The following is a 72089-nucleotide window of genomic DNA, read 5'->3' on the forward strand; positions in this document are numbered from 1 at the left end:
CTTGAAATCTGTACATAGAACTACCATATGACCCAGAAATCCCACTCTTGGGCATATATCTGGACAAAACTTTCCTTGAAAAAGACACATGCACCTGTATGTTCATTGCAGCAGCACTATTCACAATAACCAAGACATGGAAACAACCTAAATGTCCACTGACAGACAACTGAATTAGGAAGATGTGGTATATACACACAATGGAATACTACTCAGTCATAAAAAAGAAATAATGCCATTTGCAGTAACATGGATGGAACTAGACACTCTTGTCTTGAGTGAAATAAATCAGAAAGAGAAAGACAAATACCATATGATATCACTCATATCTGGAATCTAATATAAGGCACAAATGAACCTTTCCACAGAAAAGAAAATCATGGACTTGGAGAACGGACTTGTGGTTGCCTGGGGGGAGGGGGAGGGATTGGGAACTTGGGGTTAATGGATGCAAACTATTGCTTTTGGAATGGATAAGCAATGAGATCCTGCTGTGTAGCACTGGAAACTATGTCTAGCCAATTATGATGCAGCATGATAATGTGCAAAAATAGAATGTGTACATGTATGTACAACTGGGTCACCATACGGTACAGTAGAAAACAAAAAATTGTATTGGGAAAATAACTATTAAAATAATAATAAGTAAAAAAATGAATGAATAGAGACACAACTTCGCTCTGCCCTACAGGCAGCAGTGACCTTGTGTTTAGATTGATAGCCAAACTCATAAGACACAACACACTTCAGCTAGCATCAGGGTGACTGATCTTTAGGAACAAATGCAGAAAGGAAACAATTGAGTATATAAGCACTAGAGAGTTCCTTGGACTCTCATGCATACTTTCTGCATTATTACACAGTCCAGAGAGGGACAGGCATGACAGACATGGAGCATACTCTCAGCTTTGGAAAGTCCCAGCTTGAGCTCATTCCATCTTTTATGGCTAGTATTTAAGGCATTCACTCAGGGGTAAGATGACATACCCCTATCTCAGCTGCATCTCATCATCAGGACTACTTGAAAAAAATGTGTTTCAGGGAATTCCCATTATGGCTCATCAGTAATGAACCCAATGTATATCCATGAGGGTGTGGGTTTGATCCCTGGCCTTGCTCAATGGGTGAGGATCTGGTGTTGCCATGAGCTGTGGTGTGGATGGCAGATACAATTTGGATCCCACATTACTGTGGCTGTGGCATAGGCCAGCAGCTATAGTTCCTATTTGACCCCTAGCCTGGGAACTTCCATATGCCACAGTGCAGTCTTAAAAAGCAAAAAAAAAAAAAAAAAAAAAAAAAAAAAAAGTAAAAGAAAAAAGAAAAGGTATTTCAGCCAGTCCTGTATTCCTCAAGTGATCCCATACAAGTATACTTCCCTAAACTTCTTGAGTTGATGTTGCAAGAATAATTGATCGTGTGCAGCCTTCTTGTGTCCAGGAGGCTAAAGGAAAGTCCCCATAACCAGCTATTGAATCTTCTAATCCATACGATTATTCAGAAGTAGAAGTGTAAAAATAGGGGAACGTGGTTTGAGAAAGAAAAAAAAAAGTTGCCAACAGAAGGAAAAGCAAGCTGTAAAGCCCTAAAGTAAGAAGAAAACATGTCATCATTATGCTAGAACTTAAAATAGTTCAATAGTTGTTACATGTGGGGGTGATAGGGTGTGAGATGGGACTGAATAAGTAAAAAGAAGTAGAGGTAGCCAAACTACATAGGCTCTTTATAAGCCAGAATAAATATTTGGAATTTTATTCTGAAAGTAACCATGTCTATGGAATTACATACATACAGGCATACACAATCACACACAAAAATATATGTACATAGATTAAAAATATGCATACACGTTTACACATAACACATGTTTGTAAGACTCATTTTTTTTTTGTCTTTTTGCCATTCCTTGGGCCGCTCCTGCGGCATATGGAGGTTCCCAGGCTAGGGGTTGAATCGGAGCCATAGCCGCTGGCCTACGCCAGAGCCACAGCAATGCAGGATCTGAGCCGCATCTGCAACCTACACCACAGCTCACGGCAACACCAGATCCTTAACCCACTGAGCAAGGCCAGGGATTGAACCCACAACCTCATGGTTCCTAGTTGGATTCGTTAACCCACTGAGCCACAATGGGAACTCCTGTAAGACTCATTTTTATAAAAGGTTGCTTCATATACAATGCGGAGAATGGAATAGAGTTGAAAAAATAACACAGACAAAAATATTAGCTAGAAGGGCATAGCCACAATTCAGGCAAAAGATAACACTGGTTTTGCTTAGAATAAAGACACACAGACAGAGTGCAATAGATTAGCGAAAATATCTAGGAGGTAGCACTGACCTTAATTAGGGCTCAATCCATGGGGCTGGAAAAGAAGTTGGGAGAGTCAACTGATGAGCCCACAGGAGAAAAAGGAGATACAGTTCCATTTTGGAAAGTTAGACTTTGAGGTATTTAGGGAACTTCCAAATAGAAATAACCAGTAAGGCGGTGATTAAAGAAGCCTGGAGCTCAGTGTTTCTGAGAAATCAAGTAAGATGAGGATTTAACTACAAGTCCTTGTTCATATTTTAAGATTATTTCATTCATATGGTGGGAGTCAAAGGCAGGTTCCAGAGATTGAAGAGTGACAGAGGCATGAGGAAATAGAATGAACAAGTGTTTCTATGGTCTGAATATTTGTGTCCTCTACAAATTCTTAAGTTAAAATCCTAATGTCCATTGTGATGATGTTAGGAGGTTGGGACTTTGGGAAGCAGTTTGATTATGAACATGGAGCCTCATGAACGGGATTAGTGCTCTTATAAAAGAGAATCCAGAGAATGCTAGACCCTTCTGAAATGTTAAGGTACAGCCAGAACTCTGCAACCCAGAGAAGGGTCCTTCTCTGGCTATGCTGGCTTCCTGCCAATAGAATTCACAGTCTCCAAAATTGTAATACACACATTTCTTTTGTTTATAAGCCACCTACTCCATGGTACTTAATTACAGCATCCCTGAAGGACTAAAAGAAGTGCATATGGCCATAATGGAAAGGCAAGTGATGTACATGATGGAAACTCTACTACTGCCAGTCATTTGATGGTGACTTTTTTTTTAATTATAGGGACAAAAAAGTAATTTTCTGGTCAATTAAAAACGAAAGTCTAAACAATTCATCCTGAATGACTTGCATCTGAGATTATGCAGTTGTGTTTATTTTGTCCATAGATACTTGTTTCAATCTGCTCACAAATAATCTCCAAATTCCATCTCTCTTAAACTGAGTAGTAAAATGATACAACATATATGAAAAATGCATTTTTTAATGAAAGGCATGCTATTTACATTATAAAACATGGAAAAGCCCAATTTTTATGCCTTCCCTGGACATATATTAAATATTTTGATTCAGATCCAAAGTCTCACGAGAATCTGTTTTTTCCTTTGTTAATTGATTATGATCTTCCACCTTATCTAAAAGGACTGACTGGCTGCAATTAATCAACTTTACTTATTTCTAATAACTTTAAGAGTTGAATTACTAGACAAATTTGATGTCATTAGGACATGGGTACAAAAGAATTGTCTCACAGTTGTTTAAAAAAACATCCACTTTCTCAAAACATTGTGTTGCATTGAAGTCCTTCCAAGAAAGTTGAATCTGGTCATTTATCCCTTCCCTTCACCATCAGCCTTCTATATTTCATCTGTTTTTTTTTTTTTTTTACCACCTGTTACTCCATCTGTTTCAATGGCTATGGCTATAATTTATAAACATTCCTTACATTATAACTTACTCCCAGTCTGTTTCTTCCAATGACAACTCTTTTAAAGACTGTCTCTTAACACTACATTTTTCCCTTGTGTTTTGTAACCAATATATTCTCCATTTTAGGAAACCAGAGAATAAATTAGTTCTTGCAACCATTTTATATTCTTTAACAAAATCTGTAAACCAGAAGAGCACATGCAATAAAAATGTACCAGGAACAAAAAAAAAATTGATACATAGTGCATGGTAACTTTCCATAAATAGTTTAAAATGAAATAGTTAATTATTACACCTACTTCTTTTTTGGTAAAAAGTAATCTATGGACCAAAAAGGAAATCATACAGTACAGAATGTTATGTTTTAAAAGCTAAATACCTCTCATCTCCTATTCATTTCTACTGCTGCTTCTAGAAAGCAATCACTTTTAATCACTTTAATTTTTCTCATATTCACCAACTATTTCTTACATCATAAGTTTATATTCATTTTCTCTACTTATCAAATTTAGTTGGGACCTATTTTGTTCTCTGTTATGAAGATGTGTAATTAGTTCACTTAAATAACTTAGCACATTCTCATTGTATTCTTCTCCTGAATTTGATAGTTGTGATGACAATTTGCCAAAGCCACCATCACAGAGAACAAGTAACTGGGGGTGAAAGCAACAGAAAGGTATTTTTTCATAGTTCTGAAGGCTAGAAATCCAAGATCAAGGAAAAGTCATCAGGATTATTTCTTCATTGGGTGGTAGATGGCCCTCTTCTCCCCACATTTTTACATGGTTTCTTCTCTGTTCACGATTCCTGTCCTAGTGTTCTCTTCTTATAAGCATTACCAGTGGCTGTGGGCCTACCCTAATCAACAAACTTATCAGTACCAGAGTTCAAGTTGTGGCAACGCGGACACAAATCTGACTATTTTGATGAGGCTGCGGTTTACATCCCTGGCCTTTGCCATGAACTGTGGCATAGTTCCCTGAGGTTGCTTAGATCCCGTGTTGCTGTGGCTGTGGTGTAGGCCAGCAGCTGTAGCTCTGATTTGACCCCTAGCCTAGGAATTTCCATATGCTACAGATGCAGCCCAAAAAAGTAAATTAAAAAAATTAATAAATTTATTTAACATTACCTCTTTAAAAGCACTATTTCCAAATACAATTATCTTCTGAGGTCCTAAGTGCTATATGCCATATTCTAATTGTGTGAATTTATTTTATTACAATATCAATGAATATGTCCAGACGGACAGCATAAAACTGTGTTTCTGAATTTGGTAGCTCAGAAAAGAGGTTTTTGCATGTGAAACCCCAGTGTGCTCTTTTTTCTAACTTTCTAGCAGTTGTACATCATGCTAAGTCATTTCAGTATGTCCCATACTTAGGTATTATCCATTGTGAGTCATTAGATATTACAAATTCATTATAGTATAGGCTAAACAGAAACCACTTTCTTCAACACATTCTTCTAGAAACCAGACATATTGTTTTAATTCAAACCAATTGTTTTCTAATCATGTTGTACAATTCTCATTCCAAGAGCTCATTTTACTGAATCTTGTGCGACCTGCATTGTTGTCTGGGTCTTGTATCTTTCTTTCTCTTAAACTACTCTTTTACTTTGCTGGAATATATTCTCAAGGTTTTCTTCCTGAAAATTTTAGAAACTTTGATTATTGACAACTTTGCAAGAATGTGTCAAATTATGACTTTTTTCTCTTCTCTGGCCACATCTGTGGCATATCAAAATTCCAGGGCTAGGGGTCAAATTGGAGCTACAGCTGCAACTTATGCCACACCCAGGGCAACACCGGATCTAAGCTGCCTCTATGACCTACATCAGAGCCTTACCCCACTGGGCCAGGCCAGGGATCAAACCTCCTCACAGAAACAACATCATTTCAGGTCCTTATCCTACTGAGCCACAACAGGAACTCCAAATTGTGAGATTTTTAAAAACTTATTTTGTTTGTTTTTTATGTATTTTTTTTCAATTGTAAGCTGTTTCTTTCCCCAGTTTTTATAAACTTTTCTTGTATTTATTTTCTCCAATCTGTCATCATAATTTTTCTTTTGAATTAAACTTTTTATCTCAACATCTCTCTTCTCTTTCTGCTGTTGTTGTCATTGAATTATGATAAAGTTTGACTAAATTTTCAATATTTCTATTGATCTTTTGTTCTGACCATTTATATTACATACTTTTTGGAGTATTTCTTTTTCTGCTGCTTTTTCCTTTGTAATGTAAGTCATGTATCTTTCAGAAACTTTACAAGACTTCTAGTCAAATTCATAAAATTCCTCTCTCATATTCTCAGATATAATAAGTACTTACTATTAACTCATTTTCTCATTATTTGTAAAGGGACCTAAATAATATGCTTAGCTGACTATACTGAATTTAACATCCAGAAGGCTTTGTGAAAAACATCCTTAAAACTGTTGGGCTTGGGAATTCCCGTCATGGCTCAGCAGAAACAAATCTGACTGGTAGCCATGAGGATGCAGTTTTGATCCTTGGCCTCCCTCAGTGGGTTAAAGATCTGATGTTGCCATGAGCTGTGGTGTAGGTCTCAGACATGGCTCTGATTGGGCACTGCTATGGCTGTGGCATAGCCCGGTGGCTACAGTTCCTAGCCCAGGAATTCCATATGCTATAGGTGTGGCCCTAAAAATACCAACCAACCAACCAACAAAAACAAACAAAAATAACTTCTTTGGCTTATAATATGCTATTTTCATGAAAACTTCTTGCAGTTGATTTGAGCAGATTAGTGCATATTTGGAAAAGTACACATACATATTATTTAATTAACCACTTAAATTTAATTAAGGTAAACTTTAAACCGGTTTGACAAAATTTTATAGTGATTGTATGTAATCATTTCTTAATAATAGAGTACCTTTAATGAATTCTGAGTTTACTAAGTACATGAAGAGTGGGCTAACATAATTTTTAACTTATAATCACCAGCTTCACTTAAAAACTACAGAAATATGAAAATCAAGAGATCATAAAAATTTGGACCAAATAATTTTATTTACATCAAAGCATAACTTGAATATTAGAGCAAGAACATTTTACATCTCTTGAACGATTTGTTCAAGTTAATCTTATAGAAAATGTAAATTGTTTAACTGTTGAGTACCTGGCTACATAATAAGTATAAAAACTCATTTCCTTTACAACCATGGAATAGTTGTTCTTTTCTATGGCATACATTTTTACTTTTATTCTTTGTTCTGGAAATGATAAGCTGATCTGTACACTACTCAGTGTTCTTTAGCTTTGAGTTATAGTCAGTGACAGGTGTGGATGTTATACCTTTGAGATGACTGCTGGCAAAATTAGAAGAGGGAAAACAGTTTATTTGACTATAGAATAACCAAAGAGATAGATCATGAGAGCTATAGTGAGTTGCCTAGAAACACCCCTTTTTTTTTTTTTTTCATCTCTTACTACCCACAGATCCCAGGTATTTCCCCAGAGGTTAGTGAGCTCAACCTTCCTCACGGCTAAGAGGAAATTAAAATCATGGCCATTGTAGCATAGTAAAGACTCATGGAAAGGGTTTTTCTTCTTGACACAAATATGCAAAGCTATTCAAAGGAAAAATCTTGACCCATGTCCTCCATCCTTATTCCTGTCCAAACTATGATTGCAATAGCTGGTGGAACAGCAGCCCTCATGTGAACATGAGTATAAAAATCACATGTTGAAAATATTGAACAAAATAGTTAGAAGGATTGTGTATGCCAGTAGCAAGAGAACCAGCCCTCAAAATTTCTAATAAACAATGTTTTCTAAGGTAGAAGTATGTATTTGAATTATTTTATTGCATATTCTGTTATATGCAGCTATATTTAATCTTTACTGATACACTGACCTTCTGAGTAATGCAGTAATTTAATTACTTCAACTGTGGAAGCTTCAGCTTCTCATCTAAAAAAATAGGTGATGATAATAGTATCTAATTGTTATGATGAAAAAGTGAGATGATGAGCATAAATAACTTGTGCATATTAGTTACTTATTGCTGAGTAACCAATTAGCCCATACTTAGTGGCTTAGGATACTAATAAACTTTTATTAACTCTCACAATGACAAAGAGGCAGGTATATGAGAGTGGCTTAACCAAGTATTTCTGCCTTTATAATGTTTACTCATATGTTTGAGAGCTGTAGTCATCTGAAGCCTTGGCTGGTACTGAAGGATCTTCTCTTAGTGTGGCTTGTGACATAACTGGCAAATCATGCTGTCTGTTGGCAGAGGGCCTCAGTTCCTTCTCACACCAGCTACCCCAGAGAGTTTTTTGAGTGGCCTTACAACATGGCAGCTGCCTTTCCCAACATAAATAACCCGAAAGAATCAGATAAAAAATATTCTTTTTTTTTTTTTTACCATAAACTGTTGGAAGTTGAATAGTAATATTTTTATCTTATTCCATTCAGTAGTAACAAGTTCAGCTTATATTCAGGGGAAGGGAAAATAGCCTCCAATGTTAAAAGGGAAGAGAATATTTAAGAATGTACCAGAATTAAAAAAAAATAACCATAGGGGAACTTAAAAGGATACTTCTTCTCCTGCTAACTTCTAGCCTACACTTCATTTCATGACTTCTCCACCCCCACATCAAGACACACACACACAATGTTTTTTCCTTTGCCTCAGAAAGAAAACCTAGATTGCATGTAAATATATGATTAAATTTTATTTCATATAAAATAAACAGATTCAAGTTCTCCAGAGAATTCATTATTGGGCAGTGGTAAAATATAATCAAGGGTCATGGCTTGTTATTGTAAAAATTACAGAATGCTTTGACTCAAATAAAATTCCTTGAAATATAGCATCTATACCACAATGAGGTAGATATACTGGGGTTAACCTATAGCAAGTACTGCCCTGACCCCTGATTCTAGTACTAAATGATGAGTGACTGTAACAGAAAGAGACCAATTTCCGTAAGTTTGATGTGAGGAGAAATTTCTTTACAGTCTCACCATCTGCTGCTAGTTAAAATTTTTGTGCCTGTAAAATGGTATTTTTACTCCCCATCCTCTACCCTTTTCAATGCTGTAATGAACAAGAAGAATTATTGAAAATGAGAGAACTATTTCCATACATATTCCAAAGCACTCATTAATGAGAGTAGAGTACCAAGTTCATCTTTGAAAGCATACTTCAGCTTCCAACATACTAGAAAATTTTAACTGATTATAAATTATAGCATCATGTTAAAAATGCTTTTTGATGATTTAGGATGGTGAAAAGAAAATCACATTTCTATGTTTTAATGATTATTATAGGCTTGACAAAAATCTCTGCATGTTTCAGTATAATAATTTGGGGACAAATCTAGTTAGCTTTTATTATTAGTTAAGAATGCACTGGTCTTCAGATCATTTCAAGTGACTAGAAAGTATATATAAAGACACATGTAAGAAACAGAGCTTAGATTTTAGGATTAGAGGAAACTAACCTGGGGTAAGATCTTTCTGGTGTGTGGAAGCAGTATAACCATCACTGAATGTCTTTTTATTTGCTCATGAGATATTTCAGACTGCTCTAACAATTCTTCATCTTGGTGCTAATAGCCTTTTCTCGTTAACGCTGTATTCAAGTAATTGAGGAAGTTTCATTTACAGTGATTTGCCTAGCTATTTGAACTATTGGGCTTCTGCCTTACACAATCTCCCCTATAAACTTTTGTGTGTGCTATGTGTTGAAATCCACTTGCCAATAAATAGCCCAACACTCTGAATGACATTCAACAATGACCATGTATTTTTCTCTTGCATCTGCTGTTCAGATGAGTTCTGTTCCCTGAATATTCATTTGAGAGATTTAAAAAAAAACAAAAAGCTTTGAAGCAAAAATTTTAAAGCCATCAATTGTGAACATATTACTCCAGCATCAGTTGCACAAATCCATTCAATCCCCTGGTTCTTTATTTTTACGTTTTGTTTTTAAATTTTTTAAACAAAAAAATACATACATATTTAAAGGGTCTGATGTAATGACTTGATATACACATACATACATATGAAATTATTACTACAGTAAAGCCATTTAACATATCTTGTATGTGTAATAACAGCACTTGGAGTCTACTCTTCTAGCAAATTTCTAGGATTCCATACAGTATTATTAATTCTAGTCACCATGCTGTACCTCACATATCTAGAATAATCCATTCTAAATAACTGCCAACTATCTATTCTTTGACCAATATCTCCCCCTTACCCCATCTTCCTGTCCCTGGGAATCTCCATTCTACTTTCTAGCTTTGTGAGAAAGCTAGTGACCACCTTTCTACTCTCCACTTGACTTTTTTTATCTTATACATATAAGAGAGGTCATGAACGTTTTTTCTTCATGGGTCTTTCACTAATGTCCTCTAGGTCCTTTTATGTTGTGGCAAGTGGTAGGATCTCTCTCTCTCTCTTTTTAATGTTACCACATTTCCTTCACCCATTTATGTGTCAATGGACACATAAGGTGTTTTCCTATCTTGGCAATTGTGAATAATGCTGAAATGAATGTGGAAGCAAAACTATCTCTTCAAGCATTTAGTTTCCTTCAGGTATAAACTCAGAAGAGGGATTTCTGAATCACAAGGTAGTTCTATTTTTAAATTTGTTGATGAAGCTTCCTACTGTTAATAAAACTATAAATATATGTTCCCACCAACACTCTTCAAGGGTTCCCTTTTCTCATCCACCTCATATTTTAGAATCCATTTAAAGGGATTGCAGCTTTCAGGGGACGAAAAGCAAAACTGTTCAAACCCCACAGCCCAAGCACATTCCAAGCTCTTGTTGTAACACATGTCATGTCTACTAACATCCCATTGGTCAAATTACCTTGTCAAACCCAGTCAAAAGGCAAAAGAGTATACTTATGTCATGGATGTACATGGAGAGGAAAGAAATACTTTTTAATCATAATCTTATGTACCATGCTATAATGCACAACTTATGGCTTTATAAAATCTAGCTTGCAGCATAAATGCTGTAAACAATCTTCAGTGGCAAAATTATACATTTCAAAACAATTCTGATATAATACGGCTTTGGGGGTTAAAGTTACTTATGAAATTTAATTTGGACTGAGTAATAAAAAAAATTCTCCTTGTGAATATTACAATTTAAATTATTTGTCATGGAGCTCCCATTGTGGTGCAGGGGAAATGAATCCAACTAGGAACCATGAGGTTGCAGGTTCGAACCCTGGCATCGCTCAGTGGGTTAAGGACCTGGCATTGCTGTAGGTCACAGATGTGGCTCAGATCTAGTGTTGCTGTGGCTCTGGAATAGGCCAGCAGCAACAGCTCCGATTAGACCCCTAGCCTGAGAACCTCCATATGCCGCAGGTATGGCCCTAAAGAGACAAAAGACAATAAATAAATAAATAAATAAATAAATAACTTGTCATGTCTTAATTAATGTCTCTGATTATTCAATGGTTCTGTACAGAGCCAATCAACATTGGTGGCTAATTCCTGAACAAATTATCAGTATTATCATCCACTTAATCAGTCATCAAGTCGTTATTTTGCCCATGCTACCTATATGCATTCTACATAATGCTGAGAATGTAAGATTAAATGTTCCCTCACTTCACAGAACTTATAAGTTAGTGGAAAACACATTAGGTAACTGTGATTAAAATAAATAAGAGTTGATATAGAAATAAATAAGTAAATAAGAAAAATATAGAATTCTGTGAAAGCTTATAGCAGGGAGGATAATAAGACCAGTCAGGAAAGGCCTTTATAGGAAACTGACATTTCAGTTGAGGCATAAAATGTGAGTACAAGTATGGAAGATAGAAGGTGAAAAGGAGGTATTCCTAGCTTGTAACATGGCTTTTGTGAAGAGCTACTAGAAGTCCCCAATTCAAACAGCTTCTATTTATAGTAATAGGAAGATGAATGATACAAATTTAAGCTGAAGATGGAGACAAAGCTGAGGTCATGAAGAACTTCTCAGGAATATGGAAAGTGCTTCAGGCCTCAGTCAATGGCACTTTTCCAAAGGTTTTAGAAATTGGAACACCTCACATCAGTACGAATGACCATCATTAATAAGTCCATAAAAACAAGTGCTGGAAGGGGTATGGAGAAAAGGGAACCCTTTGCACTGTTGGTGGGAATGTAAGCTGGCACAACCACTATAGAGAACAGCATGGCGGTAACTTACAAATCTACATATAGAACTAACATATGATCCTGCAATCCCACTCTTGGGCATATATCCAGACAAAACTTTCCTTAAAAAAGACACATGCACCCTCATGTTCATTGTGGGTCTATTCACAATAGCTAAGACATGGAAACAAATGTCCATTGACAGATGATTGGATTAGGAAGATGAGGTATATATACAAAATGGAATACTACTCAGCCATAAAAAAGAATGCCACAATACCATTTGCAGCAGCATGGATGGAACCAGCGACTCTCATATTGAGTGAAGTAAGTCACTTTCTACAGAAAAGAAAATCATGTATTTGGAGAATAGACTTGTGGTTGCCCAGGGGGAGGGGGAGGGAGTGGGAGGGATTGGGAGCTTGGGGTCAATGGATGCAAACTATTGCTCATGGAATGGATTTACAATGAGATCCTGCTGTGTAGCACTGAAAACTATGTCTAGATACTTACAATGCAGCACGACAATGGGAGAAAAAATATATATACATGTATGTGTAACTGGGTCCCCATAATATGCAGTGGAAAAAAAAAAGTGTATTAGGGAAATAACAATAAAAATAAATTAATAAAAAAAAATAGAATGTGGTGGTGGATAATGGATGGATGAAAGGTGATTACATGGATATTAAGAAGGAAAATATAAAGTTAGTGCTTGGGGTACAAAGGTGATAGAGGAGAAGCAATGGAAAAGAAATGCAAATATAAACTCTAGTTTAAATTTAGTTATTCTAAGAGTCTCTACTGACAATATCAAAGAACTGACAATCTATTGGATACCCACCAGTACCCAGTGTTTTTAATGATCATGCAAGCCCTGTCATTAGGAAATTCTTACTGGCTCTCCCCTTTGGTCATCACCTGCTACTAGATTGCTGTGGTCCAATTCTCCCATTGAAGTTATTCTCATTCTACCCTTTCCCACTTGAAGGCCTTAGGCACCCAGAGAAGAACACTTTCCTTTCATTAGTTAAATTATGGAGAGTAGTTTAAGAACAGCATAACTGTCTTTCCTCTCCTCTGTAAAGAGTAGATATAGGGATAGTTTTTTAAAAAAATGCACTCTATCAAAAGGGCATTTAAAGGAGTCCCTGTTATATATGCTGAGATTTGATTTAATGTCTTTCTGATACCAAAGCCACTGTGGGCCAGACCTATCAGTTGTCTTTGGCTTTACAAAGACTCAAATTTGCCATCAGATAAAATACTCTAAAGGGGCAGGATACTGCAAATAAGCATTATTTAGAAAAAGTCCATGGCTTTAAGTTAAAAGCAAACATATAAAAATACATAACCAACCCAACAAAAACACTCTTATTTCTTATTATGATAAAATATTTTACAGAAAGGGAACAGTTTTCTATTACAAAACAGATGTCCAAAACCATTTTGAATGATTTAATTCCTTTGAAGATATTATTTCTGCTGTGTAGCTCTGAGTACCAAAAATAATCTAATTTCTTTGTTCAAAATATCCAAGAATCAGCTAAAGCATTTTAATTGTTAAGATGCTGGTGGGGTATCAGTGTTTTAGAAGACTCGAGTGTTTGATAAACTTGTTTCCTTATGTTGAAGAAAAATATGGGAAAAAACTACATTTTTTGGCTAGGTAGTTTTCCTTAAGTTTTCATGAACGTTAATTTTGAAGTTTATTGATGCACCAGAAACAGAATTAAACGCCAGCCCAGCAAATCATGACGTACAGATCTATGGACTCAATTACCCTGTCCCCAGTGCAGGAAGGTCCCAATGTGAGTCTATTCACGTGTACCACTGACAATGAGCTCATCATACTAAACTTAAGCTTTTCTCCTGCCCTATAACTTACCCTATCACGCCATAAATTAAACCAAGGAGGTTACTATTTTTTAGATACATAATTGGAAAATTGATCAATTTTTCAGGATCCAATAAGGGAAATTTTATATTCAGTTGTGATATGTACCCTTATTTTTTATTTAAATTTTTTTTTTCTTTTGGCTGCACATGTGAAGTTCCTAGGCTTGCCAGATTGTACCCATGCCACGGCAGCAATCTGAGCTGCTGCAGTGCCAACACCAGATCCTTAACCCACTGTGCTACAAGGGAACTCCCACCCTTCCTTTTTAAAATCCTCTCTCAAAGAGGAAGGGTCATAGAGGAAGGGAGAAGAAATAAATGGTAAGTATCTGGAGGGGAGGAGTCATACTTTTGACTGAGGAAGACAAGTAAACTTTATGTTACTTGCAATTGGTGGGGAGGGGGGAACATAATATTTTTCTTGGTTCCTTCCCAAGCAATCCTAAGTCACCTTCCTCAGTAGTGTTTCTATAGTTCCTTGTACTTTTCTGTATTAATGTTTTCCTCTATCATTAATCCATAACTTTTTGAAGTAATACGTATGTTTCATTAATTATGGTATCCCTAAGACAGCAATGAGCATTGCACCCAAGAAGTCCACAATAAACATTACCCAAAGAAACATTTTATGAAATAAAGTGCAATCTCTGTATTGGAAAGTCTGGTTTTATTAACTCAACTCTAGTATTATCCTATTTTGAGATATTTTGGAAAATGAAAGTGTACACAATGAAATAATTATGAAAATATTTTGAAAATTGTTTCATATTTTATAGCTCACATTGATGTTTCATACCATTATCACAGTAGGGAAGAAAACTCTGGCACTAGAAAAAGCAACAAAAAATAATGAATAGCAATTTCTTTTTAGTTTATGTTTGTTTCACTATTCATAATGATTGCTTTGCTACTGTTCTCAATTATTATGGACGTTAAATGGATTTAATAGCTATCATAGCACCACATGTACTCCTCAGCCATTTAACAAGTGTCCAAATGTATAGTTTTCATTATAGTTTATTTTTCTGTTTCTATAGAAATATGTCATTATGTTACTTTATTCTTCTTCTGGGAAGTTTAAGACTTTCTCCAGCATGAGAGAAAGTCAGTACTGAGAAAGTCAGTACTAAGTAAAATACGCTATTTTTTTATGCACCAGAAATGAGCAGACAGTAGCACAACAGACATAACCTAGAAGGTTCAGTCATTACTAATATTTTCCTATTGGGATTCATGCAGCCATATTGATCAAATGTCAAGTCATTTGTATCATTAAAAACAATAATATTGACCAGTAGGGATGCTACTTGTCTTTGAAGAGGTGAACTAGAAATATACTGCCAAACAAACATTTTGCAGTAATATTGATGCTGCATTGAAAAAAGTCTGGTATTAAAAAAAAAATGTCAGCTGCAATAAGCAACAAGGAAATTACAAACCCTGGGAGAAAATATAATATGAAAAGTTTAGTAGACATTTAATATTGAATTGGGGGTTAGGCATTGGTAAGGATCATGATGTAATTCGGAAGTTAAGAGTTTAATTAGGTTGAGCACGACTTTCAGGAATTTTGAAAATTACATTATTGTTCCAAATGAAATCAAATGAAATAAGAGTTTCTTGTAAGACATACACCATCTTTTACTGTCTGTCTAGCATTAGTCATTGAAACCACTGACATGGAGACAGAGGCATATTCTGAGTAAATGGGAATGGATTTGTGATAAGCATCCCAACATTTCTACTAGCTCCGAGGATTCTGGCTGAGCTCAATAAGGCAATACCGTGAAAGTAACTCTTTAACATCAGAATTTATCACATAACTTGGAGCTTATTTTTGCCATGTTATCAAAGACAAGAAGAACAGCTTGGAGATAATGAATGACCCTCTAGCAACAGAAAGTCCTCCCAAGTAAATTCCCAAGAAAACTCCTTAAAATAATTTCATAGACAGCTTAGCCTCTTTCTTTCTTTTTCTTTTTCTTTTTTTTGTCTTTTTGCCTTTTCTAGGGCCACTCCCATGGCATATGGAGGTTCCCAGGCTAAGAATCTAATTGGAGCTATAGCCGCCAGCCTATGCCAGAGCCAGAGCAACGTGGGACCCGAGCTGTGTCTGCGACCTACACCACAGCTCATGGCAACGCCGGATCCTTAATCCACTGAGCAAGGCCAGGGATCGAACCGGCAACCTCATGGTTCCTACTCGGATTTGTTAACCACTGTGCCACGACGGGAACTCCCTTAGCCTCTTTCTTAAGACTCATTTTTTCCTTCTGTTAAACATCCTGAAGGAATGTCTTCAAATCTCAAAGCTATCACTGAAGAGAGTCAATGACAATAGTACTTGCCATTTTGTGTGCATTCCTATGTATCATCTTAAAACAGAACACTGGTGATAAAATATGGGTAAATGTTAATAATGACACAAAGAAAACCAAGCTTGAAGGTGTTTCAACAGCATATCTATGAAAAGTTCATATAAACGGATAGCCTGACTTCCACATACTGTTCTTTTTTCTTTTTGTTGAATGCTCACTTTTCAACAAGAGCACCAGATTTGAGGTAAAAATCTAAAAATGGTTAAAAAGAAAATCATGGTTATAAAGAGCTGTCCACTAGGTATGAAGGTCAAGGCCAAGCCTCAGATTAAGAGATCTTTCATGTTTTTGAATGTAGCCATAAAGAATAACAATGTTGACTGAGCTACTATAAAGATTTTAAGTAGCATAAACATTTATGATAATTTACCAATGAAAATTCACGTGATCACTTAAAATTTAATATTTTCCTACCAGGTCTCTTTGATATTCAGAACTCGCATTCTGGAAACAGCTGGATGGATATCCCTTCTTGTTCTCCTTAAAGATTTTTTTTCCACAAGTTACTTTAAAAATCTTTCCCCATCCCCTCCCCCCAATTATTAATTTATACTCTGCCTTCAACCATGTTATAATCTCTGGTCAATAAAGGAGAAAATAAAGAACACTAAAACTTTATTAAAATGTAGCTTTCAACTAGTTGTAGGGACTTTCTTTTACTAAGTATTTTCTGAGGCAATTTTCCATTTCTAAATGCACAGGGAAAACCATGGCTACTGCAAAGGGGATAAACAATCTGAATTGTTGGGGCAGCATAAACACTTCAACTGAGCAACAGACACGCCAGGCCAAATGAAGTACCCTCTTCTCTGTGACATACACACACTTATACACAAATAATCCTCCCTACTCATACCCCTGGTGATCACATAGATGTGACTATGACCTCCATGACTTCCAAAGACAAAAATGGCATCCTAGCCTCAACCCAAAATTAGAACACAACGGAAAAATTGAGGTCATTGTAAATACTTCTTGCATCTATGTTTTTCTTTTTTCCTTCCCTATCTGCCAGGCACACTTAAGTAAATTATCACCCTAAAACTGGCTAAAAATATTTACAGGATGGTTAAAAAAGGGACTCTCTGTTAATATTCTCTTTGTTTGCCAATATTTTGTGCTGATTACTTCTCACAATGGGAATTGTGTTTCTGAAAATGTGTGCTGTAGCTGTCTCAGGATTTCCTGAGAGATGGGAAGAATATGATGAAGTAAGACTAGCCTAACCACTACAACACATTGTAAAAGGGCCCTTTCCTGCAGTACCAATTCACAGCAACATGGATGGACACAGAGATTATCATACTAAGTGAAGTTAGAAAAAGAAAGGCAAATACCATATGATATCACTTACATGTAGAATCTAAAAAGAAAAAAAAGATACAAATGAGCCAGAAGAGAAAGAGACTCTCAGAACTTGAAAACAAATTTATGATTACCAAAAGAGACAGGTGGGAGAGAGGGATGGACTGGGGGTGAGAGTTTGGGATTAGCATGTGCACACTGAGGTATAGGAATGATTGGGACCTGCTATGTAGCACAGAGAATGCTACCCCATATTTTGTGATATAGGGAAAAGAATTTGAAAGAGAATGGATGTGTGTACATGTATAAATGAATCATCCTGTTGTACAGCAGAATTTCATACAATATTATAACTAAACTATACTTCAATAAAACTTTAAAAAAATGAAAAAAAATAGAACAAAATACAAAAAGCATGTCAAAGCTCTTGGAAATTTTACTGCTCATTCAATAAGGATCCTGGCCTGCCCTTGCTAATCATCTGCCATCCTAGCAACCATTTTTGGTTCCATCATGGCAGACAATAGGATCTCAACTCATCATCAACCAGGCATGGAATTCAGAAGGGCTTAGAGATTCATACCAGGCCTCTTCTCTCTCAGTGTATAAGCTACTCCACCCTTCTACTTTATTGAAGGAACTCCTTGTAGTGGTAAAGGAGGTCTGTGAAAAGATTATCCCCAGAGTATGAAGGGAGGGGTGAGACCATGTCCCCTATGGTGTCTTCCTTGATTTACCCAAGCGCACCTCCTCTGGTATCCCAGCTTCTGAACTTCTAAGCAAGAAGTCTGGCAAGGCAAGGTAAGGCAGTTTCCCCTGCAGTTTTTGACTCTCTCTGTCCATCTATGAGGACATATAAAAGCAGAAGGGGAAAAAGGCAAATAAAAAGGGAGTATAATTTGGGAGACAGGATATAGTATGATACAATAAAATACACTAATCTCCATTTTCGTATGGGGAAAAGGTCTCAAGTTTTTTTCGCCTGCATTTAGCTTTTCTTGTGTTTTATTCTCCTTGCCAAGAAGTCCTAATTTCTAAGAAACACTCATGGAGGCCTTCAAGAACATGCAATAAGCAGATGGCTCTGAGGGTTTAGTAGACATAAAAAACATTTGAGGGGCTTCTTTACAATATTGATTTCTTGTATGAGCAACACTTTCCTTTTTTCATTATTCAGTAAATCTAGGTTGCAGTACTGAGCATTTGTATTAAAACAAAACAAAACAAAAAAACAACTGGTGATTCCAATACACCTGATGAGGGAATCACAGTTGAGAATCTGTATACCAAGAGATAAGAAAAGTCAGAAAGGGAAAGAACAAAGCTAATAACACAGATCTCAAGGGTTTTATAACATGCAAGGGAAAATCAGTCCTCTTAATAGCTGTAGAGTGTCATAAGGAAAGCATAAACATCTTACAAAATAAAATACTATGGGTGAGAAACAGTCGTGAATAACTATATGAACAATCTCTGAGCATTCATATAGCAGTACTGAATTTCACAACTGGAGGAAACCTAGGAGAATATATTCCAAAATGTATTGCAATCCACGTTTTATGGATCCAAGAGCACATCCATTTGGGAGGCCTCTCTTAAGAAAAAAGATTTTAAAAATATGAATATAAAAATACTCTGGGAGTTCCCATCATGGCTCAGTGGTTAACAAACCAGACTAGAATCCATGAGAATGTGGGTTAGATCCCTGGCCTGGCTCAGTGGCTTAAGGATCCTGCATTGCTGTGAGCTGTGTTGTAGGTCACAGACGCAGCTGGGATCCCACCTTACTGTGGCTGTGGTATATGCCAGCAGCCACAGTTCTGATTCGACCCCTAGCCTGGGAACCTCTATATGCCTTGAGTGTGACCCTAAAAAGACCAAAAAAAAAAAAAAACCCCAAAACTTGGGCTACCCAAGGTCTTGGAAGTGTCCTGTCTGAGTAAGAACCCGTGAAGCTGAAACTTGATAAGCTTTGCGATAAATCCCACTGTGATTTCAACCATTTGCTATGAGAATAAGGAACAGAGGTCAAAAACACTAACTGTGTTGGCCCTGTTCTCACACATTGGTGCAGAGAAAGGGGTGAGAATAACCTCTAGGTCGTGTGTCTCTTTGTATCATATTTTTAAATATTTATACATTCAATATTGAGTTCTATATACATGATTTCTTTTTTAGCTTCCATACGAGGAATGGTATACACTCCCACAGGGCTTCCTTTGAAGTGGAAAGGAAAATCTTTAAAAGTAGCCATCTCTTACTGCTGAATACTGAAGGGCAATGGGCTATTAAAAATCCATAGGCAAAGCAACAGCTTTTGGTCTATTTTGAAGTTTTTTTAAATTATTTGAAGTGTCAAACATCAGTTTTATGCAACACTGTCACAACTGATTCTTCATATTTTAATTAAAAGCAGCTAAAATTTCATTTAAATTGTGAGAGCTTAAATGTGTTAATTTAAATGTGTTCAGTGAAGATAATTTAATGGTTTCTAGGATAGTTCAAGTTTTCTATTATAATACATTGTTTCTAGGCATAATAATAGAAATGCTATAAAGCCTTCAAAATATATACAAGTGTTTTGGAGGATCAAATATTCTAGATGATAAACACCAAACCATGCTGAAAATTAGATGCATTTTGGAATCAGCTTTCTAACACACAATTATTTATTTTACTATTTATGGATAATGCTGTTCAACAAATTAAAATCAAACAGTGTATGTGGAAAATTAATACAATGCATTGCTCACTTAGGAACTGAGAGAAAATAAGCATTATGAGAACAATGTTACAAAACATGCATTGCATTTTTTTATAAATCAATTTATTTATTTTTATAACATCTTTTAGGAATAAGAAGTTTCCCAGAATAAAAACCAAACACAGTATCACAAATATAATTTATGGAAAAATAAAACTTTAAAAGCCATTTGGGGACTTCAGGTTGCATGGATATAGAACTGTTTAATTTTAGAAATTGCTTTGAAATAATTAACATAACCTCAATGAAATATAAATTATAGGTTTTAATGGCCAAAATTTGGGAAACAAGGAGACAGTCCACTGAAAAAGCCCACTACTAATCTGTGTTGTTTCACCTCAATTGTTTCCTCCCCTTGGACCAATTTTATTCTGTTACCCAGAATACCGAGATAAAGCACAAATCTTCTGCTTTGAAGATTTATTTAGAAATATCAGACAAAGAACTATTTTTTAAGTTTAAAGACACTTCATTTAAAAAGAAAAAATAACTCAAGTTTTAAAAACAGGCAAATAATTTATCTTGTGATGATATGATATAATAAAATACCTAAGTGATAAAATGAAGTGAGGTCAGTGACATAGACATTATGCCATAACATTGGGCTACTACTGGCCTTCTGATGCTATATCAGGAGAATTGTCTTCAGGTGATCTTGGGCTGTCAAGGCATGATGATGTTGATGATTGGGGATCGCAGGTAGTACAGAGTAGGACAGTATGACCCTGCAAGATTTCATTACTCTACACATAATGGCATGCAATTTAAAGCTTACAAATTGCTTACTTCTGGAATTTTCCATTTATTTTTCTCAAACTGCAGTTGATGGTGGTTAACTGAAAACTGGGAAAGCAAAATTACAAATCCAGGGGACTACTGTACCCTTACAATCCTTTCCATTTCTGCAGAAACAGTAGTAATGCATCCACTTTCATTTCTAATTTTAGTAATTTGAGTCGTCTTATTTCTTAATTCTCCTAACTAAAGGCTTGTCAATTTTGTTGTTATTGTCAAAGAACAAACTTTTGGTGGCTTTATTTATTTATTTATTTATTTATTTATTTATTTATTTTGCTTTTTAGGGCTGCCCTGCGGCATATGGAAGTTCTCAGGCTAGGGGTTGAATTGGGCTACAGCTGCTGGCCTACACCACAGCCACAGCCATGTAGGATCCAAGCTGCGTCTGCAACCTACACCACAGCTCATGGCAACTCTGTATCCTTAACCCAAGAGCAAAGTCAGGGATTGAATCTGTGTCTCATGGATACTAGTGGGCTCATTACCACTAAGCTGCAACGGGAACTCCTTGTTGATATTTTTTATTGCTTTTCCTATTCTCTATTTCATCTATCTCTGTTCAAATCTCCATTATTCCCCTTCTTCTACTAGTTTTGGGTTTAGTTTCTTCTTTCTCTTGTCCCTTAAGTTGTAAAGTTGTTTTTTCTTTGGTAATGAAAATGTTTATAGCTGTAAATTTTCTCCTTCAGATTCTGTTGCTGTGTTCTTAAATATTGGTATGTTGTGTTTTCATTTTTATTCATCTCTTAGTATTTTTTCCCTTATGATTTCTTCTTTGATACATTGGATTTTTAAGAATGTGTTGCTTAATTTTCACAAATGTGTAAAATTTCTGGTTGCCTTTTGTTATTGATTGCTCACTTCATCCCACTGTTGTTAGAGAAAATACTACTTTGTATTATATTTAATTTAAAAAAGCTATTGAAACTTAATTTGTAGCTTGACATATGTCCTATTCTAAAAAATGGCTGTTGCACACTTGAAAATAATGTGTATATTATTGTTGGATAGAGTGTTCTAGAGATGTCTGGTTATATTTAATTAGATTATTATGTTGTTCAAGTTCTCTATTTCTTATCTTCTATCCACTGTTCTACTAGTTATTGTTCTACCTATAACTGAGAGTAAGTTTTAAAGTCTCCAAAAATGTGAAATTGTCTATTCCTTCCACCAATTTTGTCAATTTTTGTTTCATATATTTTGATGGGCTGCTATTGGCTTGCATAAATACTTATAATTATTATATCTTGCTCTGTTGAGTACTTTGTTGATACAGAATGTTCTTTGTCTCTTATAACTTTTATTGATTTAAAGAGTCTTTTGGGGTCTGTTCACTTTTCTTCAAACTTTTTTCTTTCTGTTCCTGAGACTTAATTTTGTCATCCTACCTTCAAAATTCACTGGTTTATTCTTCTGCCTCTACAAATCCGCCTTTGAACCATTTCCTCTAATAGTTGCTATTTTTTATTTCAATTACTGTACTTTTCAGCTGCAGAATTATCTTTTTCTCTCTAGTTTTTGAATGTCTTTACTTCAATTTTTGTCCATACCTTTTTTTTTTTTTTAACTTTTTCAGTCTTCCTCAGTGCTACAAGCCTCTTTACAACAATTGCTTGCAAGTCTTGGCTGGTAGACCTGCTATCAGGTCATTTTCAGAGACAATTTTTGTTGCTTTATTTTTCCTTATGAATGAGTCATACTTTTCTGTGTCTTCATAATTTTGTTGCTGTTGTGAAAACTGTACATTTAAATCTAAAATCTAATAATGTGGTAACTATGACAAAACCCTAAGGTTTTCTGTTGGTGGTGGTGGTGGTATGCTTCTGTTTATTTAATTTTTATAGACCGCTTCTGTGGCAGAGGTCAGTCTGTTATCTACTTAAGATCTATTCAGGACTTCTATTCTGCCTTTCCCTGGGCATGGACAAAGACTTTCTAATTTATTCCATATATGTAGTTTCTTTTGAATATCCTAGTCTTGAATGCCACCTCTAAAAAGGGGGGGGGGAGAGAAACAGGAAGGGAACTGTAAGGGCACTGGCCCTGTAATTCTCCAGAAGTCACTTCAGCTAAAGGGGCATGGGTTTGCCTTAAAGAGAAGAGATTCAGCAATAATGACTGCCTACCTCTTTGTACCTCTGTGATCTGAAGGAGTAAGCAACAACAAGCAATTAGAGTACAGATTCCCAATATTTGGACCGCAGGGTCCTTTTTGCCCACTGTGGCTCCCAAAGTTTGATATCAGCTTATCTTGAAATGCATGCATATCTATCTGCCTCAGAGCTGGAGGTTTGGGGGAGGAAGCTGATATTGTGCTAAGAGCTTAAATATGACAAAAATATTTATTTTTTAATCTATCAAATACTAGGGATAGCAAGAGTGAGGATTTTTTGTGTGTGTGTTAAAAGGAATGCTAATTGGAGTAATTTTGTGTGTGTGTCAGAGCACAAATTGGGGCAAATTTCTAGGAATCAATTTGACACTATTTAGCACAACTTTGCATATGCACATTGTTAAGTCAGATTGGCATTGTCCTGCACATAAATCATTACATCAGTACTCAAAGATATATTTATAAAAAGTTTTTAAAATGAAAATAACCTTATGTTTCTCACTAGGGTCTGCTGAAAATAACTGATGGGAGAAAGCATTTGTATTAAAAGGGTATATTGTGATAAATGAGTCAAACTTCTTTCCCTTGGGTAGAAATTAAAGAAAATATTAACAGCTCTCTTTAAAGAAAGGGATTTTGGTAGGGGAAGATTTTATTCACTGTTATTATTTTACCTTTTTAAAATAGGTTGATTTTTTTTAAATTCTCTTTCATCTCTGTGTATTTTTAAATATTTACTAGATTTCCATGGTGGTAAAATTATGAGCTATATTTTCCTATGTAGGAAAAATTTATATATACCTAGCAATTTATCTATGTAAAGGAAATAACTGTCTCCATGGTAGTAGTGTTCATTTTGAGCATCGTGTTATTTGTGGCACTAATACTTAGTGATGTGTCAAGTTCTCCTAACTGATATACAACTTTAAAAACAAGATTGAAAGTTATATCTGATAAAGAGCAGGTCAAAATCGGACATTTCCTATAGTTGTTTCTTATTTATAGTGCAAATAAAAGAAGAGATGCTTGGATTCATAGTCACAGAACATAATTCATATCACAAAAAGATAAATTTAATATTTCTTGCTGGATCCCATTCTATATGTAAGCTACTGAACATGTAAAATACTACTGTATTTTATTTCTTCTAGAATAGTGGAATGTACCTTGTTAGTAGCCAAAGTCAATTTTAACTCTTGGTTCTTCTATTTTCTAGATATTTAAATTTTCAATTTCAGTCCCTTAATTTTTCATCCCTCTGTATGTCATTTGAAAATTTGGGATTTGTAACATAATTATATTGGTTATTTTTGCTGTATAAAATCACAAGACATGTTTTGGCATACCACAGTAAGCACTTATTTTCCATGTGTCTAAGTCACTTTTTTGATGTAGTCTGGGCTCTTTTGGGGACTTCATCTAGGCTGAGCTTCAGGTGACTCAGTTATTCCCTGTATACCTCTCATCCTTTACATGGCATTAGCAGAATTCCTCAGAAATCTTCTCCCCTGGTCAATAGCAGAAGATAAGATGGCAAGTAGAAGCACTCTAGATCTTTTAAGGCCCTTATCTGGAACATGAACACTATCACGTCCAGCAAATATCACTGAGAAAAATAAATCACATTTGGTAGGGAAATATACTCTTTCCTTATGGTAATGCTCTGGGGTTACATTATAAAGGATACATATAGGAGGGGCAGTAAGAACTGGACCACTAATGCCATCAATATACCTCAGTAATAGAGGTTAATTCAGGTAAATGTCTAACTTAAAATTGTTGCTCAAAAAATACCTGGGTTAATGGTTTCAGATAAACAGAATGTGACTTACTTTTTTAAGCAAAAAGGAAGAGCACTAGAAAGATACTGAAGGTCTGAGGAATTGCTTTGAGTTTAGAGACTTGTTTTGAGAAAGTGGGAAGAAATTAAATTATAGAGTTAAGGTGGTAACAAATATATTTAAGGACATGTTCCAAGAATAGTCCAAAGTTAGAAGAAGGAAGGAAATAATAAAGATTGAAATAAGTATAAATTAGAGAATAAAAAAATCAAGAAAACTTAGAGTTGGTTTTTACAACAAAACAACAAAACTGACAATCTTTAGATAGACTAAGAAAAAATAAAGATTCAAATAAACAAATTCATATCAAAGATGAGACAAAACATCATGCCACAGTAATAAAAAGGACTATGAGACAGCTACATTTATATGACAATAAATTTAATAACATATTAGAAGTGGAGAATTATCTAGAAATATACAGTATATCAAGACTGGACCATGAAGAAAGATAAAATTGAACAGATCCATAAATGGTAAGAAGATTGAATCCCTAAACAAGAATCTCCAAATTGACCTAAAGGCACTAAATAGCAGAATGAATAATGCAGAGGAACAAATTAGTGACATGGAAGATAGAATAATGGAAATCACCCAATCAGGGCAGCAGACAGAAAAGCAAATGAAAAAACATGAAAACAATATAAGAAACGTATGGGATAATATAAGGCACGCCAATCTATGCATAATAGGAATTCCATAAGGAAAAGAAAAGGGGATGGAAAATATATTTGAAGAAGTTATGTCTGAAAACTTTCCAAATCTAAAGGAAACTGATATCAAGATACAGTAAGCACAGAGGGTCCCAAACAAGCTGAACCCAAATGGGACCACACCAAGACATATTATTATAAAAATGGCAAAAGTTAATGATAAAGACAGGATTCTAAAGGCAGTAAGAGGAAAGGAAACCATTATTTTTAAGGGAACCCCCATAAGGCTATCAGCTGATTACTCTACAGAAACACTACAGGCCAAAAGGGAGTGGCAAGATATATTTAAAGTGCTGAAAGGAAAAAATTTGCAATCTAGAATACTGTATCCAGCAAGAATATCATTTAAAATAGAAGGAGAAATAAAGAATTTCTCCAACAAACAAAAGCTAAAAGAATACAGCAATACTAAACCCATTCTAAAAGAAATACTGAAAGGGCTTCGCTCAGTAAAAAAAGTAAGAAGAAACAGGATGGAGGAAATCACAATTAAAAAGCAATTACTTTAATAAGCAGGTACACAGATCTAAAAATGAAGATATTAAAAAAAGACTTCAAAATCACAGAATGTGAGGAAGGAAAGTAGGAAAATATAGATTCTTTTTTTTATTTTAACAATGTGTTTAAGCCTGGATGACTATCAGGCTAAAGCAAGCAGATATAGGAAGAGGTTAACATACTTAAGAAAACAGGGCAACCACAATCCAAAACATTACATTCACAAAAACTAAAAAGAAAAGTACTCAAGCATAAAGTAAATGAAAATGATCCAACAAAAAAAATAAGAAGAGTAAAATCTAGAATGAACTGGAAAATAAGGTTTAAAATGACAATAAATACATATCTATCAATAATTACCTTAAATGTCAGTAGACTGAATACTCAAATCGAAAGATACAGAGTGGCAGATTGGATAAAAAGGCAAAAAACCTACAATCTGCTGCCTACAAGAGACTCACTATAGTGCAAAGGACAAATATAGATTGAAAGTGAGGGGGTTGGAAAAGATATTTCATGCCAATGGACAAGACAGGAAAGCAGGAGTTGCAATACTCATATCAGACCAAATAGTCTTTATTTTTTTTTCTAGTTTTTTTTTTTTTTTTTAGTTTCCCACTGTAGAGCAAAGGGGTCAGGTTATCCTTACATGTATACATTACAATTACATTTTTTCCCCAGCCTTTCTTCTATTGCAACATGAGTATCTAGACAAAGTTCTCAATGCTATTCAGCAGGATCTCCTTGTAAATCTATTCTAAGTTGTGTCTGATAAGCCCAAGCTCCAGATCCCTCCCACTCCCTCCCCCTCCCATCAGGCAGCCACAAGTCTCTTCTCCAAGTCCATGATTTTCTTTTCTAAGGAGGTATTCATTTGTGCTGGATATTAGATTCCAGTTATAAGTGATATCATATGGTATTTGTCTTTGTCTTTCTGGCTCATTTCACTCAGTATGAGAGTCTCTAGCTCCATCCATGTGGCTGCAAATGGCATTATGTCATTCTTTTTTATGGCTGAGTAGGATTCCATTGTGTATATATACCACCTCTTCCGAATCCAATCATCTGTCGATGGACATTTGGGGTGTTTCCATGTCTTGGCTACTGTGAATAGTGCTGCAATGAACATGCGGGTGCACGTGTCTCTTTTAAGTAGAGTTTTGTCCGGATAGATGCCCAAGAGTGGGATTGCGGGGTCATGTGGAAGTTCTATGTGTAGATTTCTAAGGTCTCTCCAAACTGTTCTCCATAGTGGCTGTACCAGTTTACATTCCCACCAGCAGAGCAGGAGGGTTCCCTTTTCTCCACAGGCCCTCCAGCACTTGTTATTTGTGGATTTATTAATGATGGCTATTCTGACTGGTGTGAGGTGGTATCTCATGGTAGTTTTGATTTGCATTTCTCTTATAATCAGCAATGTTGAGCATTTTTTCATGTGTTTGTTGGCCTTCTGTATATCTTCTTTGGAGAGATGTCTATTCAGGTCTTTTGCCCATTTTTCCATTGGTTGATTGGCTTTTTTGCTGCTGGGTTGTATAAGTTGTTTATATATTCTAGAGATTAAGCCCTTGTCGGTTGCATCATTTGAAACTATTTTCTCCCATTCTGAACGTTGTCTTTTTGTTTTCCCTTTGGGTTTCCTTTGCTGTGCAAAAGCTTGTCAGTTTGATGAGGTCCCATGGGTTTATTTGTGCTCCAATTTCTATTGCTTTGGGAGACTGACCTGAGAACATATTCATGATGTTGATGTCAGAGAGTGTTTTGCCTATGTTTTCTTCTAGGAGTTTGATGGTGTCCTGCCTTATATTTAAGTCTTTCAGCCATTTGGAGTTTATTTTTGTGCATGGTGTGAGGGTGTGTTCTAGTTTCATTGCTTTGCATGCAGCTGTCCAGGTTTCCCAGCAATGCTTGCTGAATAGCCTTTCTTGTTCCCATTTGATGTTCTTGCCTCCCTTGTCAAAGATTAATTGACCCTAGGTGTCAGGGTTTATTTCCGGATTCTCTATTCTGTTCCATTGGTCTGTCTGTCTGTTTTGATCCCAGTACCACAGTGTTTTGATGACTGTGGCTTTGTAGTATTTCTTAAAGTCTGGGAGAGTGATGCCTCCTGCTTGGTTTTGGTTTCTCAGGATTGCTTTGGCGATTCTGGGTCTTTTGTGGTTCCATATAAATGTTTGGATTGTTTGTTCTAGTTCTGTGAAAAATGTCCTGGGTAATTTGATAGGGATTGCATTGAATCTGTAGATTGCTTTGGGTAGTATGGCCATTTTTACAATATTGATTTTCCCAATCCAGGATCATGGAATCTCTTTCCATTTCTTTACATCTTCTTTGATTTCTTTGATTTAAAATGAAGGCCATAAAGAAAGACAGTGAAGGACACTATTTAATGGTTAATGGATCCATTCAAGATGAGGATATTACATTTTTCAACATATATGCCACTAATATAGGAGCATCCAGATACTTCCGATGAATACTAACAGACATAAAAGGAAAAATCATTGGGAATACAATCATAGCAGGAGAGTTTAATATTCCACTCACATCACTGGACAGATCCTCTAGACAGAAAAGAAAAAAGGCAACAGAGATCCTAAAGGACACAATAGAAAAGTTAGAAGTTATTGACATTTTCAGGACATTACATCCAATCAAATCAGAATATACATTCTTCTCAAGTTCACATGGAACATTCTCAAGAATTGATCACGTATTGGGGCATAAAACTAATCTCAACAAAATTAAGAGCATAGAAATTATTTCAAGTAACTTCTCTGACCACAATGGCATGAAACTAGAAATCAACCACGGGAAAAAAATGAGAAAAAACTTACTACACGGAGACTAAACAACATGCTAGTAAAAAAACCATGGGTCAATGAAGAAATCAAGAAGGAAATTAAAAAATACCTTGAGACAAATAATAATGAAAACACATCCACTCAAAATCAATGGGATGCTGCAAAAGCAGGGCAAGGAGGGAAATTCATAGCAATACAGGCCTTCCTCAAAAAAAGAAGAAAAATCTCAAATCAAACAACTTAACCCACCACCTAAATGAATTAGAAAAAGAAGAACAAACAAAACCTAAAGTCAGTAGAAGGAAGGAAATCATAAAGATCAGAGTGGAAATCAATAAAATAAAGATTCAAAAAATAATACAAAAAATCAATAAAACAAGAGCTGGTTCTTTGAAAAGGTAAACAAAAGTGACAAACCTCTGGCCAGACTCACCAAGAAGAAGAAAGAAAAACACCCAAATAAACAAAATCAGAAATGAAAAAGGAGAAGTCATAATGGATACTGCAGAAATACAAAAAACCATGAGAGAATACTATGAACAATTGTATGCCAACAAATTTGGCCATCTAGAAGAAATGGATAACTTCCTAGAGACTTACAGCCTGCCAAAACTGAATCAAGAAGAAACAGATCAACTGAACAGACTGAAAACTAGAAATGAAAATGAATATGTCATAAAAAAAACTCCCTACAAATAAAAATCCAGGACTAGATGGCTTCACAGGTAAATTCTACCAAACATACAAAGAGGAACTTAACACCCATCCTCCTTAAACTTTTTCAAAAGATTGAAGAAGGAACACTCCCAAAGACATTCTATGATGCCACCATCACCCTAATTCCAAAAAAAAGACAAAGATAACACCAAAAAAGGAAATAATAGGTCAATATCTTTGATGAATACAGATGCAAAATTTCTCAAAAAAATTTTAGCCAACAAAATCCAACAACATATCAAAACGATCATACACCACAATCTGGTGGGATTCATCCCAGGTCCACAAGGATGGTTCAACAAAATCAATCAGCATCATATACCACATTCACAAAAGAAACGTCAAAAAAACACAGAATCATATCAACAGATGCAGAAAATGCATTTTACAAAGTCCAACATCCATTCATGATCAAAACTCTTACCAAAGTGTGTATAAAGGGAACATTCCTTAACATAATCAATGCTATTTATGACAAATCCACAGAAAATATAATACTCAACAGAGAAAAGCTAAAGTTCTTCCCACTAAATTCTAGAACAAGATAAGGATGCCCACTCTCACTACTTTTATTCAAAATAGCATTGGAAGTCCGAGCCATAGCAATAAGACAAACGAAAGAAATAAAAGGTATCCAAATTGGAAGAGAAGGGGTAAAACAGTAACTGTGCAGAAGACATGATACTATATATAGAAACCAAAGGGAGTCAAACCAAAAACTACATGAACTGATCAACAAATTCAGCAAAGTAGCAGGATATAAGATTGATATTCAGAAATCAGTAGCCATTTATGTATACTAACAATGAAATATTAGAAAAGGAATACAAAAATACAATATGTTTTAAAATTGCACCCCCAAAAAATCAAACACCTGGTAATAAACATGACCAAGGAGGTGAAAGACTTTTATACTGAGAACTATAAAACATAAATCAAGTAAATTAAAGAGGATTCAAAGAAAGGGAAAGATACTCCATGCTCCTGGTTTGGGAAAATTAATACTGTAAAAATGGCCATAATACCCAAAGCAATCTAAATGCAATACCTATCAAATTAACCATGACATTTTTCACAGAACTAGAATAAACAATCCAAAAATTTATATGGAACCAGAAAAGACAGAATTGCCCAAGCAATCCTGAGGAATAAAAACCAAGCAGGAGGCATCGCTCTCCCAGACGTCAGGCAATATTACAAAGCCACAGTCATCAAGACAGTGTGGGACTGGTACCAAAATAGACAGACAGACCAATGAAACAGAATAGAGACCCCAGAAATAAATCCAGACACCTATGGTCATTTAATCTTCAACAAAAGAGGCAAGAATATAAAATGGGAAAAAGACAGTCTTTTCAGCAAGTGGTGCTGGGAAAACTGGACAGCCACATGTAAATCAATGAAACTGGAACACACCCTGACATCATCCACAAAAATAAACTCTAAATGGCTTAAAGACTTAAATGTAAGACAAGACACCATTAAACTACTGGAAGAGAACACGGGCAAAACATTCTCTGACATAAACCTTCCAAATGTTCTCTCAGGTCAGTCTCCCAAAGAGACAGAAATAAAAGCAAAAATAAACAAATGGGACCTAATCAAACTGACAAGCTTTTGCACAGCAAAGGAAAACATTAACAAAAAAAAGAGACAAATTACCGAATGGGAGAAAATAATTTCAAACAATGCAACTGACAAGGGCTTAATCTCTAAAATATACAAACAACTTCTACAATTCAACAGCAAAAAAGCCAACAACCCAATGGAAAAATGGGCAAAAGATCTGAACAGATATTTCTCCAAAGAAGACATACAGATGGCCAACAAGCATATGAAAAAATACTCAACATCCCTGATTATTAAAGAAATGCAAATCAAAACTAGTATGAGTTACCACCTCCCATCAATCAGAATGTCCATCATTAACAAGTCCACAAATAACAAATGCTGGAGAGTATGTAGAGAAAAGGGAATCCTCCTGCACTGCTGGTGGGAATGTAAATTTGCACAACCACTATGGAAAAGTATATGGAGGTACCTTAGAAAACTGTATATACAACTACCATTTGACCAGCAATCCCATTCCTGGGCATATATCATGACAAAATGTCCCTTGAAAAAGACACATGCACCTGTATGTTCACTGCAGCAATATTCACAATAACCAAGAAATGGAAATACCCTAAATGCCCATTGACGGATGAATGGATTAAGAAGTCATGTATACCATGTACACAATGGGATACCACTCATCCATACAAAAGAACAAAATAATGCCACCTGCAGCAATATGGATGGAAATAGAGACTCTCATACTAAGTGTAAGTCAGAGAGAGAAAGACAAATATCATGTGATATCACTTGTATCTGGAATCTAAGATACAGCACAAATGAACCTTTCCAAGAAAAGAAAATAATGGACATGGAGAACAGACTAGTGGCTGCCAAGGGAGAGGGCAAGGGAGTGGGATGGATTGGGAATTTGAGGTTAACAGATGCAAACTATTCCCTTTAGAATGGATAAGCAATGAAATCCTGCTGTATAGCACTGGGAACTATGTCTAGTTACTTATGATGGAGCATGATAATGTGAGAAAAAAGAATGTATACATGTATGTGTGACTGGGTCACTTTGCTGTACAGTAAGAAAATTGAGAGAACAACTGCAAACCAGCTATAATGGAAAAAATAAAAAAATTACTATAAATGAAGAAAAAAAAAAAGAATCTCTCAAAAAAGCAAAGCCAGTACTGGATGGCTTCATTGGTGAATTCTGCCAAATATTCAAAGAAGAATTAAATCAATCCTTCTCAATCCCTTCTGAAATTTTGAAAAGGAGGGAGCACACCCAAACGCAGTTTACAAGACCACCATTACCTTGATATCAGAGCCAGACAGATACTAGAAGAAAATAAAACTGCAAACCACTATCCCTTACTAACATTGATCCAATAATCCTCAACATGATAAAACAAGCTAGATTCAACAGCATAGTAAAGGATCATACAACATGACCAAGTTTGATTTATCCCTGGAATGCAAGGGTTATTCCATGTATTGTTACTAATGAATATACTATACCTAATTAACAGAACGAAATAATAAAACTACTTGATCTTATCAATAGATGTAGATAAAGCATTCAAAAACATCTGACACCATTTTACAATTAAAAAATACCAAAGTAGTAAGAGAAGAAATGTACCTCAAAATAATAAAGGTCACATACAAAAATTCACAAACTAAAATTACACTCAAAAATATAAACCTAAATGTTTTTCTTTTAAGACAGGAACAAGGCAACTTTGACTCCCACCACATCTTTTCAACATAATACTAGATATCCCAGCCAGAGAAATTAAGCAAGGAAAAGAAACAGAATACACCAAAATCTGAAAGGAAGAAGTGAAATTATCTCTATTTCTAGGTGACATGATCCTATTTGAAGAAAACTCTAAGATTCAACAAACATAAACAGAAAACTGGTAAAATGAATTTAGCAAAGTTGCATGATACAAAATTAACATACAAAAATTCTAATTTCTATACACTAACAATAAATAATCTGAAAAGGAAATTGAGAAAACAATCCCATTTACAATAGCATTATAAATAATAAGATTAGGAATAAACTTAAGGAAGCAAAAGACTTGTACACTAACTATAAAACATTGCTGAAAGAGATAAGAAAGATACAAATAAATCAACAGATATTACACGTTCATGGATTAGAAGACTTCATATTGTTAAAAGGTCCACACCTTCCAAAGCAATTTACAGATTCAGTGCAATTCCTATGAATACCATAGTGGTATCTTTAATGGAAATGGTATAATTTATACTAAAATTCATATGGGATTGCAAATTAACCCCAAATAATGAAAACAACCTGAGAAAGAAGAAAAAAATGGAAGTCTCACTCTTCTTTATTTCAAAACATATTTCAAAGCTATACTAATCAAAACAATGTGGGACTGGCATAAAGACATAAAAACAGAACAGTGTTGAAAAAAAACTGGCTATCTACATACAAAAGAATGAATTTGAGTACTTAACTTAGACCATACACAAAAATCAATTAAAAATGGATTAAAGACTTCATTGTAAGACTTGAAACTTTAAAACTGCTAGAAGAAATCATAGGGAAAAAGCTTTATGGTATTGATCTCGGCAGTGATTTATTTCATACGACATCAAAAGCAAAAACGTACAAGGGCAAATGCATCAAAAGTTTTTTACGTCAAAGAAAAATCAGTGGCATGAAAAAAGTAACCTACAGAATAGGAAAAAATATTTGTAAAACATGTGTCTAATAATGGTTTAATATTTAAATATATAAGGAATTTGTACAGCTCAATGACCAAAAAAAACAAAAAACAAAAAAAATAACCCAATTACAAAATGGCCAAAGGACTTGAATAGACATTTTTCTGAAGTAACAACCAAATGGGCAACAGACTTATGAAAAGATGATAGATATTACTAATTATAAGGGAAATGCAGATCAAAACCACAATGAGGTATCATATCATACCCCTTAAGATGGCCACTATGAAAATAAAAAGTATTAGTGTGGGTATGGAGATATTAGAATACATGCACAATGTTCTTTGGAATGAAAAATGGTGTAGGCACTGTGGAATACAGTATAAAGAATCCTCAAGAAGTTCCCACTGTGGCTCAGTGGCAACAAATCTGACTAGCCTCAGGAGGATGCAGGTTCAATCCCTAGCCTCACTCAGTGGGTTAAGGATCCAGCAATGCTATGAGCTGTGGTGTAGGTAGCAGATGAAGCTCAGATACTGTGTTTCTGTGGTTGTGATGTAAGTCAGCAGCTACAGCTCCAATTCAACCCCTGGCCTGGGAAACTCCATATGCTGCGGGTGCAAGCCTAAAAATACAAAATAAATAAATAAATAAATACTGTATCTTGCATATTTGAAAGTTGTTAAGAAAGTATATCTTAAGTTCTTATCAAAAAAAAAAAGAGTCCTCAAAAAATTAAAAATAGAACTATCATATGATCCAGCAATCCCATTTCTGGGTATCTAAAAATACTGAAACCAGATTCTCAAAGAGGTATCTGTATGCCCACATTCATTACAACATTGTTCACAATAACCAAGAGGTTGATACAATCTAAATGTCCTACAACAGATGGATGGATTAAAAGTGTCATCTATACACATTTACACTGGAATATTATTCAGTCATAAAAAGATAGAACTCCAATTATATGCTACACCATGGATGAAGCTTAAAGACATTGTGCTAAGTAAAATAGGCCAGTCACAGAAGGATAAATGAGTTATTATTCATTCATACGAGGTATCTAAAGCAGCCAAAGTCATCAAAACATAAAGTAAAATGATTGTTTGCAGGAGAAATGAGAATTTTCTGTTCAATGGGTATGAAGTTTTAGTGACGCGAGAATTGTAAAACATTATCGCTGTAAATATTGGCTTAAAGTTAGTGATACAATACCACATATTTAAAAATTTGTTGAGGTTAGATTTTATGCTATATGTTTGTTATGACAATATTAAAAAATAATGTTCTCTTTGAGGTCTAAATTTTACAGGAAAGAGAAAATTTTTATTACATTTCATGTCAAAGTTGACTGAAAATCAAAGTAAAGCAAAAGAAAGAGATGTGAAAAGCCAATAGTTTTTTTATTTATTTCAGTTTATGTTAATCTATCCTATAGAGATCACCCAGCGATGGTTCTTTTGTTCATTTTTTAAACCATAAACTTTTGATAAGATTTCTAAGTACCATAGACAGGTTTCAATTTGGAGACTTACTAAATTAAGACCTGAGTGGAAAATAAATTATTTCAGGAAATGTAATCATTTATAACTAGAAAACTTCAATTTTTTACTTCTCATATTGTGAGGGTGTGTGTGTATGTGCATGCTGCACATGTGTGTGTACATTGCCTAAATGTGTAAGAAGCAACTGAACATTTTCTGAAGGAGGAAATGGACTTCATTATCAATAAAAGATTTTGGATTTGAACAAGAAGATGGCTTCACAAATATAAAGGTTAAGAATTAAAAATATTTGTTCAAAAACCTAAACTTGCTTCACACTGAAAGGAATAGGACCTTTTGGATACAAACCAAAATGGAGATATGAATACTTGAATGGCATTATTTTTCTTCAAGTTCCATTGTCTATGTTAAAGGTTGCTCCCCTGTCTTAATCTGTGCATAATTCCATAGTTCTAAAATATTGCAGCTAATTAGAAATCAAACATTCAAGACAGGTATCTTAGTTACATATTAGAAAGGAAACCTCATATAAACCTCTCCCAATAACTGATCTGGTGTATTTCTAATTCCATGTTCAGAATTATGGCACAAGCAGTTTCGCTTCACAACATCAGTAAACTTGAATGCATATGAACTTTGTGGAGTGTAGTATGGAAATTTACATTTTTATTTTAAAATGTTATCAACTTCTAGTATTATTTTAGCATCAAAAAAATCTCAATAATTTCAGGTCAGAATGGACTGTGTGAACCCTTCTAAATTCAGAAGCCATAGGACTACTGAACTCAATAATGAATAATGTGTTGTTTTACTGAGATGAAGGTGTGTGTGAATCATTGAAAGTTTTTGACAACCTATAGTTAAGTTGAGGGTATAAAGGAAACTTCATTATTTGTCCAAGTCATCCAATATACTACAAGCTATGTCCATCTGAGGAGCCTCGGGATTTCCGTCATGATCTAATCCTTCTTGCAAGGAATTCCTTGTGAATGACTGTCTGCACTTGAGAGCACTGACTGCCAGCCTTGGCTACATCTGATTGGACAAAAATGGGCACTGACCTTAAGGCATCTGTGGGCTGCACGATAAGCTATGACTGACTTGAAAACTTGAATAAAGAGTTCCTGTTGTGACTCAGTGAACGAACCTGACTAGTATTCACAAGGACATGGGTTTAATCCTGGGCTCTGCTCAGTGGGTTAAGGAGGTGGCATTGACATGAGCTGTTGTGTAGGTCTCAGACACAGCTCAGATCTGGTGTTGCTGTGGCTGTGGTGTAGGCCTGCAGCTGCAGCTCCAACTCGACATCTAGCTTGGAAACTTCCATGTGCCAAGGGGCAGCCCTAAACCAAACCAAACAAACCAAAAAAACCCTAAAAATACTTGATCAAAAAGAAAATATAAACCATATATATATAATAGACCCAGTAAGATCTTCTCTCTGTAGGACCTTGAGCTCAGTGTCAGGTGGCTACCACCAGGAGACAAGTGGAAGTCATGAGTCATTAAAAGTCAATAGTTCAGTAGAAATTGTGAGCTACAAAGCAGAATATAAAAAAATTCAATAATAGCATATAAACATATTGAAAGTAAAGTAGAGGGAAAAAGCAGGGTTAGCCTAATTTTAATGAGAACAAAATTGCCTATTTCAGGGCCCAAATGCTAAGAGGTGCTGAGTCACCAATGGTGCTGACAGGCCTTTTTTGAACCAAAATAACAGCCTTCTGTTCCCCTATAAAACCTTATTCCATGGCTGCTGAGGACCATTCCTGTCTTTTTTGCCTCACCATGTAGCTTTACATGACACCTCCTTTTGTCAAGAATGAAAAAGGATTTCTTTTTTTTTTTTTAATTTTTATTTATTTATTTATTTATTTATTTATTGATTGGTTTTTTTTTTTTTTTTGGTCTTTCTGCTATTTCTTGGGCTGCTCTCGCGGCATATGGAGGTTCCCAGACTAGGGGTTGAATCGGAGTTGCAGCCACCAGCCTACGCCAGAGCCACAGCAACACTGGATCCGAGCCGCATCTGCAACCTACACCACAGCTCATGGCAACGCTGGATCGTTAATCCACTGAGCAAGTGCAGGGACCGAACCTGCAACATCATGGTTCCTAGTCGGATTCGTTAACCACTGCGCCATGACGGGAACCCCTGAATTCTTTACTTGTTATGATTTGGAAGGGCCTAAAGAGTGCATTAATCACTGCTATCCTGACTAATTTCAACCAGTCAGTAGTAATCAAAAAAATATAGACATATTCAAGCTAATTAGGAACATGTGTCAAAACTATCATCAGAATTTAACTCGTGCAGTATTCTGACACTTCCATTTTTTTAACCTGTTTCTGATTTTCAAAGTGGGGGAAGCACATAGAGAAGCTTGCAATACAAAGAGGGATTGGCAGTGGGACAGGTAAAAAAGCAGGTAACAAGTCTTTAGCCTTTTTCATTTATCCCATAATGATAAATTACTTGTATGGACAAAGTTGTAAATGGATATTTGTTCATGCTAGGGTCTATATCTAGAAATAAAATGTGAACACTAATTTCTTCATTGCTACTACATCCTAGGTAAAAATGGTTGCTGGACCATCAATTCAATGAGATGGCCATGGAGTCTTGTCTTCAAGAGATTTGATTATAGTCTCCAACAAAATATACTACCACTTACATCTAATACTATAAAATGGTGACCTGTTTGGTGCAATACATCCAAGAAATGTTTGGCTTTATCCACATAATGCTGATAGTCATATCAAAATGCAAAAAAGTAGTTTCTGATTTGAAATTTTTACAAAAATGGAATTTTCAAATTTTCATGAAAGATAAAATTAGCCAGTAGTACTGGGTAAACATCTTACTATTATTACTTGGCAAAGATGAAGGGCGGTTGACTTTTTGAATGGGGCATGAGCCTTCCCATTTATAATAGTTACTGTTACATCCTATTGTCTCCTGACATTGAGATAGACTATCAGGCTGTTCATCATTATACTTACTTACTGGTTTAATTTTAGAAGAGAAAAATATAATACTCTCGAATCTGTTACTCTACTAACTGTGAGAAAGTCAAAGACTGGGAAGTTTCTGAATTTACAAAAACAGAAGTGAATGTATCTTGTTGAAATGGAGACTATTTGAGGTTCCTATGCAAACAATACATACCTGGATCAAAAGAGCACAGCTTTATATTTAGTAAGAAAACATTTCAGGACACCATGTGTCTTGTTCTTTAGGCATCTGGATTTTTAAGAAAGAGAATCCTTCACTGTTGAATAGAACCATATCATTCTCCAGTAGTCCTTTGCTTAATATCTGTTAACTGGTCAAAGTTATGTTGTTGGTTTTGGATAAAGCAAAGGAATTTTACTATGCCAACCACCCACAAAGAGCTAATAACCTATTTGGAAAAATAAAATGAAAATTTAAAAAGAAAATATGTTTCAAAAGTATTAACATGAATAAACATCAATAGTTATGATTTATTGTGCAGGAAACATGTTGGAAGCCCACTAACAAATAGTATACTCCATTCTTAATTTAATTCTTGTAAAAGGGGCATTATTTCCCTAATTTTAAACATAAATAATCTAGAGTCGGAAAGGCTAAACGACTTGCCAGTTTACAAAAATATTTCATGTTGGGAGCTTGAATTTGAACAAAGTCTGTTTAGATCCAAATCCTGTGCTATATCCAATACGCCATGTTTTCTAAAATGTTTTTTTCTGGCAAAAATTTACCCATTGATATTTATATCTTTTGCTATCACAAGAATTTTTGGCCTGCTGTCAAGATGAAATATATTAGGAAATGAGATGAAATGCTAGAATTAAATTGTTTTGAGATTTCCAAATTCCCATTACTTTGGAAATCATTTTACACAATGCACATATTTTAACTGGCTAACACTCAATGTTTTCCAGACAAAATTCTTTGCTTTCTCTCCATAGAGTACTAGTGATTTACCTTTGTATTATTCATTCATGATCAATCTCTTAATTTCCTTGATGTATATTTAATAAATTCATCATCTAAGAAAAAGTGCAATTGTAACAAGAAAAAAAATTCTCCCATAAAGCATAGGCATAGGAAATACTTAAATTTTTCACTTGATCATCTAATAGTATTATTCAAGAAAATCTTATGTCATTTTTAAGTTTGGTATTACCTCATTATTTGATTTCATAGCCCTTTCTCTCCTTAAAAAAAAAGGGTCTGAATTCAATTTATTTTAGAGATTCTGTTTCCTATTTGCAGGCTATGCTTTGTGATAACTTAAGACATCATTAATCATTGCTAATCATCACTAATCTAGAGTCTTTGCCATTAAAATGTGTAATTTGGGATTATTTTTACTATAATCAGAGCTTATTTAGTGAATGCCTATCATAGAGGTATACTTGACTGGTCCTAGGTTAAACATCCCTCATTTTGCAGATGAGGGATGTAATGATTTAAGGAATTTGGCTAAATGTTCCCCACCAAGAAGTGATGCAGTCTGAATTCACCCTCAAATCTGGTTTTCTCAAGTTAATCTACTAAAGTACGCTTTCCTGTGCCCCAATGACTAAACGATGGAAATGGATCACAATTAAAAGAACCATCCATAATTTTGACTGGGTACTTAGCAGGATGAATGAGAGAAGTTATTCAGTGCCCCATTTATTTCATACCAACCTACACCCAGGAGGGCTCTGGGGAACTGAGCCAACTCAAAAATCCAGGGTGAGAATCCAGAAAAATATCCCAATCAAAAGTATGCATTGGCATTATTATCATCTTAAAATGCATTAACTATATATAGTTCCTGTTGATGTCAGAATTCATCACAACCTAGTTAATAAGGCCCTACACTCTTCCTGAATGATGACATCTAGCCACAAGAGGGCAAATGTGGTATAAAATCTTAATGGGCATACAGCCTGTGCAGCTGGACAGGCCCAAACTTCGAAGGGTTCTGCACTTGGCTTAATGTTCCACTGTTATTGTCTTGAAAACATCAGTTACTTCTTAAACAAAGGAATCCAAAATTTTATTTTGCACTGGTTTCCACAAATTATGTAGCCAGTACTTCTAAAAACCCTGGAGTGATGCTGAATGTACTCAGAATAAGTGGTGCCTTTTTCCTTTTTGTACAAAGTTGCAACATTATCAAAGAGTTATCTAATTCTATAGTGTACAAACTGAGGATCACCAAAAACAAAAAGAAAAAGATATAATCCAAAACTTGAGCTCCTTTTAGAAAGCAGATACTAACAGATGTGTATTCATCATGTGCCAGCCATTTACAGACATCCTGGACCCCACCAAAGTTACTGAAATTAATATTAACTTAGGTTACTTACATGATCCACACTAATTTGCATGCAATCTTTTCTCATTCCCATTGCACAACCCTACATCACCAAATAACTGCTAAAAATGTGTGATTCATTTTGCCTTAGAGGACCTAGTTGCTAAGTGAAAAAAGCAAGTTCTTAATTACTCTAACTTGTAATTTGATTGTGGGCACAAAGTGGATGAGGGTCTTTAAACTGTAGTTTATACTCATTAAAAGATAAACTGAGTAATATTAAAAATTTTCAGAGTTTATTTAAGCAAAAATCTATTTCAATCAGAGAGCATGCAATCTAGCAGACAGAAAGATATTCCCAGGAGATATACAAAACAGAAATTTTTACAGGCAGAAGTAAGCAAAAACAAAGCGTTTACACATGACAAAAAAAGCAGTTTGGTTATCATGAGGTTACTTCCCTTTTGGAGTGGTGGGGGGCTATCTGGAAGACTGCCTAACTAGTGTTGATCAGGCAATTCCCTATGAAATGGCTGAAGATTACATTTTAAGGAGAGCTGAAAATGTAATTCAGTCAAGATTCAGTTTGGTGACATAGGGCCTAGTATAAGCAACTCCAACTTGGGCTGTGTTCTTATTTTTAACAAAATTTACCACCAAATTCACCATTCAAAACAGCCACAGGTAAAATTTCAACATACTCAGAACTATATAGATGCATTTTTAACTTAGAAGTTTCAGTTGCTGAGGTCTCCCAACTTCCTTCAAAGCAATGTTGTACTTACAATATTCTTGGCTTTTAATATCACCTAGGGAGATATAAAGTCCTGCAGAAAACTGTTTTCTGTCAAAATTACAATGGACCTGCATATTTTAGCAATTTCGGCTACATTATGTAGTCTGATCAGGCTGGTCATTGACCAGTTGCTCACCCCTATCAATTGCATTAGCATTTAACTTGTCACTTTAAATTGGAAAGGTAACAAAAGTTTAAGGAGGTTACAAAAGATTTAATTCGCCACTAGAAAGAAGAATATTATTGAATTTCACAGAGAAGTTATTTTTTTCCTTCATCTAATTTCAGTGACAATTTGTCACCAAAATTTCTTATAGAAATTTACATCCATGAGGTTTTTAAAGATGTAAGCTCTAAGAACTAGGAAGAACCACCATGAGTTGTCATAGCAGTGCTTGTCTGGGGAGAGAAAAGTTGTTGTAACCACAAACCAACCCAACTCCATGTCAGATCTGTTCCTTTAGCTCTAACCCTTCTACTCTGTTGCCTGTGCTTAGTCCTTCTGGCTCTGCCCCTTTGCAAAAGAATGTTGCCTGTAACCTGAAATATACATGATAGCCCCTTCTTAAGGCTCTAATCTATATTTTAAAAGTTGCAGAACAAAAAGTAACAATTGACTTGGAGGTTTATAGGAACATTTTGACAAGATCTACATGAATAGCTGCAAGAACAAAGGATTCCTACCCAAGAAGTTTGCAAAAACAGCCATATCCCCTCCTCTTTTATTATTAAAACAAAACAAAACAAAAAACAAAACTGAATTCTAACTTGGGTAAGATGGTTCTTTGGGACACTAGTCTACCATCTTACCAGTCTATTGGCTTTCCAAATACAGTTATTTCTTGCCCCAACACCTTGTCTCTCAATTTATTGGCCTATTATGTGGCAAACAGTATGAGATTAGAAGGAAGAACATTGGTAAATATCTATGAGGCTATTCCCTACTTCAAGGAAAAGCAAGTGGGTATCATGTGTCAAAATAGTCACTAAGATAGTCCATTTTGAAACTGCAGTGTCCCAGGTTGCCTGCCAATGACAAGACTAATGGGTAAGCGTGAAGGATGGAGTAGCAGAACCTCTCCTACCATCAAGATATCATTCTGGTTGACATTCAAGTATAAGATTTTAAATAGGCAGAGGTTACTAACTTCAAAAATAAGACTTCAATCATCTGGGTACATCAGCCTCTTACTTTTAGTGTCTGGGAAAAGGAGCTTCACCTATAAATGAAAAATACTCTTCCAAATGGACTAGAGTATATTTGTCTCCCCACATCTCTTTTCATTGAGTTGTATTTTGACCAATCTCAATGGACAAGTCAATCATACACTCAAATTTTAAAAAGCTACTTTATTAACTTTCCCTCCCATTGAACTAAATAGTAATTCTGTTAAATGCATACAAAACCAGTGGACTTTCTGACCTGTTATTACGTGGTGTTTAGGAAATTCTTGGATAAGCTTGTACCTGTATGAACACAATGCTCTGCAGAGATAAATAACATACTGTTGGATTGAGTGCTGCAAGTGTGGAGGAAGGCGTGAATAAAACACACAATGTGAAAACATGAACCCATGCATATGTAATTGAGTGGTAGATAGATACGTAAGTGCTGAAAGGAATATGTTAACAGAAAAAAATTGCAGTGTTCAAGACAAGAATATATTATCATGAAGACACATTAGTTGTAGCTGATTACTGAATATCTTTTTCATTCGCAAAGGAGAATCACCTCAAGGTATCAGCTCAGCTCTACATATTCTACCTCATTGTTCCATGGGTTGCTGAGCTGCCCGCTTTTCCATGTGATTTCAACAACACAAAATTACCAAAGCAAAATAACTCCTAAAAGTTGTTTATTCCTTAGCCTGCTCCCAAGTGGGGTTATGTAAAATAGCCATTGACTCGAGCAATAAAACTCATTGTCACCTGCAAAGGTCCCTAATGAGTGATTTATAGTATTACTAGCATTATACAAACACACTTTCCACTGAAAATAATTGTTAGGAGACCATGCTGATATTACAATCTTATTATTCTAAGACAAAGTAACTCTAAAATTAGAAATCCACTTTATTAAAATATATGTAAGGGGACTTGTCAGAGTTGTCAGACTTGTGTACTATGAAACATCCCAGTGGTATTCAGAAGATTGCTTTATTCTACAATTGTATTCACTGTCTTATAGACTGAAAAATGCCACAGAATTACACAAAAGTTATAGCAAAACAAAAAATGCAAAAATCACAAAAATTAATCCTTGTTAATCCCTCTTAGTAATTAGGAAGAGAGTCTTTTCAAACTAAAGTTGTTACAATAAAATGAGAAAATATAATAATGAAATCAAGTAACTCTCATTTTTAAGAGAGGACTCAGAAAAAAGCAAGTAGGAAAAATAAATTTTCTCTTTAAATAGGCATGTACACTTAAAAAGGAAGATCAAGAAGCATAAGAAAAAATCTGTTACGACTATAGAAATATCTCCGTGGCATATGATTAAGCTTATTTGAATCTCTATGCACAATTAAAGAATGCACACACAAGTATCCCAAAGTCATCCTCTCCCTGGCACTTGATATTGGTAGAGCAATGGTTAGTAACATAGTTTGGATCCTAAGAAAGTTCATGATCTAATATATAATCCACAATTATATTTCAAATGGAAAGGTACTTATTTAAAGCTTGTCTCCTTCCCTCAAAGTTGAAAAGTTGCTCACAAAAAAATACAAATGAATGAAACTGAAAATAAGTAGGAAAATGAGACAAACAAGTTTAGGCCACTTAAAATAAAGCCACAGGTAAATTCAGTTCAAAATATTCATGCTATAGATTTGCAGGGAAAGAGAATAGATATCAGATCACATTAAACAGAATACCTATCTCATAAGGTAGTATTTGCAAAGTACCTACATAGCACCCAGATCAGAGTAGGTACTCAATTAATATTAACTCTATGTTACCACTAACTGGCCTTAAAGTCCTGATACACAGACTCATTAAAGGTTAATAGTCTAAAAAGAAAAGTGCTAAGAATTTCTACTTGCCTATCACAAAACTCGAACTTTGTGATAATATATACAGTCAAAACTACATTATCTTTCACTTTCCTAATGGGAAAGCTCTTAAAACTTGCTAGCACAGACAGGTCTCATTTCCTGGCAATCAACGTCTGGTGATTCACATTTTACAGCACAGGCAAATTACAGGCATGTTGTCATGTGCAGTAATTAAAACAGTAAGCCAGGATGTAAATGAACTTATGCTATTCATGGGCCCTGGGAAAGACATATTTTCTTCTGAGAGTAGTAAAAACTCTACAAGTGGAGGTATAAAAACATACTGTGCAATAGCATCATCATTTCAATGAATGTGGAGTCTTTCATGAGGACGTTATAGGACGTTGTAATAAAGAATAATATACATGTAGATATACATCTGAGCTTTCCTTATCTAATTCTCAGTTGCATTCTACATCTTCTGTAAAGTACATTTCCCAGGCAGGTAGAAATTAAGATCTTTCTTGCTCTCTTGTTCTGTCTTGTCATGTTTGTGTGGGAATGTCTATACTTCTGGGTAGTCGAATTTCTCCCAGGGATATCCGTTAGACAGCTCCCTGGAACTAGGTACAATTCTTTTCTTCCATCTCCTGGGAGCCCAACTTTGTTGCTGAGTTGGCTGTTGCTAAACTGTGTTGCAGCCCCATTCCCTTTTTGAGTTTGTAAGCTTTTATGTCGATTGTGTCTTCAAGTCTTTATACTGAATTGTCTGCTTAACACTCTTAGAATGGTTTCTGTATCCTGGCTGAATCCCAACATATATAATGTGAATGTGTTTGTTCCTATAATATCAATTCAACTGATCCATAATCACATTGTATATTGAAATTTTAATATGTTGAAAGATGATTCACTAACACAATTTTGAATCTGTCATTACATTGTTTTTACTTGTAGTCCTTTTTAAAATAATTTTTGATTCTGTGGAATTCAAACAAAATTCAACCCAAAGTGCATTTAAATTTAGCCACCATGCAGCTTCAATCTTTAATCACAAAAAGTATTTGTAAAAAATCAAACACTGAAAATTTGGGGACAAATATGTAAATATACATCAGTATGTACACTTTCTAGGTAGCTAGTTACCCATGCAATGTAGTAGTGTGTATCTTTTGGTGTTGATACATTATTAATGTTAGTAACATTATTTTTAAGAAATAAAAGACACTTGTTTACAATTTACCAGAAAGACCAACAAATTGTGCTTTAGTCCTGTTAACTTGGCCCATTAATTTCAGAGTAAGAAAAAAAGAGATCAAGAAAGATACACACAGTTCAAAATAATTATCAGGGGATTCTTATCATCCCATAATTACCAAAAGAAAAAGAAATGCTTATAATAAATTTCCTTGAGGAGTAAAATCTTTCTAATTTCCAGGACAGCAATGCCTTTTCTTTATTTATGCTTTGTTGCATTAGTAATAGGACATGAATTATGAAGAGCATAATAGCTCGGCACAGTACACTGAGACACAGTATCACATCAAGTGCAATTTTATACCACTGGTGACTCTGAAGCATAGCTAAGTAAATTTGTATCCCTTGAGAAAGCTTTACCTTGTACAGGTCTATCACCTATAGTTGATTAACGACGATGCTTACTCTGACGATGTGGCTGGGATGTTGCTCTGGACTGTGCCATTGTTCCACTGAGAAAATCAGTTTGACTTATCATTTTGACTTATGATGCCATTTCCAGTAAGGTGACTTACCCTAAAATATAAATCTATGTAAATTACATCAATATAAGTTCCCACTCTACTTTTCCAACGTCAAAACTTTGGAAAAAATATCAAAAGGATACAAAGCTCAGGGTTGAGTCTTTAGATTATCAAAAAAAAAAAAAGAAGTAAATATGAGTCTTTTCCAAAAGTATTCTTTTCTCTCCCTTTCCTCCTTTATTTCCCCCCTTTTCTTATCCATTAATTCCTTTCTCTTTCCTCCCTCTCCACCCTTCCTCCTTGGGCAGAGAGTTAGTGAAAAGGATGTCAATAATCTAAATTTTTCCCACAAGCTTCTCTCCTGACTGTTCTGCATACTCTGATTCAAAACCACTGAGTCAAAATGATACTGTTGCATCATCACCCATTTTATTTCCCTAAAGGAAATGAAGACAAGAAGACACCTATGTTTCAGTTCTCAGAAGCCTGGGGACTTGCTTCTTTCTCATCTTAGAACTTTACTGTTAAGTTTTTCATCTAACTGCAAATTTTAGCTGGATAATTGAAAATGAATTTTACTATCTGGTAAAGAAAATGTTTAGGCCAGTTCTTCTTGAATTCTGAGCCTTCATGAAAGGTTCTATTCATTGAGATTTATTTTCAATGCAGTAAAGGAATTATCAGTGCAGAAAAGTCATATGCGATTTTTTATAATGATTTTTTTTTCATTATAGCTGGTTTACAGTGTTCTGACAGTTTTCTACTGTAAAGCATGGTGACCCTATTACACATACATGTATAGATTATTTTTTCTTTCTTTTTTTTTTGTCTTTTTGCCATTTCTTGGGCCGCTCCCGCGGCATATGGAGGTTCCTAGGATAGGGGTCGAATCAGACCTGTAGCTGCCAGCCTATGCCAGAGCCACAGCAACACAGGATCCGAGCCGCATCTGCGACCTACACCACAGCTCAGGACAACGCCGGATCCTTAACCCACTGAGCAAGGCCTGGGATCGAACCCACAACTTCACGGTTCCTAGTCGGATTCGCTAACCACTGAGACACTACTGGAAATCCTTTTTTTTAGATTATTTTTTCTTACATTATCATGCTCCATCAAAAGTGACTAGACATAGTTCCCAGTGCTACACCTCATATGTGACTTTTACCCCATCATATAATGTTTAGAAAAGTCAGTTATTCTCAGATGATTATTTCTAAAATAACAATAATAAAAACAATTATTATTTACCTTGTTATAGTAGCAATACCTATTGTCACTTTTAATGCATATTGTATGCCAAACACTTTATATTGCCAGAATCTTTACAATAAGCCCCTGGTTGTTGTGACTGTCTCTCTTTTTAGACAAAAAACTGAAGAATATAAAATCAAATAAGGGTCTCCAAATAAGCAAGTAGCTTACCTGGATTTTGATTCTAGTCCAGTTTCTTTAATGTTTTTCTCTTTTATCATGTGAAAGTTTCCCTCAGTGATTGTAAATTACTACAATTTCCACCAAGACCTAGTCTCTATTAAATACACTTGTTTATTAAAAGCACTTCATATGTTCAAACAGATAAGACTTTTTTTATCACATATGATGATTTATTTACTTAGCAAATATTGAGTGAGGTACTAATTTGTGCCAAAGATAGCAAGGAAGTACAGTACATGAGATGTGGGCTGGACACTTGCTTATTTGTAGTTTATCCAGGATGATGTGTGGTTAGCCTGTGGATAATGCCATGAATTTATAAAGGAACAAATGAGTGTTGTTGATGATATAGAATTGTATGATCACGTGCAGCAGTGTACTAGTAAATGCTCAACAACTTCTCCATGGGTGGGAAAGAAAAGCTAGAAGCCCAGATATATGGCATTTAGTGATACCCATGGCATAAATACTCCTACTGTGACCCATTTTCAGTCAACAATGTGCTATCACTGAACATAGAATTGGGTAGAGATATGAATAATGTACAAGCTGTCTCTAGCACACACTGGATGGTAAATGAGTTCATAATGCCTGTTCATTAAATTAAACCCCAAACACCTGACTGGTCTTTAGGTTTATTCAATTCCCTGATGGAACATGAGAGAACATGTGCATGGCTAATTTCCAAGTGTTTTCTTCTTTATTAAATGCAAAATGGTTTTGATTGTTTCATTAGCACTCAAAAGCTAAAAAAGTTGTTAATTTGTAAAGAACATTTTTAAGCAAGGAGTCCATTATTCCATTAGAAAAAATGTCAGCCCTTTGTTTCTTGGCTGTTACCATCTTCAGCATAAAGCTCTAGGATGAGTTTGTTTTCCCAATTTTTTCTTTCTTTTCTCTTCTTACAGTAAAATACAGCTAGGCTTAATGATAACAGGTAAAAAGGAGGGGAATAAAGGGAAAAAATGTCAAGTAGCCACTGATGTAACTCATGCTAATTAATTAATTTGGTTTAAAGGAACTAGTTCCTCCCAATTACAAACATGTTAAAGAGGTGGTGGAGAGTGATGAGTGTGTCTAAATATATAACATTTTAAACTGTGCATAATTGTAAAGACTATTCATAAAAACAAGGCTTCAGAACAAGTATAACTTCATTATACCACAATGAAAATGAAAAAAAAAAGTATAGTCCTTTTATTACTTAACAACAACAAAAGGAGTAATAGTGGGTCTTTGATACAAAACCCACTGTTCTGTATTAATTCCTTGATAGCAAGAAGACTTTTTCTAGCCTCCAGCATTAATGCTCTTTCAACTGAAACTACCTCCAAAATGATGATCTACATTTCCATTCCTTATGGCTCTATGGGGAGTCTGACCCTAACCCAACTACATAAAAATAGTCACTCTTCTGTTTTAATAGGACCCATGTGTTTGTGAAACAAAGTATACATTAGTCACTTTAAAGGCCCTGCGGGGGGGGGGGGGGGGGCAGACAAGATTCTGTGCCTTTCATTTTCTCCTTTAAAAGTTTAGTTGTGGAATGACAACAAAAAACTTGAGTATCTGTCACCACTGGCTACAGTTAGGCAGGCATCTCCATCTCTGGCCTGCAAGAGTGTTACTGTTTTTTTAAGGAAAATCGTCAAAAAACATCACACAGAAGTATCCTCCACTTCTGGGCCTTCTGGAAAAAACAGGGCCAGGAAGAAGGGAATGATATAAAATGGTACTGGTTGCATTCTGAAAGACATTAAAAACATATTTTTTATTTTTATTTTTATTCTCTACCCTTTTGGGAAAAATTTTATACTGTCACAGGATAGTAACTTAAACTAGTGGACTGGTATGGCTCACTCTCATCTTTTTTTCCAAAGGAGGCAAAAATAGAGACAATGCATAATGAGAACTCATATTCAATCTCATTTCTTCACCCTTCGGATGGTAGTTGTTTGCTTCTTAGTTAAGTGCAGTATTCACAGAATAAAATTTTCCCTATTGTTTTCAAAGTTCTCTTTATTTGGTGCTAGTTCATAATCAGAAACTTATGAACTCTGAAACACACACACACACTGCACACTGGCTATTATTTCAGGATCCAAGACTTATTATATCTGTGATCTTAAACATATCTAAAACATTGATGAGCTTTTTTTTAGGTTCAAAATGAAATAACATATCTAATTCATAGGATTTTCATTAATTTCAAGAAGATAATGAAATTGAAATGCTTAGTAAAGTTGCTGACATATTATAAGTGGTTAGTAAAGCCTACTGTTACTAGTATCACCTGCTTAACAATCTTATCTACTGCCTCAAATATGTGAAAAAGTAACAATTAGATGGAATGAATAGCCTTTCTTTTCAGTGATAATCACATACAAAAATAGGGATATATACATATGTATATATCCTGATTGTGATCTGAAACTGTTCTTTGTAATTTTTTTCTCCACATTGTCATCAGAATATGCTTCTCATAAGAGCTCGCTGAATATTTTTTGAAAGAAATAATTTATGTTAAAAGAAACTATCAGTTCTCTGTATTAGAAAAAAAGAAGATGTTATTCCAGGAATTTTCAATATCCTCAAATCAATGTGATATACCATATTAAAAATGAACAACCATATAATCATCTCAATAGAGGTAGACAAAGTTTTTGACAAAATTTAGCATCCATTTATGATTAAAAAAAAAAAAAACCTCTCTGGAAAGTGGGCATAGAGGGCCATACTCTAACCAAGCAAGGCCCTGTGGGGTTCCTTGACACAGACTTCCTGTGTCTCCCATTTCTTGTTTTTAAGAAATAGGTCTCATTCAGCCTCCATGGCCTTCCCTCAGTTCCTAGGGGCAGGTTCAGACAGTTGCTGACCAGGGAAGGAAGGGGATACAAAGACAAGTGAGGAAAAGTCAAGAAACAGTAGTACAGTTTCAGGGTAGGATTTTGGTTCCTTCTCAAGGGATACACATAATGGCATAGGCAGCTTATACACCTAAGAGAAAAGTTACAGTCCTTAGGCTTCTTTTAGAAATGAATACGTTAAAACTGAAGAGTGCAGAGCTTTACTTGTGCTTCTCCCTCATTGGATTTCACCCTAAACACAATCATCTGTAAGATAAAGATGAGGCACCCTGAGACAGTTGCCTGTGGGTTAAAAACTATTAGCACATGATGTTTTTTTCAGGAACCTTCCTAGTTTGTTCTAATCTCTGATCAATATGCCCTTTTTGCAATTACCCTTATTTTAGGCAGTAACCCAGAGAACCACCACCAGGATCGTGCCAAGCTCTCCTGACACCAGCTTCACTGACAAGGATTCCCCCCAAAAAATAAGAATACATGTTTGCCCCAATCATAATTCTTATCTGAAACTGTTTTTTCTCCTTTTAGAATATTAAACTCCCTGTAATTCCTCCCCAAGGAAGGACAGAGACTTTAAGGCATTAGCCTACTGTGGCCTCCTTTGCCTGGCAGAGCAATAAAGGCTAACTTTTTCTCCTTCACCCCAAACTCTATCTCCATGTTCCTATTCAGCACCAGTGGACAGGAAGAATTTCAAAAACAATGCCTAAACATAATAAAGGCCATACATGACAAGCCCAGCTAAGATCATACCCAAGAGTGAAAAGCTGAAAGCAATTCACTTTAATATCAAGAAAAAAGACAAGGATGCCCACTCTTACCACTTTCATTCAACATTAACACTTGAAGTCCTTGACAAAGTAATCAGATCAGAAACATCTGAAACTTATATAACATTGTACATCCACTGTTCTTCAACGGAAAAAAAAATAGTAAAATACCTCTTAGATTTAGACATCAGGAGAATTTTTACTTCATCAAGCCTTAGCGTACATAAGAGAATGAATTAATTTGATATAGTTGAAGAAGTAATTGGGAAATTGGTAAAATCAGGGTCTGGCTTACATGGTGCTAACACTAATATTTCACCTAGAATTCCTTATAAATCTGTCCAGTTTTAATATAATGTAGATGATTACATATACATTTTAATTCATTGCAATGATGAAAACCAATTTTCCCTTAAAGATATAAAGAGTCATATAGCACCATAATACAACTAATTCTGAAAGAAAATATTTTATGATGACTTCCATTTTTGAAACAATAGCACACCCTGAGATATTCATGCAAAATGACTGATGTGGTTAATGGTATTTCTGGTTTAATGCCATATAGTATCAAGAGATAAGATATTATCTGTAGAACACATCTTAAAATCTTCAAAACCAACTGATATGCCCTGCATAATGCCAATGTTATATATATAAATATCAACAAATGTAATAATCTGGTACTTGTGTAGATCTATATAATTAATTTAGTTTAGGAATCATGTATTTTCCTAAAAATAAATCCCATAACATAACTAAATAATACCCATAGTTGAGCATTATCTCTTTAAAAAAATTGTTATTGCATTTTTAAATATCACTTTCATCAATGTTTAGGTTTGGAGCCAATTGCATTTGATTACCAATTCCTGTGATTTAGCACAGTGAATTAGTTATAAACATCTGTGACAAGAAATAAATGATGCAGTGTAAGTGAAAAATATAACATTACATTTTATCAAGGTTAGGCTTACTCTATTTCACAACGTCAAAACAAGATCAAAAAATATGTCATGTAACCCAATGCTTCCCTAACTATAATATATATTCGGATACTTAAGGATCTGGTTAGAATGCAGATTCATACTCTACTTATAAGGACAAGACTTGAGATTCTTACTTCAACAAACCCTCAGATGATGCAGATATTGCTGAAGTTTGGATCACAACTCGAGTAGCAGGGACATAAAAGATCCTATTGTAAATTACTATAAGTTTGTAACTGCATTTTAATGTTCTGTAAATATAAGTGTAGGACTGGTGCTTCGAAACTCAAGAAAAAATTTCCTATGATTTCAGACTCAGAAAGTGAAATTTATGGTATATATCAACTTGATTTGCTTATTCAGTCATTACTTCACAATATACGGCTGATTATACATTACAGGTCTGGAACATTAACAACATTTACGTTCCTTCCTTGGTTGTTGCGATCCTTTTAGGAGGATGAAAAGATGTTGAGAGACCAAAAGTTCTTCTGGATAGCACACCAAGGAGTGATGTTTGCCCTAAAAATGGAGGCAGAAAAATGCACAAGTCTCACACACGAGGTAAATTTGCATAAAGATCTTATAGATGGGTACAAGTTTTTATTTAATATCATTGCCAGATTCCTTCAACATTTCTCCTCTTATCACCATAATAGAAAAAAAAAATCCCATTCTGGAAGAAAAAAAAAAAAGATTACTTTTGCCTTATTGGTTTCTAGAGATTTTTTTCTCTCATCCCAAGAAAGAAGAAACCCTCAAATCAATGATTTGTACTCTCAATGTCACCAAACCTTCCAGTTCCTATGAAAAATTACTTTCCACATACTTTAAACATAGTGTGCATGTTTGTGTGTCTACACATATGTATATGTACTTTAAACATAGTGTGCATGTTTGTGTGTCTACATATATATATATGTGTAATTGGTAGAAAAGGAAAATAAGACTTATCTTAGTGAAATATGTCCATTTTCCTTAGAACACTTTTTGTTGCAAATAATGAAAATTTATCCAAGTCTAGTTTAAGGAAGAAGGATATTGGGATGCCTTAGGAATGAACTAGAATAAGGAACAGGAGTGCTATAGAGAATAAGAGAAGAAATCTTTTTGTATGTTTAATCTAGTTTCTGTCAATGTGATTTATTCTTGTGTCTTATTGAATAACAGCTTTCTCACCCACCTAGTTGACAGGAAAAAGTAGTTAACTGGCTTTAGTTGCCAAGTGTTTATCTGAAATCTTCAAGAAAGCATCTAGGGGAGTTGAGCCTCTTTATCTAATTTCCAGTTGCAGGAAGGGATTTTGATTGCTTAAGCAGGAATAAATTTGGCCATTTCTAAATCAAGTCACTGTGATGAGGTGATTAGGTCACATCTGTCATTAATTGCCCAATGACATCACAGGGGAGAGAAGATATTGGATAGACTCATCAAAGCACTGTGCTACAAGTAGTGGATATTGTGGGGTTCAATCCCCAGCATCCTTTTCAACCATCGCCCAGTTTGCAGCAGGCATATCATTTAGGTAGGATTGGCCTCAGATCCAAAAGGACTATGTTGTGCTTAAACCAATTACTCCAGTTCTATTGCTCTTGCCAATTACTGGTTCAAAAATCGAGGTTCTGAGTAAACTTGGATCTAAGATGAGAGGAGAGGTTTTTTTGAGGATGTCTAGATGACTTCCTCTTTGATCTTCATGATTTCCTTCCTTCTGCTGACTTTAAGTTTTGTTTGTTCTTCTTTTTCTTTTTCTTTTTTTTTTTTTTTGATTTTTGCCTTTTTATAGAACTGCACCCACGGCATATGGAGGTTCCCAGGCTAGGGGTCTAATCAGAGCTGTTGCTGCCGGCCTACACCAGAGCCACAGCAACGCGGGATCCGAGCCGTGTCTGCAACCTACACCACAGCTCATAGCAACACCAGATCCTTAACCCACTGAGCGAGGCCAGGGATCGAACCCACAACCTCATGGTTCCTAGTTGGATTTGTTAACCACTGCGCCATGACAGGAACTCCCTCAAAGCAATTTATACATGGCACCCACAATAGCCTAAGCTGGAAACTTAAGTCTGAGCAAGGGTTCATATTCACATTTTTTCAGAGGGCATGCTGACTGGGATTACACATAGAAATAAGCATGGCCAAAGAAAACAAATGTTAAGTTTCCTTAGTTCCTAACATGTAATAACCAATTAAGAGAGTGAAAATTTTAGCCCACATATGAGGTATCTTAAAAAGGAGTCAATGGTTTGATCAAAAGTTCCACTAACCTACCCTTCTGACTGATGGTTTAGGCCCTCTGAGAGCAAATTCTGATTGCATTGTCGATAAATGTAAAGGTAGTTTGTATTTCTTCAGTTCTTTTTTCACACACATAGGCTATGTATTAGAGTGAATAGGAATGGAAAAGATTCTAAACAGTCAATACTATCTTACAGTTCACTTTAGTTTCCATCTTTTTTTTAAACTTGAGGTTATGCATTTAGAATCTGAACCATTTTCAAATAATGTAATCCCAAAATTTCAAAATTTTAAATAAATGCATTGTATGTTTTAAGATTTGTAGCTTCTTACTGCAATAACTGAGCCCCAATATTGGCTTTGTGACAACAGTCATTTGAAACTCTTTTTACTATGACAGTGGGTAATAAAAACAGCCAATATGTTTTACGTGTTTGCTACATACTGTATTATGAGCTATTTACACTTTACCTGCTTTATCTCATTCTGTTTCATCGAAGCTCCATGAACTAGGAATCTTTTAATCATATATTACATATGAGGTCAGTGACATTAGGTAACTTGCCCTAAATCACATAGCTAATAATATGTACAGCTCACATTCAAATTTGCCTATTTGACTTTTAAAGTCCAAACTTTTAACCACTAATATATTCTACTACCAATTATTTCATAGACTTCAAATATCCAATAAACAATATGTAGGCGGTATTTCTAAGGGATTCATGATATTAATATGGCAGTTGGTAATCAAAATTTATTAGATATAAATGGTGGTTGAAAACTACTAGTTTTCTTCTAAATGAGTTTTTTCTTTTAAAAATCAAGTGAGAGTGTAAGTAAAAAGCAATTTGATTTCAGTCTACTAACAATGCATTAATGATATGCATAATTATTAACCATGAAACTTTCATAATACTCATAGCATACCTGTACATGAACTATTCATTTTCAATCTTTACTTTCCATGAGTTTCTATGTTTAACAAACAAGTGTTTTACTGGTCATAGTAGTCATCTGAAATTCAGGCAAACATTGCTTTTCAATATGCCTCTTTTCCCAGGAATGGTAAGTTTATATAATAGAATTATTTTGTTTACATATAATAGGTATGCTTGAATCTTGAACAGCAAAGGAGGGGTGGGGTGGTAGAAAAGTTGTGTATAGTCCCTTTATATAAGTCATCCTTGAACTAATTTCTTAATGTTGGTATGATTCAAAAATGACAGAAATGTAGAGAGCAATTATTGCTTTAACTATTCTCCAACATTGATCTTTGACCTTGTCTCTTACTGTATTTCTTATAATAGCTTTTTTTTTAATCTTCATTTTCAGTATAGCAAATAGATCAACACAAACGCAGATATATTTTCTTCCAGTCCTTCAGGTCTGAAATACTAATGCTGGTCTTTAAGGAACTATTAGAAATGCAAATACATTTCAGAGTGAGAATATCCACAACTGAACTTTCACTTCAAAATACATTACCTTTGTGACTTTAGGCAAGTTATATAATAGCTTAAGCCCTAGTTTTCTGAGAATCATAGTACTACTTCTGCATAAAGTTGGAAGGATTATTTGAGATAATAACATAATATGAAGAGGCAAAAGGCCCAGGGTAAATAACACTTATCAAAGGAGAAGAACAAAGTTGGTGGACTGACACTACCCAACATCAAGACTTACTATGAAGCTCTGATAAACAAGACATTGTGATATTTGCAAAAGAATACAAATAAATTGGGATTTCCCTTTGCGTCTCAGCAGTTAATGAACCTGACTAGGATCCATGAAGACGTAGGTTCCATCCCTGACCTCACTCAGTGGGTTACGGATCCAGCATTGCATGAGCTATGGTGTAAATCACAGACATGGCTCAGATCCCGCATTGCTGTGGTTGCGGCGTAGGCCAGCAGCTGTATCTCCGACTCAACCTCTAGCCTGGGAACTTCTATATGCCACAGGTGTGGCCCCAAAAAGCAAATTAAAAAAATAAAAAAGTAAAAATAAATCAATAGAGCACAATAGACAGCCCAGAAATAGACCACCACAAAAATATTCAACTGATTTTTGACAAAGGACCAAAGGCAATACAATGGAGCAAAAAAACTCTTCCATGGGTGTCAGGAACAACTGGACATACACATGGAAAAAAATGAATATTTTCTGCACAAAATCAACACAAAATAGATAACAGATCTCAATGCAAAATGCAAAACTCCTACAATAAACATAGAAAACCTAGATGACCTCAAGTATTATTGTTCCTTTTTAGATACACCACAGATACAATCCATGAAAGAAACAGAAGTTGGACATCATCAAAATTAAAAATTTCTTCTCAGCAAAACACAATGTCAAGAGAATTAGAAGATAAGTTACAGAGAAAATATTTGCAAATGTCACGCCTGAGAAAGGACTATATCATCCAGAACATACAAATAACTATTAAGTCAACAATAAGAACATGGACAAGTGGATTAAAAAATGAGCCAAAAACCTTGAGACATTTTAGCAAAAAAGATACACTGATAGCAAATAAGCCTATGAAAATATTTCACATGTCATTAGGGAAATTTAAATTGATATGATTTCAATTTTTTAAGTTTACTGAGGCTTGATTTGTGTCCAGAGTGAGTTCCTAGAGAAAGTTCCATGTGCACCTGAATGTTCCATTATCCTGCTGATTTGGATGAAATATTCTATAAATATCTATTAAGTCCATCTGGTCTAATGCATCACTTAAGGCCTGAGTTTCCTTGTTGATTTTCTGTCTGGATGATCTGACCACTGCTGTAAATAGGGTGTTACAGGCTTCCACTATTACTGTGTTATTGTTGATTCCTCCTTCTAAAGCTGTTAGCAGTTACCTTTCATATTGAGGTGTTCCTATGTTGGGTGCATATATATTTATTGTTGTTACATCTTCTTCTCAGATTGATCCTTTGATCATTATGTTATGACCTTCTTTGTCTCTTGTACCATTCTTTATATTAAGGTCTATTTTGTCTGATATTATGTATAGTTACTCCATCTTTGTTTTGATTTCCGTTTGCAGGGAATATTTTCTTCCATCCTCTCAATTTCAGTTTTTACATGTCCCTAGAGCTGAAGTGGGTATCTTGTAGAAAACATATATATGGGTCTTGTTTTTGTATCCATTCAGACAGTCTATGTCTTTTGGTTTGAGCATTTAGTCCATTTACTAGGGAAATATAAATTAAAACAGTTAGATACCATTACAAAATTATTATAATGACCAAAATCTGGAACACTGACAACACCAAATTCTGGTGAGGTTGTGGAGCAGCAGGAACTCTGATATGTTGCTGGTGGAAATGCAAAATGGTACAGCCACTTTGAAAGACAATCTAGCAGTTTCTTACAAAACTAAATGCACTCAACAAATGATTGAACAACTGCTCTCCCTGATATTTGCCCAAATGAATTAAAAATGTATATTCATTTGTAAACTAGCATACCATAGTTTATAGCAGCTTTATTCCAAACTTCCAAACATGGAAACAATTAAGATGTCCTTTAGCAGGTAAATGGATAAATAAACTGAGTTACATCCAATGAAATGTTAAGTACTGAGATAAAAGAACTACTGGAGTTCCTGTTGAGGCATAGCAGGTTACAAATCCCACTAGTATCCATGAGGGTGTGGGTTTGATCCCTGGCTTCTCTCAGAGGGTTAAGGATCTGGTGTTGCCCTGAGCCATGGTGTAGGTCACAGACAAGGCTCAGATCTGGCTGTTGCTGTGGCACAGGCCAGTAGTTCCAGCTCCAATTGGACCCCTAGCCTGGGAACCTCCATACGCTGCTATTATGTCCCTAAAAAGACAAAAATAAATAAATAAAAGAACTATTAAGCAATGGGAAAAAAAGGCATATAACTAAGTGAAAAAAGAATCTGAAAAGTCTACGTACTGTGAGTCCAAATCTATGACACCGTGGAAAAGGCAGAAATATGGAGACAATAAAAAGAGTAGAGGTTTCCAGGGTAGAGATGAGGGAAGGATGAATTGGCAGAGCACAAAGGATTTTTAGGGAAGTGAAAATACTCTGCTTGATGTTATAGTGATAGGTATATCTTTATACATTTGTCTAAGCCCATAGGATATACAACACCAAGAGTAAACACTAAGGAAACTATGGATTTGGGTGATTATTAAGTGACAACATAAGTTGGTTAAAGAATATATCATTCTTGTGTGTGATGTTGATAATGCGAGTGGAGTAGGGCACCTATAATTGTTTGGGGATGGAGAAATATGGAAATTTCTGTACCTTCCTTTCAATTTTGGGGGGAAGCTAAAATTACTCTTATGAAAAATTATTTTTAAAAATAGAAAGCAAATTATTGATGAAGCTCTTAGAGTTTGGTCACAATGATGCCAGCATGTGAAAAAGGTCATCTGATATCAAGGTACTAGATCTCTAACACCATGCTCACCATGCTCTTCTTTGCTGCAAGTCAAAGGATCCATATGTTTGACCTTGTTATCTAAAGGGTATCCTTGGAGAAAACATATTTTATATCTAACAGCAACACAAGGGAGAAAATGGCAAAGAAAATATATTTATTGATGTTGAGGATTTATTTTCTCTCCAAAATTTGACTACTTATATAGCAAAGATGTGAGAAGTGAATTGTACATGAGTGTCCATTGTGGCTCAGCATGTTAGGGACCAGACATGGTGTCTTTGAGGATGTGGGTTTGATCCCTGTCCTCACTGAGTGGGTTAAGGATTCAGCATTGCTACAAGCTGAGGCATAGGTCACACATGAGGCTCACATCCAGCACTGCTGTGGCCGTGGCATGGGACTGCAGCTCCAACTCTGATTCCGTCCTTAGTTTAAGAACTTCCATATGCCACAGGTACGGCCGAAAGAAAGAAAGAAAGTAAGAAAAGAATAGAAATGAATGGTGCAGATCAAAAGGAAGTCAGACATCACCTTCCATGAGGTCCTATTAAACCTTATTTAGGAAGAAAACTCACTCTTATTTTTACTGCAGCAATTCCAGTCCATTACTTCCCATAGAGAAAGGAAAGGAACATTTGGGATAAACTTCAGGTCTTTTCAAACACTTTTTTCCCATCAAAAGATCAAAATTGTTCAGCCACTTGTCAGATTGCCCAGAGCCTTCTAACAAGATACCTCAGAAGCAGAAATATCTTTAACACTTAATTTTTCTACTTGATTTGCATAGCACTCATGGACGTCTTAAGCTGTTATACATATTATTACAAAATTTCTTAATGACAGAGCACTTCCATAAGACAATTAAAATTTTATTAATATTTCCACATGACTCCCCAATTGTAATAATATACATTGTATAAATGTTATACACAAAAGCAGATAGTCCTTCTGGATTACAAGTTTGTTGTTCTATATCTCATAACTGCATCTAAGTCCAGAGTTTATAGAATTAAGAGACTCAGCAATTGAAATTTTTATAAAAACCAAAGTATCTAACACCAAAATCAATCAACTCTAGAGCTATTAGTTTGATAAAATTGAATTTTTGAAGTTCATTGTGATATATTTCAGCAATCAGAAATTATTTATCACATGAATTATCCTATGCCACCATTAAAAGGGAATGATACACAAATTGAAATTATTTTTCACAAGAGTTAGAAGAGTAAGTTAATACAATGGACCACCAACATGGTTTCTATGATTAAGGGGTAAATATTGATCATTTGAAAAATGTAACAAATACTGTGATATAGCCATGTTCATTAATAAAATTTCAATAACATTATTGGTTTCACATGCACAGGCTTTCACTATGAAATCTATTTTAAAACTAGACAGTACGGGAATATTAAAAATACTTAATAAGCAATCATTTATTTGAAAAGTACAGTTTGAATCTGAAGCATAAGTATAAAGACACTTATAAATGCCTTCAAGTCCATAATGGATAAGTCTTAGTAAAAGTGAGGTTGAGGCTATTTTATATGTATCTCTTTGTAGACATTCTTAGTGTTCCTATCTCCCACATATATTTTAATTGATGAATTAAACCATTTATCATTTATTCAGCAAACATGTATAGAATATGTGCCATGTCAGGTATTTTGGCAGAATATAGAGAACCAGTAGACAACACCCATTTGCCTTCACCCAGCTGATGTTCTAGAAGGAAGGTAGACAAGCAAGCAAGCAACTTCCAGAAAGCATGTGAAGTGCTCTTCCAGGGGAGACCACCAAGAAGAAGAAAGTAGCCTGGCAGCCCAGAGCAGGACCAACATATCTGTGTTTCAGACACGCATGATAGGGAAAGGTCCTATAAACTCATACCTGAAGGTAGAGATAGGAGCTGGAGAAAAGTAAAAACATGAGGGGTGGGGGGGGGGGGCAGAGAGAAAAAGGGAGAGGGTGAGAGAAATATATTCCAATTTTTGTAGCCTCGATGAAACTTGAGTTCAGATTCAGATTAGAGAGAAAAAGCAGCTGATAGATCATCTTTAATTTCAAGCACTAGAGGCTGAAATGCCATTTCTCCCAGAAGTCATGAACTTCTGGGAGTTCCTGGTGAACCCAAAGGAGTAACTTGGGAAATCTGATTATCTATACGAAACAAGAGATTTCACAGGGGAGACCACCAGCATGCAGCATGAAGATCTTTCAAAAGAGGCCATCTGGACCCTGGTTTTTGTACCTCTCAGGACTTCCCGTTCTTCCACATGTATAACAACAGAGGAAGTTTTGATGTTTGTCATTTCATGTAGTAGTTTTACATTTATGCTGATTTTCTAATGGAAACAACAGTAGACAAACACACACATACCCACACAGACACACTCTTCCACAAATGTTCTGACTCTGCATCTCAGATTCCCTGCAACGAATACTAACATGCAACTCTAGCAGACCCTAACTATACACAGAGAGGGAATAGGGCCAGTTTCATAGGTATGTGGCCTCTGCAGCTGCATTTGGGCCTCTCAAATACCTCAGGATTGATTTAAGGCTCTACTGTCACCATCTGGAAATTAAAGTTTTTGAAAAGGGGCCCTGGATTTTGTTATTTTGACTGGGCCTGGGAATTTTGGAGATTAATCATTGTCAGTTGCTTTATTTGCAAATATTTTCTCCTATTCTATGGGTTGTCTTTCTGTTTTGTTTAAGGTTTCCTTTGCTGCGCAGAAACTTTTAAGTTTAATTAAGAGTCTCTTGTTTATTTTTGTTTTTATTGTCATTACTCTAAGAGGTGGGTCTGAGAAGATGTTGCTGTCATTTATGTCAGAGAGTGTTTGGCCTATGTTTTCCTCTAAGAGTTTTATAGTGTCTGGTCTTATATCTAGGTCTTTAATCCATTTTGAGTTTCTTTTTGTGTATGGTGTTAGGGAGTGTTCTAATTTCATTCTTTTCCATGTGGCTGTCCAGTTTTCCCAGCACCACTTATTGAACAAACTATCTTTTCTCCATTGTATATTCTTGCCTCCTTTGTCATAGATTAGTGACTGTAGGTGCATGAGTTTAATTCTTGGCTTTCTATCCTGTTCCACTGATCTATATTTCTGTCTTTGTGCCAGTACCATATGGTTTTGATGACTGTTGCTTTGTAGTATAGTCTGAAGTTAGGGAGCCTGATTCCTCCAGCTCCATTTTTCTTTCTCAGGATGGCTTTGGCTATTCTGGGTCTTTTGTGCTTCCAACAAACTTTAAAATATTTTGTTCAGATCTGTGAAAAATGTCCTTGGTAATTTGATAGGGATTGCATTGAATCTGTAGATTGCCTTAGGTAGTAGAGTCATTCTGATAATATTGACTCTTCTAATCCAAGAGAATGATATGTCTTTCCATCTGTTTGTGTCATCTTTGATTTCTTTCATTAGCATCTTATAGTTTTCAGAGTACAGGGCTTTTGTCTCCTTAAATATAAATAGGTTTATTCCTAAGTATTTTATTCTTTTTGATGAGATGGTAAATGGGATTGTTTCCCTAATTTCTCTTTCTGATCTTTTGTTGTTAGTATATAGAAATGCAGTCCATTTCTGCGTATTAATTCTGTATCTTGTGACTTTGCCAAATTCATGAATGAACTCTAACAGTTTTCTGGTAGTCTTGAGGATTCTCTAGGTATAGTATCATGTCATCCAAAAATAGTGAGTTTTACTTCTTCCTTTCCAATTTGGATTCCTTTTATTTATTTACTTTTTTTACTTCTCTGATTGCCATGGCTAGGACTTCCAAAAATACGCTGAACAGTAGTGGTGAGAGTGGACACCCTTGTCTTGTTACTGATCTCAGTGGGAATTCTTTCAGATTTTCAACATTGAGAATTATGTTAGCTGTGGGTTTGTCATATATGGCCTATTATTATGTTGAGGTAGTTTCCCTCTATGCCCTCTTTCTGAAGAGTTTTTATCAGAAATGGGTGTTGGATTTTGTTAAAGGCTTTTTCTGCATCTATTGAGAGGATCATGTGGTTTTTATTCTTCAGTTGGTTAATGTGGTATAACACACTGATTGATTTGTGGATATTGAAGAATCCTTGCATCTCTGGGATAACTCACACTTGATCATGATGTAAATCCTTTTAATGCATTGTTGGATTTGGTTTGCTAGTATTTCATTTAGGATTTTTGCATCTATGTTGATCAGTGAAATTGGACTGTAATTTTCTGTGTGTGTGTGTGTGTGTGTGTGTGTGTGTGTTATATTTCTCTGGTTTTGGTATCAGGATGATAATGGCCTCATAGAATGAGTTTGGGAGTGTCCCTTCTTCTGTGATTTTTTGAAATAGTTTCAGAAGGATAGGTGTTACCTCTTCTCTAGATGTTTGATAGAATTCTTCTGTGAAGCCATCTGGTCTTAGACTTTTGTTTGCTGGAAGCTTTTTAATCACAGTTCCAATTTCAGTACTTGTGATTGGTCCATCCATCTTTTCTATTTCATCTTGGTTTAGTCTTGGAAGATTGTACTTTTCTAATAATTTGTCCATTTTTTTCTAGGTTTTCCATTTTACTGCCTTAAGTTGCATGTAGTGGTCTCCTATGATCCTTTGTATTTCTGTGATGTCCATTGTAACTTCTCCCTTTTCATTTCAAATTTTATTGATTTGAGTCCTCTTTTTTTCTTGATAAGTCTGGCTAAGGGTTTATCAATTTTGTTGATTTTTCCAAGAACCATCTTTTCATTTCATTGATCTTTTCTATGGTTTTCTTTCTATTTCATTCATTTCTGCTCTGATCTTTATGATTTCTTTCCTTCTGCTAACTTTAGGTCTTGTCTGTTCTTCTCTCTCTAGCTCCTTTAGATGTAATGTTAGGCTGTTTATTTGAGCTTTTTCTTGTTTCCTGACATAGACCTGTATTGCTATAAACTCCCCCCGTAGAAGTGCTTTTGATGCATCCCATAGGTTTTGGAGTGTCCTATCTTTGTTGTCATTTGCTTCTACATACTTTTTAATTTCCTATTTGATTTCTTCAGTGATCCATTGGTTGTTTATTAGCATATTGTTTAGTCTCCATGTGTTTGTGTTTTTTGCAATTTTTTTCTTGTTGTTGATTTCCAGTCATATAGCATTATGTTGGGAAAAAATGCTTGATATATTTTCAATTTTCTTAAAGTTACCAAGGCTTGATTTGCAATCCAGAATGTGATCAGTTTTAGAGAATGTTCTGTGTGCACTTGAAAGGACTATGTATTCTTCTGCTTTTGGATGGAATGTCCTATAAATATCTACTAAGTCCATCTTGTCTAATGCTTCATTCAGGGCCTGTGTTTCCTTATTGATTTGTCTGGATGATCTGTTCATTGCTATAAGTGCGATGTTAAATTCCCCCACTATTATTGTGTATTGTCAATGTCCGATTTTAAGGTTGTTAGCAGTTGCCTTATATATTGTGGTGAACCTATGTTCGGGGCATATATATTTAAAATCATTATATCTTCTTCTTTGTTTGATCCTTTGATCATTGTGTAATTTCATTCATTGTCTCTTAAATATTATTTTAAGGTCTATTTTCTGATATGAGTTTTGTTACCCCAGCTTTATTTTAGTTCCCATTTGCATGGAATATTTTCTTTCATCTTCTCACTTTCAATTTGTATGTGTCCCTAGAAGAGAAACAGGTGTCTTGAAAGACAGCATATATATGGATTTTGTATCTGTATCCATTCAGAGAGTCTGTGTCTTTTTGTTGGGGAATTTAGTCCTTTTACATTTAAGTAATTATTGATATGTATGTTCTTATTGCCATTTTACTCACTGTTTTGTATTTGTTTCTGCTGCTATTTTTTATTCCCTCCTTCTCTTGTTTTCTCCTCTTGTGTTTTGATAACTATCATTAGTGTTGTATTTGAGTTGATTTTTCTTATTTGTTTGTGTGTCAATTGTAGATTTTTGGTTTGCAGTTGGCCTGAAGTTTTGAAATAGGAGTCTATAAAAATGTCAGATTGTTTTAATTTGTTGCTCTCCTAATTGAAAGTGCATCTCCAGTGTACTGCATTTGTACCCACCTCATGATTTCTAATTTTGGTAGCATAATTGTGCATGGATGATTTTGTATCTTTACTGTATATATGCCTTTATTGGTGAGCCTTGTCACTTGTGGTATTTTTGTTTCTGGTTGTGGCCTTTTCTTTTCTGCCTAGAGAAGTTATTTCAGTATTTGTTGTAAAGTTTGTTTAGTGTTGCTGAATTCTCTCAGTTTTTGCTTATCTGTGAAGGTTTTGAATTCTCCTTCAAATCTGAATCAGAGCCTTGCTGGGTAAAGAAATCTTAGTTGGAGGTTTTTTGCCTTTCATCGTGTTAAGTATATCATGCCACTCCCTTCTGGCCTGCGATGTTTCTGCTGAAATATCTGCTGATAACATACAAAGGAACCTCAAAAAAGTTATTTGTTTCTTTTTCCTAGCTGCTTTCAGTATTTTCTTTTTGTCTTTAATTTTGGTCAGTTTGATTAATATGTGCCTGGTGTATTCCTCCTTGGGTTTATTTTATATGGTACTTGTTGTGTTTTCTGAATTTGAGTGAATGGTAACTTCCTCACATTAGGAAAGTTTTCAGCTATTATCTCTTCGAATATTTTTTCTGTCCCTTTCTCTCTTCTCCTTCTAGCACCCCTATAATAGGATGTTGGTGCATTTGACATTGTCCCAGAGTTCTATGAGACTTTCTTCATTCCTTTTCAATCTTTTTTCACTTTTTTGTTCCACATCAGTGATTTCCACTAGCCTATCCTCCACCTCACTTGTTCGTTCTTCTGCCTCCTATATTCTTCTGTTGGTTGCTTTTAATGAATTTTTTTTATTTCAGTTATTTTATTTTGCATCTCTGCTTGCTCAAGTTTTAAATCTTGTATTTATCTGCTCAGTATTTCCTGTAAATCATCAATTGTGCCTCTGGTATATTTCCAATGTCTTGCATCATCTTTGGCATCATCAGTCTAAAGTCTTTTTCCTGGAGGCTGATAATCTCCAGATCACATAGCTGTTTTTCTGGGTTTTCTTCTTTCTCCCTTATCTGAGTTATTGTTCTCTGCCTTTTCATTTTTATAAGTTTTTGGTGTAGTGTCCTTTTTGCAGACAATAGAATTGTAGCCTCTCTTACTTCTGATGTCTGCCCCCCTTATGGCTGAAGTTGGTATGGGGGCTTGCTGTAGCCTTCCTGATGGGAGGGACTGGTGCCTGCCCACTAGTAGGTGGGGCTTTGTCTCTGGGTGAGATTAGAAGTGGCTGTGTGCCTGGGGGGTTCTTTAGGCAGCTTGTTTACTGATGGGTGGGGCTGTATCCCACCTGGAGTATTATTTTCCCTGGGGCTTCTCAGCACTGATGGGTGGGGCCAAATTTTCACAAAATGGCCACCTCCAGAGAAACACACACTAATGAATATTGATGATAGCTTTGCCTCCAATGTCCTTCCCACAACAAGCCACAGTCACCCTGTTTTCCCAGGAGATTCTTCAAGAACTGCAGTCAGGTCCAACCCAGATTCCTATGGAGACTCTGCTTTGCTCTGGGACCCAGTACACATGAAAGTCTGTGTGCACCTCTCAAGAATGGGGTCTCCCTTTCTCCCAGTCCTGTGGAGCTCCTGTGCACAAGCCCCAGTGGCCTTCAATGCCACATGCTCTGGGGGCTCTTTCTCCCAATGCCAGATCCCCAGGCATGGGGAACCAATGTGGGGCTCAGAACTCTCACTCCTGTAGGTGATTCTCTATAATACAGTTACTTTAAAGGCTGTAGGCTTCCCACCCATGAGGTATGGGGTTGCTTATATTATGTAATCACCCCTCCTATCTCTTGATGTGGCCTCCTCTTTGTCTTCTGGAGTAGGATATCTTTTGGAAAGTTTCCGGTCCATTTGGTTGAAGGTTGTTCAGCATTTCGTTTTAATTTTGTTGTTTTTATGAGAGAAATTGAACTTCAGTCCTTCTGTTCCACCATCTTAATCCCATATCTCCAGCCCTATTTTTTTCTAATACATACATTTTTAAATGAATAACTAAAAACAAACATATATGGCATATCACCCAAAATCATTTTGAATATTCCCAGACTTACTAAGATATATAATGAAAATAATGTATTGGAAAATTCCTGTTAAGGTAACTATCAAATTCATAAAGGAGCATGGAGGACAGAATATGGCACTTTGTCTCCCTGAATTATCCTCTGTATTATTTGATCATCAAGCCTCTATTACCTCCTGTCTTGTCCTCACTCAATAATGTCATCTAACACTGTGTTTCCTCTTCCAGGTAACAGAGGCCATCATACTGACAGACCTCAGTTTCTGCACTGTTGCTCACATTAGTCTTAGCTGAAGAGTTCAAGACATGCACATGACACTCTATCCAGAAGCACACAGTCCCATGCGTAAGTCTGGGAATTTAAATATTTTTACTATCTTGTTTGGTCAAAACTTGACTCGGTTACCATCTAACCAGCTAAATGTAAGTTACTATCTGACTTATTTATCCCTTTCTTTCTCATATCACTCAGAATTCCTTTCCCCACCAAGAGGGTGTCCCAGACTTTCTCAAGTCACCCACCCCAGTCTCTGACCATACCTCTGTCTCCACGTGGTAGAGACTCCAATTAGTTTAAAATTTTCCTTTAGTTCTTACATGTTTTTCACAATTTAAATATATTTTCCTTCAACCTCACAACCTTGGTGTTTAAGATTTCTGATGTTTTAGATTCCCATATTCTCTCTTTCCTTAAAAAAGAAATATATACATAAGGCTATTAATATTACTACCTATCTATCTATCTATACATACTTTCTTTATTTCCTTTATCTCAGCTTTGCTATTAAAATTTTGTTTGGGCACTTAAACACAAACAGATTTTGGGTTGGTGTTTGTTTTTTTTTTTAAACAAAACCCAATTATTATGTTTTATCATAATATAATCAATATAAATAATATAAAGTTTAAATCATCACCGTATAATATCATCAATATAAATAATATAAAGTTTAATTCATCACTGTAAATTTATCCAGTAACAAATCACCAGTTCTCAGCCTAGAAAAAAACTACTATTAAACAATTACAATATCCACCACACTGACATTTAAAAAATGATGTATTTTAAAAATACGTATGTTTATGATGTATTTTTATAAAGTATTTAGGGTATTTCCTTCAAAATGCTTTAGAACAATCCTAACATTTTCAAATAAAAGTGTAGTTAGATTACAAAGGAAATTTAGAAATATCAGTTGATATATTTCTAAGTCTTCCTCTATTTTTTTAGCAAAGAAATTATTAATGGCCTCTATAAGCAACTGCAATTTTTATTTGACAATAAAAAGTGTTTATGCTTATTCATTGAGAAGTTATTTTAAGGTCCCAACTAATGTGTTGATATATAAATTTATTTCAAAACAATTATCCAGTTTATGTGACTTTTCTTTGTATCTATTTTCAGGTAATTAGTTGAACTGATTCCTCACCACAACTTAACCCACTCCAACTTACCCTTATTACCAAGATATTTTGGAGTCATGAAGATATAATTACTTGTTTTAATTAATTGCAACAAATTGTAGCAGATAAAATTTGAAAACATTTTGGATTATTCCCTAAAGTTGGAAAATGAAATAACACTCCATGTATCTCTACCTTGATTATTTTTAGAAGAAAGAGAACAAAGAATAAATAATCATTTTATTTCACAATTGCTATTTGGCTAATTTTTTAGTCTCACAGTTTTTAATTGAATGATATTTGTTTTTTTCTAGCATCAGAAAATGATGTTCATCTCAGTGATGAAGAGATGAGTTTTCTTTCTATTTTCTAGACAAGTGAAGAGATCCAACTGTTACCACATTTAGAGCCCAAATCTAAAACTTCAGAACTTCTTAAAGACCTGCTTGTTTTACCTAAAATAAATACTACTTCCACTTGGCTCCTTGAAAGGTTTTGTTTTGATTATGTTTTTGTTTTATTTTCTTAGGTACTTATTTTCTCTAACCCTATTATTACATTTTCACATTATCATGAAAATATCAGGTAAAAATGAAAAATAGGTGGGTCTCAGAGCTGAACTTCATGATGAATATAAATTAATTTCCAAGGTTAGTCAGCACGTCTGAAACCAAATAAAATATTGGAAGACTTTTTTTTTTGGTAAATTTCACATGACGCACACATATTTAAGAACAGATTTTGAAATATCACTATTAAAGATCATTTTAGAATATATTATCACTCTCTATAAAAAACAACAGTTGTTAAGGCATACATAAATAGGGGTATGCTAAATAGTAAGACATTTCTAGCCCATCTACGAAACACTAATTCCAGATGTTTATTAAGAAAATTTACTCTCTTGAAATACCTACCCAAACAGTTTTTCCATCCTGTGCTATCTCAAGGACATAGGAGTGCAAGTCACTAAAAGTTACCCAAGTTGCACCATTCTGCAATTATACATAATTGGCTTCCATAAAATAGGAAGGTTCTGGCTTCATTGATTTGGCCCTAACTTTTCCCTGAGTTTTCTGTATTGAAAGATTTTTTTTTTCCACTAGGGTTCACAAGGCCCCCAAGCCTTTTAACTCTAACCATGTCATCTTTCCCTCCACTCAAATGAAAAATGTATTTTTTTAAGGCCTGAAATGAATTTTCTCCCCCAGCCAAAACTTCAGTTCCCTGGAATGAGTTTTTGACAGCTGACCTTATTTTACCAAGTCATACATCATCAAAACAACACAGACCTGATAGTTTATCACCCTGGTCCAGATGAAGTATTACATCTGCAGATCATAAGAACCACGTCATTCAGGTGATGCATTCACGGTACTGTCACCTGGCCTGTAGAAACCTACGCAAGTGACTTACACCTTTCAAGGTTTATTTCAAGGGACATTATTTAGAAAATCCTGTCCAGTTCTGAAAGAGGGCATCCATTTCCACTGTACCTGGAGAAAGAGGTAGTTAAGTTCTTTTAGGGTGTAAAAAAATCTGAGTTGGAAAATGGAGCCAAATCAAAGGGAATGACTCCCCTTCCCTATTTAAAAATCGGAATCCAGCTGTTATTTTTCAATCTCCTTCTAAAACTCTGCTGTGAGAGAAAATTACAACCCTCCACCAGAGCCAGGGGTGCAGGAGATGAAGTTCATCTCTGCTGTTTGCTCACTCTTACTCTCTACATAACTTTCTTCCCAGGAGCCAGCTCCCCCATTGGAATTTCCTAGCTACTTATAGCTTCTTGCTGTGATAGCCTTTGGTACAAAGATGCCCATATTCTAGAATTTCTCGAATAAAACCAGACCCTAAAACCCCAGTGCTACCACTCACTAGCTCTGTCATCTTGAGGAACTCCTTATTTCTCAGTATGCGCAAAATGGGAACAAGTTTATGGACCACCTGGGGCTTTTGTGAGACTTAAATGAGATAATGCATACTTCCAATCCAGAAATAGTGCCTGACACAGAGCAAGTAAGTAGTTAAGACTAACTCTTACCATTTGTTACCCTCCTTTCTTTTGCCTAATTATGCTACCTGCTTTCTAAGTATTATCTCTCTGCATTTATGTCATGCTCTGACTTGGAGCCCGTCACATCTTTAATATTACTTCCTTAGGGGGTCCTTTCCTAATTACCTCCCTCTGTTTTATGTTTTCATAGCACCAGATACTTTTTCTTAGTAGTACTTAGTGAAAGTGTATTTAGTTCATTGTAAAATATCCATCTCACCCTGTCAACAATTAAAAATGGGCACAAATTCTCTGCTGCTAATCCTACTGGGAGTCGGGAGAAAATTTTCCACCCTATAAGTCTAAGACAGCCTTAGCAATTTGAATTGCCAAGCAAAATTTGGTGGGAGTGTCCTTCTGTGACTTTAGAGGCTAGCTCAGAAAAAGGTTTGCAGCCTATACCTTGTTCGGCTAGGACACAATCTTTGAGGAAAGCCAGGTCCCATATACAAAGTTCAACTACCCTGAAAAATCCACATTGTGTGAAGCCTAAGCAGCCTCTGAGATGGCCATTTGGAGAGAGATAGGACCCAGTAGACAGCCCCAGCTGAGCCCCCAGGTGACAGTCACCACCAAAATTGGTCAGGCAGCCTCTTGTAACTGCAAATTCCATCCAGAGTAATGCCCAAGCTGATGCCATAGGGAAAAGAGACAAACTCCCACTGCAGGTAGGTTTTGGGATGGTTCTTTACCCAGCAGGTGCAGTGGGTTAAGGATCCAACATTGTCACTGCAGTGGCTAGGTTGCAGCTGTGGCACAGGATTGATCCTTGGCCCAGTAATTTCCACATGTCATAAGCAAAATAAAACAAAAACAAAACCACCTACACTTTGAGTTCCAGCAGGATAGAAACTGTCTATTTGCTCATTGTTCTATCACCAGTTCCTCACAGGGTGCCTGGCCTATTGTAGGAGTTCAAAAAGTATTTATTGAAAGAAATAAAAGTAAATAAATGAATGAATTGGAAACATCAAAGTACTGAAGACACAGGACTGGAATAGTCAATTTTTTGTTGTTTTATGAGTGAATCTGCTTATTTTTCATTTTCAAATACTTTCTTTAGCTAGATACAATACCACATAACAGGTCACTTCTACTTGATTCAGCAATAGTTACTGATCACCAACTCTGCTTCAGTTGCTGAAGTTAAAACCATAAAGTAGATCATCTCTGAACTCTCATATTCACAACTGCCTCCTTTATTTCTCAAACTGTGGTCCATGAACCTGAGTCAGGATTACCTGGAAATTCTCATTAAAATTTTGGATGGCTAAAACCAAGCAGGAGGCATCACTCTCCCAGGCTTCAGGCAATATTACAAAGCCACAGTCATCAAGACAATGTGGTACTGGTACCAAAACAGACAGAGAGACCAATGGAACAGAATAGAGAACCCAGAAATAAACCCAGTCACCTATGGTCAATTAATCTTTGACAAAGGAGGCAAGGACATAAAATGGGAAAAATACAGTCTTTTCAGCAAGTATTGCTGGGAAACCTGG

The sequence above is a fragment of the Phacochoerus africanus genome, chromosome 1 (genome assembly GCF_016906955.1).
Source record: "Phacochoerus africanus isolate WHEZ1 chromosome 1, ROS_Pafr_v1, whole genome shotgun sequence".
Classification (NCBI taxonomy): domain Eukaryota; kingdom Metazoa; phylum Chordata; class Mammalia; order Artiodactyla; family Suidae; genus Phacochoerus; species Phacochoerus africanus.